The sequence below is a fragment of the Ochotona curzoniae genome, unplaced genomic scaffold (assembly GCF_017591425.1).
Source record: "Ochotona curzoniae isolate NIBS_2020 unplaced genomic scaffold, NIBS_Ocur_1.0 contig_2210, whole genome shotgun sequence".
NCBI classification, from domain to species: Eukaryota; Metazoa; Chordata; class Mammalia; order Lagomorpha; family Ochotonidae; genus Ochotona; species Ochotona curzoniae.
In genome coordinates, this window is record NW_024465369.1 from 46,305,379 (window position 1) to 46,377,467 (window position 72,089).

Here is a 72,089-nt window from a genome sequence, read left to right on the forward strand (position 1 = left end):
ATGTTTTGTTGTGTGAACACAGGCATATTACAATTGATGAAAACCACAAGATGGAAACAAAACAAAAGGGACAGAATTCAACATGGTCCACCATGGTTACATAAACTTAGTGAAGGTTGACATGACGGAGATGACTGTGATGGAGATCTGTTTGATGATTTCTAGGCAATAAATAAAATCCTCATTACATTATGAAAATCTGGGATGTTTTACTTATTTAGTTATCATATACATAACTAATAAATCATATGCACTGTGTGTGAAATATGCATATCAGAGAAGTTGAATTCTGTTCTAGCAAGTGTTTAACCTCCTGGATACTGATCCTGGTTTCACACAGGTGTGCGCGTGGCCATCTAGGGGGCACATATTCCACAAACGTATTTAAATATTGGGCCTGACGGTTACAGCCACACTGTGCTCCTTTTGCTTCAAGTGAATGAATGCCCAGGATGATCAGCTGACCTGCTCACTCTTGTTACCCCAATCTTTTCTCATGACAAGCTAACATTGTGTGATCTTGGAAATCACTGTTCAAGCAGTCTCTTAGAATCGTTTAAAATTGATCTTCCAGAAATAACCTTGTGAATTTTCAGATTGGGAATTGAGTAGGAATTCTACATCAATGTTTACAAAGGCTCTGTGATTCTTTGTGGATATCTCATCTCTTACTCAGCTTTCCAAGCCTCAGGCACTAATGTGATTTTAGTTCAAGCCACAAAGGTCTCTCCCCACTTGGGCTTCCTTGCTTTCACTTGTGGTTTATAAGTTACAAAGATTTTCTGCGGCATGGGAATCCATGAAGCTCTGATTCCTAAGTTGTATTTTGAAATTAATATTTTATGTTGATATGGACAAATAACATGAAGTGCTGAGAATACTAAGCATTGAAAGTAACGTAAGCAGCCAGGGTTTAGGGATGATATTTAATTAAAATGTTGAAGTGTAAAATTACTGTTAGAAGATTTAGCAGGTTTGCTTATTCTGAGCCTCGACTGTTTATCCATGATAAGCAAAAAGCAAGCAAACATTAAAAAATTTTGTTAATAAGGTTTAAAACTGCAAAAAAATGTAGGGAATTAAATTCAAATGCTTGGATTCAGGCATATTTCATCAACTGTTGAGAATACCTTGTGTGAATATTTTTAAAAATTGATACAGAACAGGATCGTTAACATAATTTAGACCTAATCTTTGGAGCTGGCACCTCTTACTGATAGTCTGGGCCATGATCTTGATTTCTTGACATTAAGAGTATTTTTGCAGGGCAAGTGATTTGCAAAAACATTAGGATTATCTGGATGATAAATTAGTGTAGTATAGCATTAATAATAGGTTCTATGTATTTCAAATTGCTAATTAATAAATTTTATGTGACTATAAATTAATGTGCTAATTCATACTAAATTTTTAATATTTATTTTAATATACAACATAAATAATTTTTACTCATGGAGTTGTGGCAGCCATATAGATATAATTACTCTTTAAGATGATTTTTCTACTCTAAAACTAAAAATTAATCTTTTCTTTTGCTAACATTAGATGTCATGAGATTTTTATTTCTTTGGCTTGTTTTTAAAGGTTTGATTTATTTTACTTTGAAAGGCAGAGTTAGAGACAGACAAAGAGACAGAGACAGCAATTTTGCATGTACTCGCTCACTCCCAAATGGCCACAACGGCTGGAGTTGGGCTAGCCTGGAGTTGGGCTAGCCTGGAGCCAGGAACTTAGGGATTATTCCAGGTCTCCTATAAGGGTACAGGAGCACAAGGACTTTGATCATCTTCTGCTGCCTTTCTAGGCACATTGGCAGGGAACTGCATTGGAAATGGAACAGCTGGGACTCAGAACCCCACTCATATGGTATTGCAGTATCTCAGAGGCTTCACATACTACCCCATGCCACACTCCCTGCATCTTTGCGTTTAGTATTCGATGTAGTTTCTTGGCTGCAATCTCACTTATATTGAACATACGTTCACAGCCATGAACAAATTACTTTGCCTTTGTTTTTGGTTCCGATTTGTTTACTTTCTTCACTTGAGAAACTACAGCAATGGTTTTAAGATTGATGGAGTATGCCTCCAATCTCAGTTCTGTTTAAAAATAAACTGGAGAATTTTTGTGTAGTTGTGAATTAGAAACAAGTTTTTAGTATATTCCACTATTCACTTGAATAAAAGTCCACTATAGTTCTTGATGTGTTTTACAAATATAAAGTCAGTAGGTTCATTTGCAACACAATATTTTGAAGACCATTTGATGAGCTCAACAGCAAACAACTGTAAAAGGGAAACTTTTGCTTCTAAGGCTTTATTTACATGGAAACTCTTAGAGTAGGGAGCACAACATTTCAAAGGACTGGAGACTCTCCAAGGTGTCTGAAAACGTTCCAATTCCACGTACCTATGGCTCACACTTGCAACAGAATCACAGGGAAAAAAAATTAAGGCTCAGTAAAAACCACATGAAGAGTAAAGCTAGCCTAACATGCAGAACCAGGAGGAAAATGGGCCACAGATTTATTCTTCATACTGAAGCAACCAGTAAAAGAAGAGAGATTCAAGAAATGCCTATTTCTTACCAATCTTAAATGTCCTAAGATTTCCAATCATGTTGGTTGGAGCCTCATTAGCACTTTTGAAGTTGCTATAATTGTTGGTTTTTGTCACAGAAGAAAGATGATGACTGATTATTGGTGGTTGCAGAATGCTGTTTTTTTCAAAACGAATACAAGATTCTCCAAAAAATTTCTGAAAGAAAATGGAGTTAAAATATATTTTGAAGCCTGTTTGTATATAAATCAATCTTTATTTCCAATCATTTTTGAGCAAAAGAAATATAACTTATAAAAAATTGATTTATTTTTATTGGAAATGCAGATTTGTTTAAAGATTTGTTTGTTTTTTTAATTGTAAAGTCAGATATACAGAGAGGAGGAGAGACAGAAAGGAAAGATCTTCTGTCCAATGATTCACTCCCCAAGTGACAGCAATGGCCGGTGCTGTGCCGATCTGAAACCAGGAGCCAGGAACTTCCTCCAGGTCTCCCACACTGGTGCAGGGTCCCAAGGCTTTGGGCCATCCTCGACTGCCTTCCCATGCCACTAGCAGGGAACTGGATGGGAAGTGGAGCTGCTGGAATTAGAACTGGCTCCCATATGGAATTCTGGGCGTGCAAGGCAAGGGCTTTAATCACTACGCTATCACACCAGGCCCAGAAAGGCAGATTTTATAGAGAAGTCTTCCACCTGCTGCTTGACTCCCCAAATGACCATAACTATCAGAGTTGAGCTAATCCGATTCTGGGAGACGAAATAATTTGCAGGTCTCCTGTGTGGGCACAGAGGCTCAAAGCTTTGGGCCACCCTCTGCTGCCTCCCCGGGCCATAAGGAGGGAGCTAGATTAGAAAGAAACTGGGCATAAACTGGAACCTTTACGGGATGCCAGCACCAGATTTAGCCTATTGTACAATTGTGCTAGCCCCAGAAATGTCCATTTTTATTAGGGCAGATGGCATGATTCTTCTGGTTTCAGATGTGTTCCTTTAGTATTGTCTCCACATGTAGTGTCAATTAATATTGTTATTAATATTAATCCAGCTTGGTATAAGTTTTACCATCCTAAATCAAAGAAATCTGTTCAATGTCAAGATAATAACAACCAATATAAATTGTATGTCAGTTTTTGCTACATAGGAAATAATTCCAAAACACAGCTTGAATCAGCTTCTACTTAGCTCTTGAGTCCATATGCCACCAGTTTTAGCTGAAACAGCCTTTGCCAATCTTGGCTAACGTTTCTCATGTTTGAGATCCGTTTTTGGGAAAATTGGGAGCTGGATGGTAAAAATGTTAAGAAACTACAGTGTCTTGGGAGGGCAAAAATTTGTAGCAATTTTTGCATACCAACCATAAAAATATTTTTAAGTAATAAATTTAACCAAAGCTTTCTTATAATCACCAGCCTGTTGCAGGAATGGTAATACTGGCTGACAATTATGTGTATAGCTCAGTCCTAGCCCACCACCTGCTCATCAGGTTTTGTTGAACACAAACACATTTGCAAGTTCCTCATTGTCTCTTCCTGCTTTCTCAATATAATAGCAGAGTTGAATTTTTTTTTTTATAGAAAACTGGCTTTTCAGAAAGACTATGCATTTACTATCTCTCCATTATTCTGCTTGATTTCTCACTTGCATAATAATAGCTATTGGCATATGTTTTGAAGCTAGTGTTATTTCAGTATTATAAACAATAAGAATAATAGAGTAACTTCTTTGTACTAAGTGGGGCTCTAAGTTTATTTATCCCAACTTATTTAATCTTCATGAAAGCATTATGATGTAAAACTGTTGTCATCATTTTTTATAAATGAAGAAACTGGAGCATAGGAAAGTTCAGCTTTTATCTCCCTGAAATTTAATTAGCTGCATTCTTCGTCTTCTAAGTTACTGTTTGTTTTATGTGATATCAATAATTTTTAACGGTTTATTTGTTTAGTTGACAGACAGAATTATACAGAGAGAAGGGTCTTGGAATAAAGAGAGAGAGAGAGCAGGAGACACCTGTTGCTCCACTCCAGTCTTTCAGGTAGGTGACAGGGATGCAAGCAGCTGGGTCATTTCTGCTGCTTTCTCAGGCGAATTAGAAGGGAGCTGGATCAGAAGTGGAGCAGCTGGTGTATAAACTTGTCCCATGGGAAATGCTCCTCTTGCAAAGCTTAACTTTCAGTGACACAGAACCTGCAAACGACGTTCATAGTGACAACTAGGCAACCTTTTAGTGTCTCAAATAATATGCTTTTCCTTTATGATCTTTTACATATGGAATTTGTGTTATTCAAAGTGTTATAAATGATTTCTCATTATTAACATTGCAGATATATACAATCTTACCAAATAACTCATCCAAAGAATCATCTTTTTCTCATCTTACTATCCCTCCTCATAACATACCACTTTCCATAAAACACTTACCAAATGAGATTTTACATTTATTTTTTAAACAAATGCGTATCAACTGTGTCTTTCAATAACCCCATGAAAACAGAAATAATGCCTATCTTACCAACCACTTCTTTCAAAATGGCCGGCACGCGGTAAGTGCCCGATCAATGACATTCAGTAATGAAGAAAAATTTAAAGATGAAATTTAAAATTAACATTGATACATGGTACATGCTTGCAATGAGGGACTCATGACTGGATTTAACTGGACTACTGCAACAATGTGGAGGAATTCAACATGGGGGGAGGGCATGGGAGGGGTTGGGGGAATCCTAGAGCCCATGCAACTGTGTCATAAAACAAAATTAAATTAAAAAACCTTAAAAAATATATTGATAAATAAATAGTATTGCAGAACTTAAGCTATATTAACATGATTTAAATTTATCAAATTACCTTAAGCATTTATATGAATGTTTAATTTTTATACTATTTGTATTCATTTGTGAACATGATGTTTTTGCCCTTTTACCAACTATCCAACCATGCAAATTCACCTATTAGATCTTTTTAAAAAATCTATTATTTTATTTTGATAATCTTTGCATAGTTGATTAGTCTACAAGAGTGTGGGTAAGACCATTGTTCCCACATTTTTTTTTTCTGTATCTGGGGTAAAGGGAGAATAAAGGGAGAAGCCCTACCCAGCCTCCCACCCATCCCAGGTCCCCGATGTGGGGCATGCTCTGAGGGTCCTGCTCAAGTGGTTTTGACAGTCCAACAGTTCTGAATTGCTGCCAATCTTGCCATTCCAAGCACGATGAAATCGCTTAAGAATCCACTGGCTGACACAGTCTATCTTAGAATCTCCATTAGCCCAGATTTTCACTGCCAACACATGGCTGGAGTAGATACCAATTTGTTCTGTCCTCCATCCTCTGTTATGGTACCCAGTGTCCTCTGCAGATTCCAATAGATTGCCATATCCTCCATGTGCACTTGGATCTGCTGTGCACTGTTCTATCTTAGCCTTTATAGAGGCTCTGCTTCGATACCTGCACTCCATGGTCAGACCATGGAACCTGCACTTCTGTCCATGTTTGGGGTTCTGAGATCAGCAGTTCAGTAGGAGGGATCTCCAAAGAAACTATTTCTGAGGTGATCCAAGACCTAATTCCCATGTGTGCATGCCAGTACAAGGTCTGGCAGAATCTGTTCCCCCAATCAGCTTATACATATGCTGGTGGTTGCAATTGCTGGGAAAGTTCTGTTCCAGCCCTATCTTCCACACGAACCAATGGGTGTTGCAATCCAGGCTGATTCTGCCCACCACACACTTGGCCCTCACACAAACCAGTGGGAGCTGCAGCCTAGTCAGGCCGATAACCCCCACCATGCCTGCCCCCTGCCCTGGTTCCCATGCCTGCCAGTAGGTACAACAGACTGCTCCAGCCTGTCCCAAATCCCATTGAGCTCTCCTACATGTCACTGGGCATTGAAGCCTAGTTCAAACCAACCAGCCCCACTATCCAGCCGACACATATGCTGCTGGGTGCTGTTCTGTCCAGCTAGGTCTGCCCCAGTCCTGACCTTCATGCTATCCTGTGGGAGTGGTAAGTCAAGAGGGAGATGCCCACTATTTCCCTCTTTGGCCCATGCCTGCATCATGTACTTTCCAGGTGGTTCTGCAGTTTAGCTTGACAGAATTAGCCCTCAGTGCCAGCATCTGCCAGCTGATGCTGTGGTAAATTCCAATCAACTCACACCCACTTTGACTTATGCATGCACCAATAGGAGCCATCAACCCAGCTTGACTTTTCCCTGATCTAGCTCACATGAGGCCCACAGGTGTTATAGCCCTGCCCAGTCTGGTTTACCCCCATCTCAACTCACGCTTTCCAGTGGGAGTGGTGTTTCAGTAGGGGAGCCCTCCACATTTCCCCTACCAGCTTTCCCTCTTCACCTCTGGGTCTTGTGTGTGCTGGTTGGGCACTGTGGCCCAGTTGAAATGGCATTCCTCACCTCAGCTTTTGCCAGTGGGCCAGTGGCCTGACCCGGTCCCCCACCCCTCCAATTCCAGCTAAGATTGGTAGGGGTTAAAGCCTAGCCCATCCCAGTCGGCACTCAGTCTAAGCCATAATGTGTAATGGTGTGTGTTACAACCGGACCTGGCCCAACCCACTCCATTCTGGTGTTCAGATTCGCCAGCGGATGATGTGAACTGGCCCTGCCAGGTTGGCCCCTGACCTGTGCCAAATGTACACCGCTGGGTACCACTCCCTGGCCTGGTCTGGGCTGCTCTCTATCGTGGTTCTTAGACTCACTCACTGGCGTGTGCTGGAATCTGGGCCTGCTCTGTCTGTTCCTCTTCCAGTCTCATGCAATCTAGCATATGTGACAGCCTAGCTGAACTTGATCTGTGCTCCAGCTTGGTTTCTGCCCTTACCGGTGAGGTAAGGTTGGCTCAGCCCTGCCCGGTTGTCCCCCTCCAAAGCCAATACACACATTGGCCAACACTTTAGCTGTGTAATTGTCCAATTATTTTCTGATTTCAAATCTGATTATTATCATTCTTCAAAATACATATTTTACTTTAAAAATTTAGAATGTTTTAATGTTTTCTTTTTGCATTCAAAATAAAGTCCAAACTCTTTAGTGTGTCAATTTCAATTGTTAGCAGCCTCATGACTTATGCATTATTGAAAATAATGCCTTTAAAGAATATTGAATTACTTAGCATGACTTCCATTGTTTAACCTAATCTTATTATTAATATGAATGTAGTTATACTTTGTCACAAAGCTCTGTTGTAAACAGTGTTATCCATACATATAACCTTGATTCTTTTGTTAATAGATGTTGCTGTCAAACTTACTGCTAAAATGCTAACTATATGTATAATTAGTTTTGTAAGGTAAATTTACCTTAATATACTGTAACATTTTTTTTCAAATAGAAAGGATGAATATGAGTTCAAAAATGGTGGATTGTTTCAAGTTAGTTCTATGTGTTTTCATTTCTAAGATCAGTTTAGAAATAAATGGAAAACAAGGGTAAATATTATTCTAGAAAAAAATGTCTGTGGAGCATTTCAAGTATTTGACTTGTTTAGTGTCTTAGTACTGGCAATGCCTTTTTTGGAATAAGTGGGTGAAAATCTTGGAGGAATTCCAATGAGTACCACACCATTGCTCCGCATTCTTTGCATGTCATAAATCCAAAGGAATAACAAGATCTCTTGTGACTATTTTAAAACTTGAACATGTATGGTTAATTCTTGAGAGGTACAAATTAAAATCTGAAAGTAAAAGCAAAACTTCCTCAGGAAAAATCAGAATCACAGTCCTGATAACATGGAAGTACATGCTTTTGCATACAAAGCTTTGGGTAACCAGGAACACAGCATGCATGAGGAATCTAGGACTTAGTCTGTGTTGTGTCCCATAAACACAACATAAACACAAGAAATTTTGAAAGCACAGTTGGATCAGGAACACTATTTCATTTCTAGTGGGATGTGCTCTAATATTCCGGAACAGTTAAAAGCCAGATATGAAGTAGTCATTATATTATAGTCAAACAGGCCTCTTAAAATTATATTTATTATTTACCACAATATAGGTTTGTAGGTATAAGGTTTCTTCCCCCCCCACCCTTCTTACTAGTAGGGTCCCTTAGTAACAGTTACAGGTTAACTTTGCAAAATGGTGTAATTAGTAATAACCTGATGACAGATTATACTTTCTACCTATCATTAGTAATGGCCTGTATGGTAAACATGATCTCAAGAATAGAGATTAGAGAGGGAGAAAATGAAAGGAAGAAGGAAAGAAAGAGGGAGAAGAAGAGGAGGGAGAGGGAGAGAGAGGGAGAGAGAGAGAGGAAACTCTTATTAAACCTTCCAAAAGTGTGGGTTCAGGCAGAAGGGAGGAGTCAGAAATGCAATCTAGATCCTCCAGGTGGTGTCAGGAGCTCAATTTCTTTAGTCATCGCTTCTGTCTCCCAGGGTTTGCATTAGAAATGTACTACATATGTGGCCATGCAGCATGAGCACAACCTGAGTACTCTGACATGGACTACAGGCATCTTAGCTGATGTCCAACCACCACGTACAAGGCTAAAGGCCTCCCCCATATTTTAAAAATAAGTACTGTGCTGAATGCTTCTGAGGTACTGTGAATGCATTGAAAACCATGATTTTCATGTGCTCTTTGGTAAGAATTCTCACTTTAGTTGCGTAGAATCAGAAGTCTCCTTGAAGGATTCTTTTCAGTGAAGAGCACAAATACCTGGAATGCAGCGATTTCCATTTTAAAATTAGCAAATGCAATTTAATACATTATCTGTTCACAAAAGAATTCAATGAATATTTGAGCAATTGGTAAATAAGTAATTGAGCAGTTACAATAAATAGTAAGATTATAACATTTGGGAAAACAAAGGAAGTTGAAAATTGGACACAATTATAATTGTAGGTCAGTAAGTATAAACTAAGGCTTTATTTATTTTATACTTCTGCAAAAATAGCAAAATAAATGACTACTTTTGTAACATATTTCTAATCTATCAGTTTAAATATGCAATCTCATGTTTAGGAAAAAAGATGGATGCTACTAAATTTTGAGCTTTGAAATTTCTAGGCCACTTTCTAGTGAAGTTTCCTGGAGGAACAATGATATAAAGTCTCTTCCAGAAAATATATATGTAGTGCTTTGTACTTCAGCTATTGTAAGAAATGGCAACAATGTGCCTTTTCTGGACAGAAGGAAAAAGAATGCATTAGTTTCATTTTATATGTAGCTTGAGTTATCAATCTGTTTAGATCAGTGTAAAAATGGTATAAATTAGGCCCAGCCCAGAAGCCTAGTAGCTAAAATCCTTGTCTTGGGCACCAATTCATATCCTGGCTTCTCCACTTCACTTCCACGTCTTTGCTTGTGGCTTGGGAAGGCAGTGGAGCAAATATGGAAATTGAAGAAATAGCAGAAACTTCCAGAAAAAAATAGCTCCAGCACTGAGTTCTATCAAACAACGAATTATTAACAAAGTTCCTAATTAGTTTAATTATTTGAACCTTGTTGTGACATTCTTTGATATAATGTTAGTAAACTGAATCAAAAAGGATTCAACATCAGGATCAAGTGGGATTCATCTCTGGAATACAAGGCTCAGATAATCATATTTACAAATCATTATAATTAGAAATCATAGCTAACATTTATAAATCATACATTCTGTATATATGCATAGGGATGCATATGAATGGGTTAAAAGTTTTGTCCTCCAAAATACAATTTTTATTTAGCTTTTCTATAGTTTTTTTTTTTTTTTACATTCCTGTATATCACACACAGGTGCACACACCCATATGCATCTTAGCAGGTACATAATTTTTGGAACTTTAATTTAATATCCAAACCTGGACATTTTTCCTCACATCAATTTGTTTAAAAATTTTTAATTACAATATTATAATTCTCTCTCTCTCTCTCTCTCCCTTTCTCCCTTTCTTCCTTCCTTCCTTTCTGATCTGGTCTTTATTATGTCTTTCTTTCTGCCAATTTAGATTCGATTTGGCCTTGTTTTTCTAGAAATGTATTATTATGCTATATATTTCTTTCTTTACACCTATTTGATGTAATAACTTACACTACAAATTTTTATTTTAAGTTTTGGCATGTTTTGTTTCCGTTTCACAGTTTCAGGTAAGTTTAAATTTTTCACCTTAATTTCTTCAGTGACCCATTGATCATTCAGAAGCATGATTTTCAGTCCCCATGTGTTTGTATAATTTTCACAATTTTTGTCTATGATATTTAGTTTGATTTTACTGTGATCAGAAAAAAAATCAATGTGATTTAGATTTTTGAAAAAAAATAGAAGGACTTGTTTTGTCACTCAATAGATAGTTTACTGTAAAGAATGTTGCCAGGGTAGATGAAACCAATGTGTATCCTGCAGCTATGGATGAAATGATCTATGAATATCTGGTAGGTTTATGTGATCTATTGTTAGTTAATCCTGATTTTTTTGTTGATTCTTTGGTGATCTGTCCATTAATAAAAATTATGTTGATATATATTTTATTGTATGGAACTTATCTCTCCCTTTAAATCTAATAATGTTTGCTTTATGAAATTTGGGCTATTTGCATTCAATGCATATATGTTTATAATTGCCATATCTATATGTCAAATTGACCCCTTGGTCATTTGATGGAAACTTTTTTGTTTACTTTTGCTTTTGTGTTAAGATTTTGTTTAGTCTGATGTAACTGTAGTATCTTCTGCTCACTTTTGGCTCTTGTTTAGAGGAAATATCTTCTTTTGTCTTTCCATTTTTGGTTTTGCGTGTGTCGTCACTGGTGAAACACGTTTGTTCTTGGCAGCTTAATGTTTTTTAACCAATAGTAAATATATAGCTTTAACTAGGGAACTTAGTGCATTTAAACTCAAGATGAAGCAGTGACTGGTAAGTAATGTTTTAATTCTGTTAGCATAGAAAATTTCCTCTGTTTGCTTTGAATATCCTTTGTCCTTTCTATAGTGGTTTTTATTTCTTTTATTTACATACTCTTGCAATGATTTTTGTAGCATTCTTTTTCTTGTTTGTAGGACTACCTGTAGGACTCCCTTAAGCATCCCTTTTAAAAGCTGACTGGGCAGTGATAAATTCCTTAAGCTTTCACTTTTCATGGAAAAACTTATTTCTCCATCATTTATGAAAGAAAACCTTACTGAGTATTCTTGTTTGAAACAATATTTTCTCTTAAGGCTTTGAATATGTTATTTCAATACCTACTAGCCTGTAACTTCTCTTTTTAAAAAAATCTCTTAAATGTGATTTAGACATCTTTAATTGACAAGTTTTAGAATTCTCTAGCCTTGTAATTTTGAAGAGTCTGACAATAATAGGTGGCACTCAGGATCTTTTCTGTTCATATCTATATGAGTACACATTTACTCAGGTCAATTTTTCAAAATCTATTTACTTGATTTGTGGGATGACAAATCTCTCTTCTCAGGATTCCCTCTCTAAAAGCCTAAATCACTGCAGTTGGACCAGGTCAAATCCAGGAGCTCAAACTCAGCCCAGGCCCCCACCAAGGTTGGCAGGGACATGTCTATGTAACACATTATCTCCGATACCAAAGAATTTACAGTTGCGGGAACTTAGAAGAGAAGAACAACTGAGATATCAATCAAACGTTTCAGGTGAAACATCGTTGTCCCATGTAATACCTTAACCACTGTGGTCAAATGCATATCTTCTTATTTCTTTTGAAATGTTTGTTCTTTCTTGATTCCTTGTTTTGTTGTTTTCTTTTGTCTTTTTTTTTTTTTTCTACAAATGTGTCTTCAACTTCAGGATTTTTTTTCTGCTTTGAAGCTTTCAACTGTAATTTTTTTTTTAACTTACTGGCTTATTTAGAAATTTCTGGTTCTACTATGAGGATTTCTATCTTTGTGCTGAATTTAACATATAATCATTATTTTACTTATTTTGTTCAATGGCCTGTGTGTATATCTGTGTATCCTTGTGACCATCCCTTTGAATACTTCATCAGGCAGTGCATTAACCTTATTTCCTCTGGAGTGTGTTACTGAAGTCATGTCAAGTTCACAGAGGGGGCCTAGTATTGCTTTGTTTTTTTTTTTTTCATATTTCTTTTGCCTCCACTTTGATATTTATATATCATGTGAGTTGATTGTCTCTGTCATTTGTTTAGGCTTTCATAGTACATGATTTCCCTTGAGGTATCTGTTTCATTGGCTATTTTGGATTTGTTTCCAGTTGGATGACATAGTATAGCCTTTCTATATCTTCTTCAGCAACAATTATTCATGGAGCATAGGAATATGAGGTACTCCTTTCAGGCCCAACACGAAAGTATAGTTCTCAGTAACAGCTTGAGGGCCAATGCCCAAGGTCATGAAGACACTGGATCTCCGTTCACTGTGGCAGGAGTTGTAGCAGCAGCCCAGAGATCTGAACAGGTCAATCACGTTTTTGTATTGGTGAGAACATGATCAAGGCCACAGTAGCACCAACTGAAAATTTGGCAGCAGTACACACTTTGCCATTATTGTGCTTGTCCCAAGATTCCAAGTAGTGTCTCAACATTCCACAACCTTTTCTCCAACAAAAAGACAATTGTTTTTGCGTCACACACACTGGGATTGAGGAAGGAATGGAGAGCTCCATCCATTGACCACTTGTATGTCAATGCTAGATCACACTCAGAGCCTGCCAAAAGTAGTGCAGCAGAAGATAAGTACAAAATTCACTTTGTGATATTGTCTTTTTCAGCTGAAGCAGATTTACAAACTGAGGCTGCTTCAGTCAAGCAAAGGTAATGCTGAGCGGGATAAATGTCACATTGATTGGACCACAGATCCATACCTGGGACACTAGCTTTGGTATGGGGGCCATTAGTGTTGATCTAGTAATGTCCTTACCAAGTTCATATTGTAGTCAGGAGCTTGCTTGGATGCTCTCCTCCTCAGTGACTGCAATCTTTCTCCTTGCTATCTGCTCATTGTTAAGAATGGTAATCTTGATTTCTTGTTGGGGAAAGCTGACCTCAGACTCTCAAGTGGAAGGTGTTTCTCTGCATGATGTACTAACTAGAAATGAGGTGGGAGGAGGTGATGTAACATCTCTTTCTTTACAGTCCCTCTGCACTGGTAAGAGTGTCTCACACAGTCATCACAGTGCCTGGCCTCAAGATTCTTGACTTTTTTTCTTGCAGTCTAACCAATTCACTCCTGAGTTTATCTCTGTCTCATGTGAATGTATTAAATGCAGCTCACAGCACCACAGCACCACAGCAGGTAGCTAATAGCTTCTGTGTGGGCCAAAGGCACATGGTTAATGAAGACAAATTTGCTTCTAAAATTATAGTAGCTAGTGTTTCAAGAAAGTTTTCAGCTGCATTTCATCAATGTTCTCACTTGTAGTGGCTTTTTTTCCTTGATGTCTACTATGTGGCTGCCAGGTTATCACCACGTGCCTAGGGCTGCTGATAGATATCATCCGACTTGCGTGTCAGTCAAAAACGCAACATTATACTGTGGGAATAGAAATTTCACCGAATCCTTCAAAACACAATGGTGTAAACATGTTTATTTTCTCAGATGATTTTTTATCATCTGAGGAAGGATAGGTGCAACAAGGATGATGAACAGTTTGTGACTACATTCTAGAATGTTATGCAGCAGCAAAAGACTCTGTGACAGAGCCATACCCATTGGCTATTCACGTGAAGAGTTAGAATTTTAAAAAGAAGTGCAACATTATCCTGGCTGTAGCATGCCTCTTGGCAAAGAATAAAAGAAAGTAATTGCAAAAACATGGAAGCAACCGAAATGCCCATCAGCAGAAGATTGGATAAGAAAGCTTTGGTTCATCTACTCCATGGAATACTACTCAGCTATTAAAAAAAGCAAAATGCAGTTCTTTGTGGCTAAATGGGCCCAACTGGAAACTATAATGCTAAGGGAAATGAGCGAATCCCAAAAGATTAGATACCACATGTTTGCCTTGATTTAACTTGTAATTTTTGTTTGGTTGTTGGTTATTTTTTGAACCTGTCATTGATACTGTCTCAACCCAGATGTTTCGAAGAATGGAACTTGCATTATTTTTAACATATTGTTTACCCAATACTATGTCAATTAATTCCATAATGTTGTATATTGATACTGAGGTTTTGTTGGGGCTTTTAACTGACCAGAACTTTACTCTGTTAGCTCTACCTTCAGACCAGAGAAGGTCTCCCCAAGAGGCCACTGAACTTATCTGGACAATAAGACGCTGGACTTTATGCTAGATATGTATTTGCAAGGAACGAATCTCAACTGAACTTGAACTGTGGTTATGCATCAAGGTGGAGGAATCCACCATGGGGGGAGGGGTATGGGAGGGGTGGGGGGAATCCCCAGTGCCTATAAAACTGTATCACATAATACAATGTAAACAACAATAAAAAAAAAAGAATAAAATAAAAGTAAAAATGAAGTTTGCTAAAAAAATGTACATTACTTTTACAACCAGTTTATTAGTGAAAGATAATCACCTGAAATTCCTGTTTTTAAGTAAGTAGAATTGATCATTTTCATCAGTGTAAAAAAGAATTAATTACAAAGATAATAGCACCAATCTATTATCCCCTTGATTTTTGCCTTTCTCCTTTATTCTTTGTACAGATGTTTTTTTTTTAAAAAAGATTTATTTCTTTTTATTGGAAAGGCAAATATACAGAAAGGAGGAGAGACAAAGAAGAAAGATCTTCCATGCAATGACTCAATCCCTAAGTGGCCACAGAGGCTGGAGCTGAGCCAATCCAAAGCCAGGATCCAGGAACCTCCTCCAGGTCTCCCACACGCGGGTGCAGGGTCCCAATGCTTAGGGCCGTCCTAGACTGCTTTTCCAGGCCACAAGCAGGGAGCTGGATGGGAAGCGGAGCTGCCGGGATTAGAACCGGCATCCATATGGGATCTCGGTGCATTCAAGGCGAGGACTTTAATCACTATGTTATCACACCAGGACCCCTTTATACAGATTTTCAAAAACATTTTTGATTGTTGTTTCTTTGATTGCTCTAAGATATTGCTTTGAATGTATCTTCCATGTGCTTTACTCTTCAACACTGTTTATGATATTATCTTATTTGAACAGTTTAAACCTTATATTTGGTAACAAAATGATTGATTCTTGCTCTCTGGCCTCTCTCTGCATAAAATATCTGTTGAATTTGAAGGTAACTAAACTAATACACACTGGGGGACAAGATTCAACATAACCGTAGGATGAACTATGCAGACCAGTATTTCTTAATTTTTATAATAAAGGAAAATTTACTTGCTGGGAACCACTTTCATGTACTTTTTTTCTGCCTGGTATTTTAGTATTATACATTTTCTAAATTTTTGTGGATTACTCCAAGCACTAATTAGCAAAAGCACAGAGAAAAAGAACTCTTAAAGAAGCAATAAGTAAGAGGCACTCTCTGTTTTAGCTTGGAAGACCCAACCCAACAATATTTAGATGAGATTATTAAAACTCCTTGGCCCCTTTACTTATACCATGCAATTAAATGACTAAACAAAGACCCTTAGTCATTCTCCCAGAGCAACATGCTAATTTATGGGACCCGATGAAAAATTTGAGTCACTCTCTCATTGTTGGGAGAGATGATAATACAGAGCTTGAGCCCAGTAATTTAGATGTGTTGTGGTAAATAAATGATGGCTTCTTAAATTTTGTTGACGAACAATCATTTTGTAATTTATCTTTCTGCTTGATGTTTAACTATCATGTTACTGTATTTACATAAACGGACTTATGAGTAAACAGCGATGAGGATTGTTTGAAAGGGTGGAAATGGAAGTAAAAATGTAGAGGATGCAATTTCTTATAGTAACCAGGGTAGTGAAATGTGCAGACATATGAAAATATCTTTTGATGTGTGATCGTGGTCTTACATGGGTTACTGGTGCAGCTCTGACTCAGACTCATATGACTCCCCAAATCGCTTTTCAAAGGAGATTATTCAATGTTTCTATATTCTATGCCAGGTTACTTCCTCACCAATATGGTCTGTTCCAGCATCCATTCGCCCACTGTCTGGGAGGTTGTGTTTCTGTGTTTACTGAACTCATTCTACTTTTCCACCATGTTATGTTCCTGTGTATGTTCATATAATTCCAAATGCTATGATGTGTTGTCATTTTCTCTCAGCACTGTCCATCATATGCTTGGATCACAGTGAGCAGCAAATGAATTTCATTGAGTGAACTAATCAAACAGCAAGTCGCACATCTGATGGTAAGTGTTCCCCTAAATAGTTCTTGTTCAGGAGAGTTGGATCATATTAATTATGAGCCACTTTAGCACTAGTGCCTAAACATTTCGGTGGTGAAGTCATTTTGTCATGACACTTTATTTATAATGATTTGGGAAAAAAAAAGTTTTGTAGAGTTTTAATGTCAATATTTCAGCAGATTCATATATGGTTCATATCCTGGGAGTTGAATTTCACATTTCTGGGGGCTAATCATCTGCCTTCAGGGCTGGCATCCCATGTGGGCACTGGTTAGTGTCCCACTGCTTCACTTCCAATCCAGCTCCCTGTCGACATCCTGGGAAAGCAGTGGAGGATGGCCCAAGTCTTGGGTCCCTATATCCATGTGGAAAACCTGGAAGAAGTTTCTGGTGTCCAGTTTCCTAACAGCCCAGCCCTAGCCACTGTAACCATTTGAGGAGTAAAGTACAAATGGCAGATCCTCTGCCTATCTTTCCAACTCCCCTCTGGAATTCTGACTTTCCAAGTAAACAAATCTTAAAAAAATTAATAACAACAGAAATTCACCTTTCTGGAAATAATCTTTAACTAGAAATTTAGGCTGTATTTGCCAAATTTATATTTGAGATATTTGTTTCTGTTGTTTGTAAACATAAAGCAAGGAATTATTTTTTAAAAGTCTTATTTATTTTTATTGGAAAGTCAGGTATACAGAGAGGAGGAGACAGAGAGCAAGTTCTTCCATCCTCTGATTCACTCCCCAAGTGGCCGCAATGGTCAGAGGTGAGCTGATCCTAAGCCAGGAGCCCTGAACTTCTGATCTCCATTACAGTTGTAGGGTCCCAAGGCTTTTGGGTTATCCTTGACTGTGTTCCCAAGCTACAAGCAGGGAGCTGGATGAGAAGTGGGGCTACTAGGATTAGAACCAGCACTCCTATGGGATTTTGACTCATGCAAGGCAAGGACTTTAGCTGCTAGGCTACGGCACTGGGTCCAGGAATTCTTATATAGCATTTGAATTATATTATAACTAGTGACTTGCCAAGATATTAAATAAACAGTTTTTCATTATGGAAATTGTGATTTGCAGGGGATTTGACAATTGTTCAAATTAATCTTACCCTCTTCTATTTTATTTGCAGGAATTGCATTTCCTTATAGACAATAGAGTTAGAAATTTTAAGCCAAAGGCATATTTATTTGAACTCCTATTTTAATGATCCATAACTCTCTTGATCATAAAAAAAAAAATCCAAAATCCCCTGTAGTTTTGCTTTGTTGGTTCACCAAGGAAAGGAAAAGCCTGCAACCAGGCATTAGACACAAGTGTATGCTGCCAACTCTAATAATATGCTATTACTTTCCGCCATGGAAATTCAAACACAGTACTCTACTTAGGCAGCAAAATCCATTGCAACTCAAAATACAATTTAATATTTATGATATTCACCTTCTTCATCCATTCAAATGCCCAATGGATACAAACAAATTCATCAGGCAGGTATCGGGTTAGAGTCACAAGGTTTAATGGGCAGGTCCAGAATTAAAATGAGCATAGAGTACATGAACTGGGTTAGGGGGCCAGGCTGGGCTAACTGACTGTATCCATTGGTGCATGCATAAGCCAGACTAAGTGTAGGCTGGTTGGACTTTGCCACAGCATCAGCTTGCAAGTGCTAGGAATAGGAGCACATTCTGGCATGATAGACTGCAGAACCACCTGGACAATCAAGATGCATGAATGGGAATAGGCCCAGTTAGGAAAATGTGGGCACCCCTCTGATAGTCTGCAACTCCCACTGGTAAACATGAGAACCAAGGCTGGGGAGGGTCTGGTTAGACAGGTGGTGGCACCCACCTGCATGAGTATAGGCTGAATGGTGGAGTCAGTTGGGTTGAACTAGGCTTCAATGTTCATTGATATGTACAGGAGCTGAATGGGATATGGGACAGGCCGGACCAGTCTGCTGCACATATTGGTAAGTATAGGAACCAGGGCTGGGGCAGGCCTAGTGCGTGCTAGTGGGAGGTCACTCTGACTAGGCTGCAATTCCTGATGATGTACTTGAGGGTCAAGTGTGTACTGGGCTGAGTTGGGCTGGGCCACAGCATCCATTATTTGTGTAAGAGTTGGGGCTGGAGAAAGAACTAACCCAGCAATTGCAATTACCAGTGTGTGCATAGGCTAATGTGAGAGATGAATTGAGCCAGACCCCATACTGGCAAGCTCATGTAAGAGTCAGGTCTGGGATCACTTAAGAGGAGGTTTCTTTGGGGATCCCCCTAAATGAACTACTGGACTCAGAACTCCAACCTTGGGGGCTGACCATAGAGTGCATTTTTCAGAACTGGACCTCCTCAATGGAAAAGACAGAGCAGTTAAAGGCAAACCCAGATGTACATAGAGGATATGGTAGTTCATTTGGGCCTGCAGAGGACATCTAGCAACATACCAAAAGAAAGAGGGCAGGACAAATTGCACAACTACCCCAGCCAAGTGTTGACAGCAAGTATCTGGGAGATTAGCGACTCTAGGGTGGATTATGTCAATCGATGGACCTTGAAAGGAATTCTTCATCCTTGGAATGGGGAGATCGATAGAATTTCAGAACTCTTGAAACTATTGAAACTCCATGAGCAGAACCCTCAGTGCATGGAGGACCCTGGGATGACATTGGGTGGTTGTTCCCTATCCTTGGGTACTGAGGAGGTTGGGAGGCCAAGTGTGGCTTCCCCGCTGATCTCCTCGCCTCCCATATGTACAGGAGGAAGAAAAAAAAAGTTGGAATCAATGGTCTCACCCACTTTTTCCTGGTCCTTGACACTTCCCACCCTGCTCAATTATGTAAAGATCATCAAAAATGAAAGAAGAAAGAAAAAAGAATAAAAGGGGGGGGGAGAAACCCATTCCAAACACCTGTATTGAATTTTATGAACTAGCAACCTGAAGAGTCAGAATATACAATGACAGTGTGCATTCCAACTCTGCCAAACCTCTTAGTAAGCGTGTTGTTGAATCAGTTACCCATTTTTTGTGTGTCTTGGTAACCCCCAAATGAAATGAAGATATTGATATTCTAAAATACAAAAGCATATAAAACTACATAATGACCACTTGATGTCACTAACAAATACGAGAGAACTTCTTCATATGATTTTTAATTAAGCCTTCTAAATATATAATAAAAACACAAGACAAGACAAGAGAATACTGAAAATATAACCATGTTGCTAACAAAAAGCAAAGTCAAAATTGTGCAAAATCCTTACACAAACAACCATACAACAAATATACTCTTGTATGGAGCCAGACTGTCAGAACTTGATAGAAGAACAGTACAATTTTTTGCCTGATTTTTTTCCTTTTAGAACCATAGTTGGCTCTCTCAGAGTGGCACTGTAGTCTGAATCCCTTCCTTCCTACTTCTCCTTTCTTACCCTCTCCGTTCACAGATTTCAAATCATATATCACAACCTTTAGTTTTTCCCTGACTACTCTTCATCCTTGCTCTTTTAACTTTCACAGTTATACTTCCAAGTAAGTATTTGCATTTAAAAGTTTATCTTGAAGTTTTTATTCCACACAATTTCGTTACTATAACACATAGCTTGGATGCACATCTTAAGGAAGGAAGACATTTTATTGTAGCTTACATTCTTGGTGATTAATGGTCCAATAGTGAGTATCACTGTTGATCTTGTGTCTTCACAGGGTACTGCATGGGGGAATAGGTGCAGAAAGTCCAAGGAGTAAAGATATTTGATTCATTTTCAAACTAATATGTTTAACTATGAGTAGAAAATTATTAATAAATACCTACCATAACAACTGGCAAATGTGTGGAAGTGACAAGTAGCTAGCTTGTATAACAACTGTGTTACACTGCAATGTATATGCACCTAAGAAGTCTTGAAGCAAATATGGTGGTGAGAAAATAAAATGTTAGGGGAGGTTACGTTAGCAAAACTGAAACAGATGGAGATAATAGGTGATTCCTGGAAAGACTGCAGCCCTTAGAACTCAGCCAGTGTAAAACTGGAGGAAAGACCTGCATTCTAGGGATTCCAGCCCTTGCTGTGAGTTTCCCAGGGGAGCTTTCCTATCAGGTAACCGATCTTGCAAGCCCATTAATAAACATTGTTGTACTTCGACAGCATGAGTCCTTTGAGTGGATAGGTGAGGATATTCATCACAGAGGACAAATCATATTGATGAGAAATGTAGTAGTCACAGGACTGCCGAGATGAATTCAGATCATTCATCCAACCATCTATTAGAACCATCTTCTGGGCCCAGCACAGTAGCCTATGGCTAAAGTCTTCACCTTGTATGTACTGGGATCCCATTGGCACACCCGGTTCGCATCCCAGCTGCTCCACTTCCCATCCAGCTCCCTATTTGTGGCCTGGGAAAGCAGTCAAGGATGACCCAAAGTTTTGGAACCCTACACCTGCATGAGAGACCCAGAAGAAGCTCCTGGCTCCTAGCTTCACATTGGCTCAGCTCTGGCTACTGCAGCCACTTGGGGAGTGAACCAGTGGGTGATAGATTTCCTGTTTCTATCTCCTCCTCTCTGTATATCTGACTTTCCAATAAAAATAAATAAATCTTTCAAAAATAAAAAAAAGAAAAGAAGAGGAACCATCTTCTGAGAACTGTAGGATGATGACTGGGAAACCTCCCAGTAGGCCTAACTCCCAGACACATAACTGTATCAAGCCTAGCCCCTTAATCCATCAATTATTAACATTAATCCATTGGCTACTAACATAAGCCCTTGATGAGCATGATCTAAATGTACAAGTAGTTGGGAGATGTCCATGGTATTATGCAAACCATACAGTATCTGAGTCCTAAAGATTCTGACACGATTTCAAATTTTCACCTCATTTTCTTTCTTCTTGTGAGGGTGTTTTCAAAAGTATCCAGGAGGTTAGGGGTCAATGACTAGATTGATTAGCAAAACACAATTATTGGGCCTGGTGCGACAGCATAGTGGTTGAAGTCCTCATCTTGAACACGCCCAGGATCCCATATGGGCGCCAGTTCTAATCCCGGCAGCCCTACTTCCCATCCAGCTTCCTGCTTGTGGCTTGGGAAAGCAGTTGAGGATGGCCCAAAGCATTGGGACCCTGCACCTGCATGGGAGACCTGGAGGAGGTTCCTGGATCCTGGCTTCGGATTGGCACAGCACCGGTTGTTGTGGCCACTTGGGGAGTGAATCATTGGACGGAAGAGCTTTCCTCTCTGTCTCTCCTCCTCTCTGTATATCTGACTTTTCAATAAAAAATAAATAAATCTTTTAAAAAACATAATTATTTTCTTAAGTGAAGTTATTACTACTAGATGATGAATATGAGAGTTTACAATGCTGCAGATGGTTGGAGACATTTGGGATATATCAGTAAATATAACTGATGCAATTAACCACAAACTAATGGAGGGGAGATACATTGTTTTAAGTGTCAAATTTTGGCTGTTTTCAATAAAGCACATTTAGATCATCAGCTCACACTGCATTCCAAAGAAAGTGGCCAATTCCTTCAAAATTAATTGTAAAACAAAAAATAAATCAAAAACATTTTAAAAACCCTCTAGAAGTGCTGGAAGAAAGCACTTCGAAGCCCATCCAGGCTTTGCGTGGGAAATGCGTCTTTCTAGATACAAACACTTGCGTTTATTCTTAAATGCACCATTTTTAAGCTAGAAAATCTCCAACTGTGAAAAACATGATCATGATTTTTTTTAAGCTCAAATGATGCATGTCATAATAATTTCTTGTGCTACGGAGCCAAAGCGACTTTCTTCTTTTCATGGGAGATATTACAAGGTTGTAGTTCACACGAACAAAGAATTTAGCAAACAAACAAATGCCTAATTCCGTAATGAGTAACAAAAGTATTCATAATCTACCCAATTTCACATGTGATTGCAGATATCAACTGAATCAAAGTATGAGACTGGGTTGACTCCCAGCGTCGTGGAGACCATGCATTTTTCTAATCTGTATGAAAAACATTCAGAATCCCTCCTACTGTTCTTCCCATCCATCTTTGGCTCGTTCCTTCCACTTTTATCATATACAGAATTCTTACCCGTGCTGATGTCTTTAGCCACCTGAATAAGCCAGTATACTATATCTCAAAATAACAAATTTAAACTCATAAAATAAAATCTAATAATGGAAACATTAAAATAATTACATTTAAATATACTTAAGTGAAATATAACCAAGGGGCCAATGTCATGGAGCAACAGGCTAATTTCTTGCTTGCACCACTGGCATCCCATGTAGGGGATGTCCCGGATAGCCCATTTTAACTCAGCTTCCTACTAACGTGCCTCAAAAGCCATGGAATATCATGAACATACTTACCTCCCTGTTGTCAAGAGGAGAGAACTTGTTGGATTTCCTGACTCCCAGCTTTCATCAGCCCAGTCTTTGCTGTTGCAGCTATTTGGGAAGTAAAATTAGTAGATGGAATCTGTCTCTTTTCTCTCTCTCTGTTGCTCTCACTTCTTTCTCATACCTTATTCTCTGTCTTTCCTGTTGTATCACTCTGAATCTTAAGTAAGTTAATAGAGATATTAACTAAGAAGTTGTATACAATACTGCAATACCACTTCTAATCCAGTTTGAAGCTAGTGTGTTTGAGAATTCACTGAAAAGTGTTCCCAGTGTGTGGGCCCCTGATACCACAAGGGAGACCCAGATGAAGCTCTTGGCTCCTGGCTTCAGCCTGTTGTAGCCCTGTCCATTGCAGTCATATGGGAGAACTAGGGAATAGAAGATCTCAATAAGTGTGTGTGTGTGCATGTGCTTGTCTTCATCGTTCTTAACTCTTTCAAATGGAGATTTGTTTTTTAAGTGCAAAGTTAGGAAAGCCTTTATTTTCCTTAAGAACTGGAAAACAAAGTAAGGGAATGCCTGCTCAATTCCCCACTTGGAAGAAAAACACAAAACATAACTGGATAGAAATAAGAGATTTATCACTCCCCAGAATGTGAAACAGGGCATTTTAAGAAGACGAATGCCTTGTAGACAGGATTTCGAATATTACTATGTCACCAGAGAAGCAAAAGCAAAGCTAATTCATTAAGACATCACTAACAAAATATTACTAATGCTTCATCTGTGATGAAGAAATAATCGCTTATTTGCATATTACATTTGACAAAGCAAAATTACAGAACAAAACGCGCTAATAATATGAAGAGAGAGAAACCATAGTTTTTACTCTTCTTTAAAATTTGGTGGAAATAACATAAAGGGTTATGAAGTGGGGGAAAATACCTCATCGGTAATATGGAAAGACAGTCATCAGCTCAAACCACAAACTGTTGAGTGTCCTTCCCAAAGCAAAAAGCCTGGGTTCCAATGAGGAAAGGGCTGAGAGGGAACCTTGGTTGCCTTTCAATTACTCCAAAAAGAAATACCACGTTAATGAGAGGTAACACAGTTACAACTTGATTAGAGGGATTAAACCTTGCTTGGTATTTGCAGAGTTTCTCTGTGGAATACTCCAAAAGAAATCCAGTTAAAAATGACTAGGTAGAGAAGCTAAGAGAACAGTCAAGTTGATAGTAATTTCCTTTAGTTAGGATGTGGTTTCCAAGCTCAAAGAAACTGTAGAGGGAAAGGTAGAGTGAACAAAAATGAGAGAAGCCAGACCACAAATAGAGGGCCTACAAGGAACCCAGAATAACCCGGAACTCCAGGAATCTTTTAAGGAGTAAAATCAGCATCGTGTTGTTCCTCAGAAAAGATTGTGACAGGAATAAGAAGAATACAGACGTATGTGTGTCCTTAAAAGCAAACCCACATTTTCTAACTGCCTCAGATTTATTTTACTGGAAATGAGTTCTTATCCAAAGGTGAATTTAAATCAGAAATAAACGAATAATATTCATGTACATTAAATCTGTTAATGAAATAAGATAAATAAACAAAAAAACTGCCACTCAAGAGTAATTCTCCATCAGAATATTACAACATATTAGAAAATTTGCTTCCGTATCTGAAAATCATGAAAGAACACCTCAATTTTTTCTTAATAAGTAAAGAAATGGAGCAAATCTTTGGCATATGATTTCCCCTGCAGCCCGTATCAGGGTGACTGCTCTGGACCCAAGTTTCTTGCTAAGAGAATTCTGAAAAGCAGTAGCACATCAATCCCTCCCACCCTGGGATTGAGAGATCCGGAGTTGAGGGCTAGTCCCGATTTTGATCTGGCCCAGCCCCAGACCTTTGTCAAGTGAAATGAGAGATCTTATCTCTCTCTGCTTCTTCCTCTTTCTCTTTCTCTTTTAAATTGATATAACAGATAAATTCTTTTACAAAAGAATTTTTATAACAAGACGAACTTGATGGTATCAGTCACAGATGAGTGCGGATGCGAAGCTTCAGAACCCCAGGGAAGAAGCCACAGTGAACTGAAAATACTAAAGGAACCACAGAAATAGAAAAAAATAAAATAATGACAATGTTAGGGGTGTGTGCATGAGTGTAAGCCAAAACATTTAACAAAGGAAAATACCAGCTAATGAAAATACAACAAAAAATGTAAATATGCTAATAATGAAAGACACCTGGGCCACACCTGATCAGTGGTTTAGACAAGAACATACCTAAAAAATCTATTCAAATGTACAATAAAAAAAACCCCAACTGAAACAGATTGACCTGTAGATACATGACATATAGTATTTATTAGAGGAAATTGATCGAACACCATAAGCACAACACGTCTGGGGAGCTTAATGTCTCTTATAATTAACTTCTACAGAGACAGGAGCAGACAGGTAGTAGAGCATTCTAGCCAGCAAACAAATACACACTGAACTTTAAAGAACGGCACTATGATCCTACATTTTTTGTTTAGGTAAATTTCCCTCATGTTTATCTGCAGTAGACGACCATCGGTGTTGAAGAACTCAGAAAACCCTGCACGAGAAACAAAGCCTAACAAACAAAATCGTTTCATGACACCTAGTCTAGTGATGAATCAGTGTGAAAATTCAGCACTGTAGAAACCACTCGGAGTTCCAGGAAAAATGATTGTATGGGAGGATGCAGGAACCTTTTAAATACACAATTGAAACAACCTGCAGCAATTATTGACTAGAATGGAAGGATAAGCACCAAGCAAGGGAGTCAAAAATAAGACACATATACACATCTATTAAATTATATTTAGGAATGGGGGTATATAAAAACTCCATTCAATCAAAATAGTTTTGAAATCCCTGAAATATTAGTGATTCTAACAAACCATCTCGAAAGTATGTAAGATTATTTATTTTATCATTTTGGAATGTTATCTGTTTTAAAAATCTGAAAATAGCACGTGAGAAATAAAATATCTTTAAAGTTTAAATAAAACTGCAAAGACTTTGAATGTTCACAATCACTTTTTAATTTTAGAATAATATTTTTAGACACCTCAGGTAGACAGTAAGACATGATATTCCACATCAGAGAGCCTGCATGTGTCTGAGTGCCAGCTCTGCTGCCTCGTCCCAGCTCCTCTAAGGCGGGATAGGAGATATAGCAGTGATCATCCAAACGCCTGAAATATGACCACACACATGAGCCACAGAGATCGTGTCTTTGCTCCCAGCTTTGTCCCCAATGCAAACATAGGATTGTGGGCACTGGGGAGTAAACCAGCAGTTGGTCCCTTTCTCTCTCACTCTCTTATGAAGATACCATAAGATTAAAAAAAAAAAAAAAAGTGAGTAACTGTGCCCAGCAGGATAGCCTAGAGGTTAAATCCTCACCTTCCATGCACTGGGATCCCAGGGATCCCATATGGGCACAGGTTCACATTGTGGCTGTTCCACTTCAAATCTAACTCCCTGCTTGTTGCCTAGGAAAGTAGCAGAGGATGGCCTAAAGCCTTGGGACTCTGCAACCACACGGGATAACCAGAATCAGCTCGTGCCTTCTGGCTCCGGTTCAGCTCTGCTCTGGCTGTTGCAGCCACCTAGGGAGCGAACAAGTGGGTGGATGATCTTTCTCTTTGTAGGCCCTTCCATCTATATATATTTGCTTTCCAATAAAAAATAAATAAAGCTTAAAAAGATAAGAAATACTTTATTTTTGTTCTTCTGGATAGCTTTGGCTATTCATGATCGCTTGTGCTTAGAGATGAACTTTCGTATCATCTTTCTATTTTTGAGAAGAATGTTGTTGGGGTTTTGATTGGGATCACATTGAATCTATAAATTACTTTCAGTAGTAGGGACATTTTGATGATGTTGATCAAGATAACCAGGAACGTGGCAAATTTCTCCATCTTTTAATATCTTACATTTCCTTTTTAAATGTTTTGTAATTTTTATCGTCTATGCTTAAGTTTATTCCAAGATACTTAAGATTCTTCTCCACTACTCTAAAGGGAATATACTTACATGTCCTTTCTCAGCCTTGGAGTTATTTGTGTGTACTAGGGCCATCAATGTAAGTTCAGTAGTTTCATATCCTGCTACCTTGCCAAAATCTTATGAGTTCCAATAACCTCTTGATTGAGTCTGTTAGTTCTCTTATGTAGAGAATCATGTCATCTACAAACAGGGATAATTTAAATTCCTCATTTCTGATTTAATTTGCTCTAGCAAGGACTTCCAAAAACTAAATAGAATAGCAGTGATGAAAGTGGGCATCTGTGTCTAGTTCCAGAGTTTAGTGGGAAGCTTCCAGTCTTTCCCCATTTAGTGTGATGCTGGGGTGCAGTTTCTCATAAATTGGTTTGATTGTATCGTAGAATGTTTCTTCTATGCCTATCTTATTAGGGCTTTTAGCATGAAGTGGTTTTGGATTTGTCAATGACCTTCTGTGTATCTAATGAGATGATCAAGCTGGATAAATCACTGTTGCAGACCTCAAACATACTTAACCAAGACAGTCTTGCTGATACAGAAATAAAGAAGAAAATCAATGGAACAAAATGGAAACCCCAGAAATGAGCTTACACATGTACAGCCAACTAATCTTCAACAAGAGAAGTGAAAATAATCCAGGCCTTTTCCTTGCATTATTTTCACTTTTCAAGAAATGTTTTGGGACAATTGGATAGCCGCCTACAGACATAAGAAGCAAGACCTCCACCTCTCACCATTAACAAAATCAGCTCTAAATGGATCAAGGACCTACATCTGCACTGAGTAGCCATCAGGCTGTGAGAGGAAAACATATGAAGCACTCTGCAAGACATAAACATTGGGAAAGACTTCTTAGAAAAGTCACCAAAAGCACAGGCAGCCAAAGCCAAAAGAAACAAATGGGACTACATCAAACTAAGAAGCTTCTGTACAGCAAAGAAAATGATCTGTGAAGAAGTAACCAATAGAATTGGAGAAAATCTTTGCAAACTTCACAACCAATAAGGGATTAATATCCCGGATTTACAAAGAGCTTCAGAAAGGCAACAACAGCCAAACAGACATTCCCAAATGTTTTCTCACAAAATTCTGAACATTTTGTAAAATGGTGAGATAAGAATGAATTCCACAAAATGTAGGCATAACAACCAAAAATTGGCTTACATTCATTTTTCTCAGTGATCTCCACTGCCAGCCTGCATGTCACCTTCTCCTCGCCCTGAAACGGTAACAGTCTTTACTGAAGACTTTCTTTGTTACGTGTCATAATAACAAAAATAGAGCAAAAGTGGAACACAATTACTTTGAGATTTAGCTCTTGTCTGTACTCTTGAAGAACAGTATTTTTCTACTTTTCATTTATTCAATTATTTGTTAAATAGAGGATTAAGTGTATGATTATTAAGAAAACCCAAAATATGTCATTGAAAGAAGTAAAATAATAACAAAAGTAGAAGAGCAAGATAGGCAGTGATTGTGTGTGTGTTGGGGTACTGTTAAAACTGGATACATGGAATACATGACATTTGTTTCCTTTATATAAAAAATAATAATAAATCATGTTAGTTAATAGATGAAAGTGATGTTTACACATAACAAATAAAGGAGGATAGGAAGGGATGTTATGAATAACATCTTTGAAGACAAATCCCTCTGATTCTCCTCAAATGCTACAAAAATGTTTTTACTCTGGTTTTTAACACTGTGATTGAACTGCATTTATTTGACCACTGAATCATCTAGACACAACAGATGCAAGTAACTTTACTAATCCTGTTTAACATAGAAACATAATCATTCATATAAAATATGGAATCATTAAGTGAGGAATAGCTATAAATTGTTGCTTTAGGATTTGATTAGCTCATTGACAATATTGTGTTGTTGTTTTTGTATTTGTTTCTTTATGTAACCTCCCCATTTCCCACTGTTGCCTCCCATATTATTACAACTGTATAGTCCTTCAGTAACGTCACAAGTCCATCATTCTGCTGTTTAAATGTATCATCCCATTGTGGGTATAGACAATTGAAGAGAGCCCAGCATCCTATCAATTTCTACCCAAGAATAATCATTTTAGTAATGACACACCTATTTTTTTTTGAAAAGGCAGATTTATAGAAAGAAGTAGAGACAGAAAGATCTTCTGTCCTCTGGCTCACTGCCCAGATGACTGCAATGGCTGGAATTGAGCCAATCCAAAGCCTGAAGCAGAAGCTTTTTCCAGGTCTCCCACACGGGTGCGGGGTCTAAAGGGTTTGAGCCATCCTTTACTGCTTTCCCTGGCCACAAGCAGGAAGCTGGATTTGAAGTGGAGCAGCTGGGACATGAAACTGCACCCATATGGGATCCCAGTAGTTGCAAGATGAGAATTTAGCCACCAGGCTGATGTGCTGGGCCAGACACACTTATTTTTAAAATCACAAGTGAGAAATTGCTTCTTTCATAGAACATTTAAATTTTCTTCCTGAAATAGACAGGAAATGAACCTTAGTTACCACATTTTTATTTTAATATTTTCTTTAGGTTAGTTAATATAAACATACAATCCAAATTCTATAAAATATCTACAGTAGGTTGCAGTCCTTTTTTAAAAAAAAAATTTATAATCCATAGCATATCTACCTTTCAAATGGAAAATTCAGTAACATAATAAATACAGATATTACCTTGTTCTTCTAATTGTTCTATTGCTATTTTATTTGTTTTAGAAAAATTATTTTCACTAATCAGCAATTATTGATTTATTTGATACTCAACTGTATAAATCAACCAGTCTATCTTGGGTAGATATTGTTGGAACAGTATGTAATAATTTTTATATTTTTCAGTTCTCTTGTTGTTGAAATTGGAATTCATTTCCAGAATTCTATCCAGTTTTGAAAAGAAAAATTTCTAAGCCTGCTTGCACATTCTCCAAACCTCCAAAACACTAATGAAAGTTTCTCATTTATGAAATCTTGAGACCAGCTGTTTTCCATTTTCATGTTTCGTGTACAAACTTGCTTACAAGGCACTAAAATAGAATTAGGTGACTCATAAGGAAATATTTTCTCATATTGTGCCGATTGTTTGAAAATAATCATGTAACAGAGCCAACTTAGTTTCTGGGAGAAAGAAGACACAGCCATAATGTGATGTGATCCATGTGGACTTTTGGTGAAATAGGATTTTCTGGGACAAGAGACTTTAAAATGTATGTAACATTAATACCTGTCAGAACCAACTTAGAAAGCCAACAATGTTCCTAAGAGAATCCGTGTGTGTGTGTGTGGGGGGGGATTTGTTTGTCAATTCTTTATTCCACCATTTCTAAGAACATTTGAACTCTTGTTAAGCTGTTTCACTTATGTATAAATAAAAGTGTCTGCTGCAGAACCTTCATGCAAGCTAGCTGACAGCCACGCAGTTCCAAGTTAGCTGACAGCCTCTTACTGTGCGTACTTTTTGAGGCACACTCCAGGACAGCCTGAGCAGTCCAGGCAAACAGGCAAAGTGTAAGGGTCGTGGGGTCTGGCCATTTCTGTGCTGTGAGAGAGCTGCATTCCTAACGAACCATGCTGCAGACATTTCCTCTGGGTTGACAAACATGGTTTTAGACTCTTCCTAACTGAGGTTGCTTCCTTTGATCAACACAGTGTCAGAGCCTGTTTCATAAACTTCATGGACATAACAGGTAACTTTATTTGGCTGCAAATAACTTTGAATTTCATGCAAATTTTTTTTTATGATGCACATTCCCCAAGGGCTTTTTCGTGATGTCTTGTTATTAGCATGCCATCATTTGTGTAAAAATATTCAAACAAGTTTAAGTGCTGAGAAATCAACTGTGAACAACGTGGGATGCCCGCATTTACATTTCTCAAAACTCTCAAGAAATAGTAAATAATCATAACATAAATTCCAGAAAGGAATGCACAGAAACAATCTTGGTAACATAGAGATAAATAAATAACTCCTGCTGGGATCACAGGCTAGGCCGTATTTTAATGTGATATGTTTAATAGGCTTACTCCAATTCCACCCTCCTGCCCTCCATGCCCCCACACCCTTAAAGAAACACCAGAACAAAACAACAACAACAAAAAAACTATGAGGAATATCAACTCTAGGTCCATCTGTAAAGGCCTGGGAGTAGAAAAGAATGTTGTTCTTTTGGCGATTTAAATTGTTATACGCCATGATCTATAGAATATATGATGCTGTTTGCCACAAATGAATATGAGAATGCAGGTGAGGAATCTGGACTCAGAGTCTTGTATAGTTAATACAGTTTTGTAGCTGGTTTAATGAAGAGTAGAGGACCACGTTTTCAGAAAGGAGAGACAACAATGACTACACTTCAATGAAGAAATTTTACTCTGAAAGTGGAAGATTAACAAATGGAGACTGTAATAATTGTTGATGTTTGGAATAAAATTTTGATAACTGCAAAAAATACCAGTGTGGTGACCATAATTTTGTGTGTTAGCTACTAATTGGGTATAGAATACAGATTCCTATAGTTCAGAGACAAACAAGAATCCTGAATGGGAATTTTTCATTTTTTAATGAGGTCATTATGAAAACACAGAAGAGTGGAGATAAATTTTCCTCATGCCTTTATTTCCTTTTCAGAAGAATAGAAAAACTATATGGATTAGAGGATAATTCTGGATGTAATGAGCTTCAGTTGCTCTGAGATATTCTGAGATGTATAGTAGGATCTTTTTCTAGAATACTTAGGAATTTTCATGAGTGTCAGTCTTGACAAAAACAAACAAACAAACAAACAAAAAGCAAACCTTAAGAGACTTGGAAATTGACAATATGGAAATTCTAATGAAAAGCATTTGAATCGTCCTGTTTGCCTAAGAGTATATGGTGAGGCTAAAGCAGCAGCAGCAACAACAAAAACTGAACGCCATTATAAAAGGGAGACCAAAGGAAAAAGATTTGCAAAAGTAAGTTTCATTATTATTTTCTACACAGAAAGATTAATTCAAAAGTTTACATGTGCCCATTTGCTTATTGTGAAAACTCATTCTTTTCAGAATAGATCCTTATTCCATATTACATCTTATTGAACTCATTTTTGTCATACTGAATTTTGAAATGAGTGAAGTTGCAAAAATACCATTTTACCCAGTTTAATTTAAAGCAAAGTCGATGACAGCCTCTAGCAGAAGCTGTGGGGTAAACTTTTGACTCATAGCAATAGTGAACTTCAATCTTTGGGATTGAAGCCATGGCTGACTCCAGTTTCACCATTAACACTTGCTTTTGTGAAACCAACCTGGCAGCCATGGGAAGCAGAATTGCCTGTGTCACCAGCCCTAACAGACATTCATCCTCTTCTTTCTCTTTCGAGAGTGAACATACAGGCACATGAGTTTACTATATAAAATCCTATTTTCACCCTGTATAGTAAGGGGCAAAGGTGAGCACAAAAAGACATATCATATTTTCTCTATCATGTGTAGGACTTGAAAACAGTCAACCTTAATACAATAGCAATTATTAGAGCTAGGCAAAAGGGCAGGAGGAGGGAATAAGAAATTTTTGAATCAGAGGTACCAAAACAGAAAGTAGTAAGTGCTAATATTCCATAGAACAGTGAGGCAACAGCACTCCACAACAATGCATTTCATACTGAATCAAGAAGTGGAATGCAGGAGTTCATGAGAAACCAAAGGAGTATGAGAGAGAAAGAGGGAGAGAGAGAGAGGGAGAGAGACTCCCTACCACAAACAATTGGGCTGGATGGGCCAGGAAAAGCTAGGAGCCTAGAGCATAGTCCAGTTCAGAGCAGTTGAATCCAGTTTTCTGCGTCCCAGGGTGTGCATTATCTGGAAGCTTGCTCAGACTCACAGCCAAGTCTCAAATTGAGGCAATATGGAATATTGGCATCCCAAAGGACATTTTCATGGCTGCACCAAATGTTGGCTCTGATAAAATTATTTTGATCCAAAAAGTGTAACCCATGTATAGGGAGGACTTCAGAATTCAGAGAAAATGATTGTTTTGAGAAAACTGATGTATTTTTTGGTTATGATTGGTAGGATACATACACAAAGCAGTGCATTTAACAGCTTTCACTACCTTTTAATTTTAAATGTAAACTACTCATTTTAATGTAAAATACTCATCAATATCTTAGCTTACTGGAAAAGCAGCAGTAAATTAATAATATATGGATTTGTGTACTTGTCTCAATTTAATACTGTTACAGTTGATAACCATGTTTTATGAATTTGTTTTATGTTCTATGGATAAGAATCCTCAGAAAAGTTATTCTTCTCACAAAGGATTTAATAAAAATTCCAGCAATCAAATATTCCTGTATGAATTTGGAATGTGTTTTATCTGAAATATTTTAGGTCCCATAATTCATATAAAACAAAACTTGAGATGCTGTCTTACGCTACAATTTCCAGATAACACTTAAGTTCCAATTTTATGGCATGTGCCTGAAAGTGTCAATTTTTCCAAGAAATGTTTTCACTTAGTATTTTGGAATTAATATATCTGTTTATGGCATCTACGTTAAAATGTCAAGAAAATGCAAAAATCTTAACTAAATTTTTTTAAAGATTTATTTATTTGACAGGGGGTGGGCGTGGAGAGAGAGGGATGGGAGTGGAGAGAGAGAGAGAGAAGAAGGACAGAGTGCTCTTCCATTACTGGTTACTCCTCAACTGCCTGCAACAGCCAGGACTGGCCTAGAGTGAAGTCAGGAGCAAGGAGCCAGGAGCTTCCTCTGGGTCTCACATACAGGAGTGGCGGAAGCCCAAGGATTTGGACCATCTTTCACTGCTTTCCCATGTGTATTAGCAGGGAGCTGAATTGGAAGTGGAACAGCTAAGAGATGAACCAGCACACACGTGCATTGTCAGTGTTGCAGGAAGTAGCTTAATTCATTAAGCCACCATGTCAGTTCCAACTAAAAACCGAGCTAAACATTTTCAACCACCATAAAAATTGTACATGTGTATGCAATATTCTGATAGATGTACACATTGTATGATATTCAATCAGGGGAAAATGTATTTATTGCTTTAAATTATTTAATATTTCTTTATAGTAAAATTTTCAAAATTCTTTCTTCAAGTTTTTCCTAATGTAGATAAATATATAGAAACATTAAAATGATGCATGTATGATACTCCGCTATCCAATACCTCCTGTCTACCACTTGTTACATTTTGGTTAACATTTCTTTATCCCACATTTTCTTCTAAACCCTTTCCAGGCTATGGTAATCACCAGAATACTTTAAATTTCTATTAAATTACCTTTTCTTGTATTCTCCATGTGAGTGAGATCATGTAATACTTGAATTCCCGTGGTTCACTTAATCCAGCTACTCCACTACCGGTTATATATCCTGGAAAATAAAATCCCTCTGTCAAAAGACATCTGCATCCCCAGGCTTATTGCAACACTATTCACAATAGCCAAGAAACAGAAAGAAACTGAATGTCCTCCCATTGATGAATGGATAAGAAAACTTGACACATATGCACAATGAAATGCTACTCAGACACAAAACGTTGAAGTCCTGTCACGTGCAGATGTAAATGACAGATGTAATTGCAAGTTATTATCATAAGTTAAACAATGTATTACTACTTTAATCTTTTATAGAGTTGACAACTTTATCTGTTGTATGCATGATGTTTTCCTATTGTTTTTTTGAGGGTTAAGCCATGTTGTATGTATTTATTTTTGATTCCCTATGATCCATAGGTAATACATGAAAAATGGTAAGTATATAATGAATGCTAAGTAACTACATACATGTTTGGATTCATACTTGAAAGTGACAACCATTTTGAGTAGAAGAGATTACAAAGCGAGAATACTGTGAGCAGTAGCAGGTGGTGCTGGGGCAAGGCTGTTTATTTACTCTTATTTTCCACCTAAATGAGTTGGAGTACTTTAGTTTCACCATTTTAGTTAACATCCAGAAGGAACATGAGCCCTTTTTTTTTTGATTTATTTATTTATTGGATAGGCATATTTACAGAGAGAAGAGACAAAGATCTTCCACCAACTGTTCACTCCCCAAATGTCTGCAAAACTGGAGCTGAGATCATTTGAAATCAGGAGTCTCTACCGGGTCCTCCACCTGGGTAAAAAGTCTCAAGGCTTTGGACCATGCTCCACTGCTTTCCTAGGCCACACCCAGGGAGCTGGATGGGAAGTGGAGCAGCAAGCCAGGGCATAAACCAGGGCCCATATAGGATGTTGGTGTTTGCAGATGAAGGATTAGTTAGTTGAGCCAATGCACAGGACCCAAATGTGAGCCATTATTTTTGGTTTTTAAAGTGCATGTCTGGTATAAGTTTTGTAGCAGCAGCAGAACAATCCTGAGCATGCTGGATTGATGTGCAAATAGCCTGGGCATTCCTGGGTAACAAGTAACAAGAAACAGGCTTCCTGCTCTTGTGGTCTGCGGTGGGCAGTGATATTTGCAGGCTGCATGTGGTCCTCAGGCATTTGTCTGGGTGGGTGGTCAGGCTGCTTCTCTGCGTGAATCCAAGGAAACAGGCTCAGTTGAATATATTACATAAATTTATTCCATTTGACCCCTTTGTTGCAAATAAAAAAATATTGCCACAATTAGCCAATGTTAAAATTGATATATGGTAGGGATAAGGTCAAATTTTCTGAATACATATTTTTCTAAGATCTCTGAAAGAGGAATATAAAGATTAGGATCAGTGAAAAATCAAAATCAAGCTTTTTTTTTTTTAATATTGTTTACATAGTTGAGCAATGGGAATGCACAGCCATGTGGGCCTCAGACTAGGGAGTGGAGAGTTAAAATGAGAAGGAAAGTGCATGGGACAAATGCTTCAGTTCTTTTCTTTTTACTTTACTGGTCTCCTTAGGGGTGGTGGGAGGAAGAAAGTCGGATTGATTATTGCTACTAAACTAAATCAGCACCCAGGGATCGGGGACAGTCATTCCACGGTGCCTAAAAGAACCTGATGTAACGAATGTTCCAAGGGTGTTACTAGGGTTATTGTGACAGTTTTGACACATTGTCGGCTTTGTTGCACCATAGCTGAGAAAATCTTTCCAAGGTATGTTAACTGACCAAGTCTACTTCAGTGTGTATCAACAGACCTAGACCCTTGCTACAAAACTTGGACGGGGGAGTTGTCTAACCTATTCTGCCTTCTGTCCTCTGATGAGGCAGACCCATCCATGTGGAAAGGGAAACAGCTGATAAAATATCAGTCTCTCTGCCTCTGATTCTCTCTGTAACATCTGCCTTTCCAGTAAAAATTTTAAAATAAAAATTAAAAACTCTGTGGGGGTTCAAAGAAGATAACCTCTCCAAGGGATTGATAGAGTAGACATTGACTATTATTTTCGTGGCAGTCTGAAATTCATTATGACTTTGCTGCTCACCAATTTGCCCTAAATTTATTTATCTATTGTTTCTTCTTTCTTTCATTTACCTACTCTCATGTTAGAAAGTTGGAAAAACTGAGAAATAAAAAGGCAGAGATAAGGAGTAGTCTTCCATTCCTAGTTCACTCCCAAGATGTCTATAAGAGCATGGGCATTGCCAAGATCCATCTAGGTGAGCCAGCATCTGATGATGCCTTAGCAGGAAGCTGGTGTCTCAGTCACAGCTAAGATCCACACAAACACTATGGTAAAGTATGTGCATGACTCGTGCAATGCCAGTCACTATGCCAAATGTCCATTCACTTCATTGTTTTCTTATTTCAACTACTTCCATGAATATAATGCTCACAGATGGATAATTTGATCCAGTCAGATGTATTCTTTTTACTTAAGTCTACAAGAAGCTTCAAATGTCATATTTTGAAAACCACATTATGAATGCTAAGAAATATGTTCAGCTTACTTTTGACAATCAATAAGTATGTACTGACTTTCTTGTCAATAAAGGAGAATCATCGTGCTATGTGAGGAGCTTCAATAGAAAGTTCATGGTCACATGTAATTTAAGGGTGAGCTTATATAGTATATTTTTAAAAATATGTATGAACAAGGAAAGTCTTCAAGAACTTTGCGGAAATACACTGAATTTCAATATTTTTTGCACCAAAGCAAATTTATCTCTTAGCGCCAATGTGTTTAAACTTACTGGAGCACCCTCTCATTTAGATGCCAAATTCCTGGGTATATGAACATCACCAGCAGATTCTGAAATGGATGTAAATAAGCATGAAAATTTGTACATCATTGGAATTTTCTGAATTTTCATGAGTGTATAATTCATATGATACTGAATTTTGTTTTTGTAAACTTCTTTACTTTTTATTCGAAAGAGAGAGAATGAGAGAGGAAAAGAGCAAGAGACTCATTAATTCACTCCAAATATTGGCAGGAGCTGGTGCTGGGTCAACCCAAAGTGGGAAAACCATCTGTGTATCCCTTATTCATGTCAGGGCATCAAGTCCTTGGGTCAACAATGCACAGTGTGCCTGATCAGGAAGCTGGGCTGGAAAAACAAGTGGGACTCTGACCCAGGCATTCCAACAGGACACATGGACATCTCTGTCATTTACACAACGCTCACGCCACAGGACCTTTCTTTAGTTTTGTAACCTTAGCATCTTTTTTTAATTTTAAAAGGTTGTGATCTTATAAGTCATGCTAATTCCACAACTATGAGGACATCTTTTTGTGTTTCTGAAATTTACAGTTTATTAAAAAGCAAACAAAAATAACAACAAAAAAATAAGCTGGTTTTGCCAGGTTCAATGGTAGATGGGAGATACACAAATATGAGGCAAATTATTCTTTAAAATGTTTACAGTCTTCATAGCATACTGTGTGTGTCTGTCAGAGACAAAGAAAGAGAGAGCAGAATATTGGATAAAATTCAAGGAGATTACTAAAACTAATAATCTGAAAGTTCAATTGACTTCCCTGCAGATTCTTGCTTTCCCATAAACAGAGCTCATGACATGTGAAATGGCTCACATTCTGGTTTTGCAGTTAGACATATGTGGATGCAATGAATCCAACCTAATTACTTATTTGAGCAAATTGCCTAATTTCTTGCTTGTAGGAGTATATGACAGATTGCTACCTAGATTATGTCAAAAATGATAATGCTTTCACAGAAGGTAGACACTCCATAAACCTTAATTAATAATTTATATTATGAGTTGTTGATGTGGATGCTTATCACTAACGATTGGACAGTGTTCAAATCAACAGAAATCAGGCTTTTGTTCTTTGTGTTCATCTCCCAATTCTATTTTAAAAGGGTAGGCAGTCACAAAGAAATGTGGATCAACATTCTGAAAAAAAAATACTTCATTTTTGAGATGACATGAATTAATGGAATTCAGTGTAAGCACACAGCATAAAAGAATGACGACCTTTTGAATTTGAATTTAATACTCCTAATTACAAAGTAATTTCTTGCTTCTAAGAATACAGACACTGCAGTTATTGTTTTTTGAATATGGTCATTAATTTTATAAAATACTTTCCAAAATCTCTTACAGTAAATAGTAAAAAGGAGCTCTGTCTATCTTTGTAAATTTGAACTCTGATAGGGATTTTTGCCAATGACACAAAATAGAATGCCATTTTGTTTCATAGCATGCATCTCTTTATTAGAGGGGGAATATAAATGGATCAAAATGCTAAATATTTCATATGAGGACTGCTCAATATTTGACTTAAAGCTTACATAATCTGTGCTTGACAATGGTGAAACAACTTAAATACTGATGATTTTAAAATCTGAAACAAGTAACTGACTTTATACATCCATTTTTCTGCAGTTTAAACAAAATGACACAAATTGGACAAATTTGTAAATACTCTCGATTATTATTTTTAAAAATTATTTAACACTTTTCAAACTGAAATGAGTTGAATTATAAGTGTTAGGCAAAGACAAAAAACTCACTTTCACCCTTGCCCTTTGAAATATATAAGGACTTGGGCCCAGAACAACATTGTAATGGTTAAGGTCCTCACCTTGAACATACTAGGATCCCATATGAGTGTCAGTTCTAATCCTGGCAGCTCTACTTCCCATCCAGCTCCCTGCTTGTAGCCTTGGAATGCAGTTGAGGATGGTGTGGGAGACCCAGACAGAGGTTCTTGGCTTCTGGCTTCGGATCAGCACAGCACCAGCCATTGTGGCCACTTGGGGAGTGAATCATTGGATGGAAGATCTTCCTTTCTGTCTCTCTTCCTCTTTGTACATCTGCCTCTCCAATAAAATAAACAAATATTTTTTTAAAAAGAGAAACATAAACAGGCTTCTAGAAGCACCTACTCTTATAACATGCATTATGAGAAAATCTTTTTCTTCTAGGCAGCAGTATGTTCCTTGCTTAGTGATGCAATCTTAGGGCTGGAATAAGTGAGAAAGATAAAATCAAGTAGGAGAATGGAAAGGAAACACCAGTTGAAGAACAAAAGATTGAAGTATGTCACTTTAAAATTATTTTTAAACATTCATTGTTTAAAGGTTCATATGAAAGACAACATTATAAAGAGAAGAGTTACAGCAAGAGTCTCTCTCTCTGCATCTCTCTCTCCCTCACTCTCTCTCTATCCCTCTCTCTATCTCTGTCTCACTCACTCACACACACACACATACACAATGAGTTTTCCATTATGTTGGTCATTCCCCAAATAGATGCAATGATCAAGGCTTGATGAGACTGAAAGCAGGAAACAAGAGCTTCATGTGGTGCTGCCTGCATATTAGTCTGGCAGGTACAGACATCTAATTCATTTATTGTTCACAGACATAAAATAAAAACCTTCAGATTTGTATAAGGAGCTTTGTGACTCAAAAATTATACTATAAAAACCTTTGCAGGAATTGCTTTATAACAAAAACATTTGCTTTTTTATGATTTATAAACAATTTAATATTTTCTATTTTATTTAAGTCCTCAGTAGTCAGAACTGACATCATTCATGTATTCATCAAAATAATGTAATTGAAGTTGCCTGAAACTTATACTGTCAGAGGGAACTCAGTAACATTTTCCTGGTACTTCCCTCTAGAAAACACTTCTGGAATATCCAAGTATCCTGAGGATTATTTTCTGTTATCTTGGTATGTATGCATGTCAGTGTGTGCGTGTGCGCGCATGTACCTATTGTTAGTGTATTACTTATTGCCATGTATGTTGTTTACTCTTCTGGATATTTTGTCAGTAAAACCACTACATGAATCATTGATCAATCTCTTCTTTGCTTAACTAGTATAGCAGAGGCATCATTCAACTCTCATTCAACTGATGATGACAAAGAATTTACATATCATTTAAAACTAATACAATCAGGAACCAGACAGTTTCTTAGGACTTCAGTATTGTGGATCTCTGAGTTGTTTATGAAGATGAAATGGAGATTAGTCTCAATTCTACATAATCTCTCATTACATTTTTCTTTTAGGTATTTATTGCTGGGTAATGGAAAAACTCAAAAAATGTGACTTACTGTTTTGAAGTAATTATTCTGACCTCACACTACGTATATGGGATGTGGTTAGTTCATGTCAATCATGGTTATTATAAAATATCTTAAGCCCATTCTCTCAAAGCACAAAAGAATTAATCACTGCCATTTTTGGGTGTGGTGTGAACTGCTCAATAATATTTTTGGCTTTGATTACTCTTCTGAGAGAAGTTATAAAGAATTGAAACTGTTGGCATGGCTAGTACATGTTACTCAGAGTACATGTAGTAACAGAAAAAATGCATCATCTTTAGGAATAAAGCTAATTATTTCCACTGCCATCACTCAAAATCAAGTGTGTGCGAAAATATACTTGCAGGGTTTTAACACAGCTGCTGCTTACAAATTTCTCTGTTGTGGTGTGATCATGTCTATAAAAGAATATAAAATTTATTGAGTCAGTAAAGTTACTAACCTGCAAATTGAAAGGGATGTGATTAAATGATCTCACACACACACACACACATTTGAAAGGCAGTTTCTAATAGAAGGGAATGAAATCTGTGAATTCCTACCTTCAGTTTACATTTGAGGAACAGGCTAAATGCCAAAGATATCTTTCCAGTATAGTCTGTTACATATCCTGTAGAACAGGACTGTGGAAGCAACTATGCATGGAGGCAGAGAATAACGATAGACTCCAGGAATGAGCGTAGGGTTAGAGCTAGAGAACACAACTGAATTTCTAGTTAGTGCTTAAGGAATAAGATGGCTAGAGAGATGGCAAGAAGGACAACAAACTAACAGAAGAATTCTGAAATTGACCCGGGATCATACTACACAAAGCAGTGCTGGTCATGGAAGTGTTCTTGAACTTTTAATATGGTATTATTTGTAGACTAGTCTGAACATGAAGTAATTAAACCATAAAAGTAATAGCTACCAGCTAGTGGCTTTTGCTGTGTACTGGGCAAAAACCTCATTTATTCTTCTGACTTGATTTCTAGGCAGCTATTTTTAGCCCTTTCTTGTGCACATGCCCTTGGCACCTGATCATACATTGCATGCCCTTCCGAGTCTGGCCTATTCTCCCACTGTGGGTCCATTCTTCTCTACTTCTCCAAATACTGGTGACCTTACACTTTATGATTTGTTATCTCACTGTCCATCACTACAATGTGAAACACACCTTTCTTTGTTGTATCAAATACACTTTCTTTTAAGTTCTAACAAAAAGCGTCACCCATTCACTATACCTGCTCTTGAGCAGTTTGATACTAGGGTTGCTGATTTACTCTGTGTCAACAAAAGCCTTAACTTCCAGGGCCTTTTATTTAAAATAATATTCTTAGCACCTTTACAGTGGCCTAGCAAGCTGTCCTTTACTTGCAGTGTTCGCCTCCAAGCATCTGTCGGTTAGTGCCACAGCTCCAGCTGCTCCATTTCCCATCCAGCTCCCCGCTTGTGGCCTGAGAAAGCAGTGGAAGATGGCTTAAAGCCTTGGAATTCCACATCCACATGGAAGATCCAGAGGAGGCTTGTGGCTTCTGGCACTGTATTAGCTCAGTTCCACCACTGCGGCCATTTGGAGAATGAACCAAACAGATGGAAAATCTTTCTGTCTCCCCTCTCTAAATGTGCCTTTGAAATAAATTATATAATCCTTTTAAAAAAGAGATCCTTCTTTAAAATACTAATAATGTTCTCTCCATTTTACTTGCTGTATCACCTGTCATTAATGGAACACACACTTGGTGCTTTGCTGAGTTTAACACTTATCCTTCATTAATCTTGTTGCTACTGACATTATGATGATTTCCCCATTTTAAAGTCGAAACATTTTTGGAAAGATGCATATCATCCTTTTATGACATGTCTTGAAAATGTCTCCATAAATTCATCTCTCTGTCATACTTGTTTAAATTCCACATCATGCCACACAGCTTCTCAGTAACAACTGGATATTTCATGACACAAAGCGTTAGCTCATGTGACCAGGTTCTTCACCTTACTAGTGGTTTGTTCTTTCAGACACTCTCTGAGGCTATAAACACTTGAACCAGAGCATCGGTGCATGTACGGGGACACATTCAGTGTTAGGGAATCACCTATTTATGTGCACCACTTCCTCTTTAGTCACTCTACCTCTCTGAAGTGAGAGCCTGTATTTTGTAAATGATCCTTTATTTTCAGAGCATATTCAACACCTCCAACACTAGACCTATTAATTACATTAGATCTCATGCCTCCTATTTCTGCTCATCTCACTCTTATTATGTGATTTAAAATATTTTTAAAGTAAAATATATGTAAATGTAGTACAGTAATGGTTTGAGTATCATCTCATTTAAAATTCTGTACTGAAAGGATATGTGAAAATAATTGATAAAATTAGGCATAATGGGACTGACGTTGTGGCACAGCATTTTAAACTGCTGATGGTAACACTGCCGTTCCATATGACCGCTGGCTATATTTCAGCTTTTCTACTTTCCTTCCAGCTCCTTGTCAATATGTCTGCAAAAAGCACAGAGGATGGCCCAAGTGTTTGGGCCCCACCGTCTACATGGGAGACCTGGACAGAGTTGCTGGCTGCTGTCTTCCACCTGGCTCAGTCCAGGCCTCTGTAGCTCTGTGAGGACTGATCCAGCAGATGTAGGATGTCTTGTGTCTCTTCCTGTCTCTATAACTCAGATTATCAACTAAATAAATCAATCTTTTTAAAACATCACTTCTAGTATTACAGGAAAAAGACTAAGCATTATCATAGTAACAAGAATAAATGCTAAAAACATAAAACCATAAAACATATAAGCCCAATTCATTAAAGGAATAATTTTGCATAATATTTTGCTTGCTGTAATTTTTGTATTACAAAGTTTCGTTTGCAAATATGCCTTTCTTCTTAAAAGAGATTAAAAGCTTATTTTATATCAACCCTATCTTCATATTGGCTGTGTACTATAACATTAAATCTTGTGGAGGTGAAGTAATTGCAATCTTTGGCCAAGAAGATGCCAGAATTATTTGAACTTTAATGCATGGGGGTTCTTTTGCAGTACTCTAATATTGCATGTTCTCTACTACTTATTGCTTTATTTGCAATGTGATGTGCAATTTATACAACGCTCATGGTCTTTAATTTTTAACTCTTCTTACATCGTCTCTCTGCCTCACATCATCTAGGGGTAAGGTCTACAGTACCTAGCATCTACATCTGCTTCAACAGCTGCGTCTCATTTCCTGCCACCCCTGCTTGTTATTCATAGACTTGTCGATTACCTCCTGCAACACTATGTTTATAAAATCCCTATGGATGTTTATAACTGTTTCCCCTTCTCTCTTCAGAACAGATTATTTGTTTCTTTTGGAATCATTCAAAATATAATCTTGTGTGTGAAATATAGCAACTCCTATTGTGTAAATTATAGTTTCTTCTTTGGTATCAAAGTGGGAGGGTGTTATATTCCTGGACATTCAAGAGGGCACGCACAATAGAATGTGTTTTAAAAAATGCTGAATTAACAAATCCATTAAGGTTATGAATCTATAAAGAAAATTGCATCAAAGCAATTAAATGCCAGCTTTGCCTCCCTTTGTTATTTTGCTGTTTTAAAAAGCTCTCTGTTGGAGTTTGGTGTAGTGGTTGATGATTCTTGTGATAGCATCCTGTATCAGAGTGCCTAGCTTCCACTGTCAAACCAGAGTTGGATTCCAGATTCCTGTTGCTACGCACCCTGGCGGGGAGCAGGTGGTGGCTCATTTAACTGGGTTCCCGATAATCACATGGGAGACCCAAACTTAGTTCTGGATTCCTGGTTTTAGCTTGGGCTAGCCTTGCAGGCTATTTGAAATGTGCAAATTGCCAATGAGATTTCTGGTTTTCTGTCACAAATAAATCAGCAAAAGCATTCTTAAAAATAGCTCTGAAAAAGTAAATCAGTGGAATAACACTTATGATTAGTAAGGATATGGTCATTTCTTATTCCTCCAATGCTTTAGAAAGTATCTTTCATAAGTTTTAGTTCTATGATCATAACACTAATTTTAAAAATCCCTGTAAAAAGTGAAATGAATAGGTATTTGTGACATCTCTATAAATGCTCTACATTATAGTCTGAGTATTTTCCTAAAACATTCATGTTGAATTTAAAAATTTAGAAAGAAAAAGTTAACCATCATAAATCACAACTCCAATTTATACATCTATAGTTTTCCTTCGAAAGCAAACCTTTCTATATACAACCTTTACAAAAATGGTGATTAAAAGAAACTTAGTTTTTAAAATTGAAATGTCACTATGCTAGTAACTTGAGAGATTGAAAAGCAGATAATGAGAAATAAGAAAATGAAGCACAGTTGTCTGTGAGTTTTCTTTGACCGATAGAATTACCTTTGGCTTAAATCCACTAGAGGGACTGTTTTGCAAATGTACTTTCTGTCTGAAATTTTATGGCTTCTCCTTAAGTTATAGAATATGTTCCATGTTACTAATTATTATAGTGTGCCAAGCTAATGAATCAAAAACCAGTTAATGTTGAAACTAAGAAAAAAACATCTTAGCCAAGTTGGAAGAAAGAAATGGATTCAAGCATGTCTCAGATATAAAGAACAACAACCAAAAAAGCATTTATCATATGCTTCTGTCACTTTGCGTGTGGGACTCACGGCAGGACGGATGTAGACTATAATTTACAACAGATGTTAAAGTAGAAATGTACGTTGCTCCTCTTGAAAATCTCATGAAATAACATTTTCAATGCAATTTAAATGTGTTTTAAAATATTTCACAAGTCAGAAAATCTTAAAAACAAGTAAGTTCATTAACAAACTAAATGTTCAGCAGTCAGTTTGGGGAGGTTTTGCTCTCACTCAAACCCCAGATTTACATTTATGAGCCATATAAACAGATATAGTCAAGTGTACATTCATAATCACACAATTTTTGATACTTGGAAAATAAAATAAATTCCTGGAAGTATATTTGCTCTGTTATATTCTCAAAATGATCTTAGAGAATGTGTCAAATACCACAAAGAAGAGATATGGCATGCTTTTCTTCCTCTCTTATTAAAATAACATGGAGCATAATTTTAAGACTTTACCAATACAGTTAGTGAAAAATAATTTGGATGTAAGTTTTACACTTCTTTCATTGAAAATAAGGCTATATAGAGTTTTTTTTTTTACAAATACATTTAGTACATTCCATCCATGTCATTTTTCCCATTTTTCATTGTACTGATGGGCTGTTATTGATTTTTAGAAGCTGTGAATAGGAGGAGTAAATTGTATCCTTCATCATAAAAAGTGTTTGGCCTTATCTTTCAGGATTTTTCCTAAACTTTGATATTTCTTATGAAGATGTCAAGAAGCTGATGAAGCACCTGCATCCGATAAGGGAATGGCAGGGTACAGTGCCTGATTCTCATTCCCAATTGCATTTTCTTGTTAGTACAAAACTAGTCTTCCTCCTCTTTGCAAAGGAGACTTGAATTCAATTCCCACTCCTGGCTGTGGCCCATCTGATGTCAGCTGTGATGGGCATTTGGACAATGAACTTACGAATACAAGTTCTTTTTCTATTTTTCCCTCTATCTCTACCAGACGAATGATATTATTTATGAAAAAAAACCTCCTCACATTTTAATAGAACAACTATCAAGCAAACAGTTATGTAATGTGTTTTATGGTTAAGCATAATGTTGGGTATAAGTAGAGTGAAACAAGAAGAATGGCATTGTCTGAAAAAATCAAAATGCAAATATATGACTTTGTTATAGTCTGTCTTAATTAAACTCATCTCAAATCAGAAGGGTAGTGATTCAGCGTAACAGATTGCTATCCAAAGATAAATGTTAAAAGGCAAATATGACTTGCCTAAGTTTAGAAGGTTATCTGAAAAAAATTTAAAGTAAATTATCTGAAATTATTATCTGAAAAATTAAGTAAATATAATAAGAATTCTCTGTCATTAATGACAATTTCCTGTCATTAAGATTATTTCAATTATTAAAATAAAATTGGCACGCTTTTCCTATTTATGAGAATAATTGCAGGAAAGATGGTGAGAAGGAAGGAATAATGGTATTAGGAATTAGCAACTACCTCTTTGCACTAAATTCAGACACAGATAGCCATTGAATTACAGCAATAAAAATGCTTAAATTCGTATGAAGTGTGATAGCCCTTGTTAACACATGGGCCAGAAAGAAATGAGCCATGAAAAACCTTTAAATACTATTCAGAATACAAAATCAAATTTTTTTTTTTAACCTAGAGCATTTGTAAATGAAATTCAGGTACTGATTTCTTACGTAAGAAAACTAAGAGATGAAAGTTTCTATTCAGTTTTCTTCCAAGTATTTTTCTAATACAGAAGTTTGATGCTTAAAATATTCATGTCGGGCCCGGCGGCGTGGCGCAAGTGGTTAAAGGTCCTCGCCTTGCACGCCCGGGATCCCATATGGGCGCCGGTTCTAATCCCGGCAGCCCCGCTTCCTTTCCAGCTCCCTGCCTGTGGCCTGGGAAAGCAGTCGAGGATGGCCCAAAGCTTTGGGAATCTGCACCCGCGTGGGAGGCCCGGAAGAGGCTCCTGGCTTCGGATTGGCATAGTATCGACCCGTTGCGCTCACTTGGGGAGTGAATCATTGGACGGAAGATCTTCCTCTCTGTCTCTCCTCTCTGTATATCCGCCTTTCCAATGAAAAAATAATAAAAATAAATCTTTAAAATATTCATGTCAGTAAAATTTTCATGGTGATTTAATGACAAATAGAATTCTTATCTGCAGTTTTCTAAAGAACTCTAAAATTATGCATTACATAAGGCCAGTGCACAGTCCCAACACCCAAGGTCATTGTAACTTACCCAAAATTATGCTCATTAATGAATTCTTCTAACTACCTACTTACTTGTTTCAATGCATGGGTGAGTTACACTGGCAAGGACATCTGTATGAGGCAATGTTTATAAATGCTTGACCAGTTTGGAGACAGAGTTTTGGACTTAGAAATAAACTACAAAACATATCACAATGTAGTATACTCATACCAGCCAAAGACATGAGCTTTTCTTTCACAATCTATTCACATGAGCGTGCAAAATCTCTGTGGGTGAATACAATTTCTGAAATGCTGTGACAAAATTTAATACCATATGGTATAGAATGTTCTGGTCTACCAAGTAATGGCTCGGGCTTCTTAAGAAAAATGATTCATGTTTATATTAAAATTGACAGGAATGATTGCCTGGTCTCATAACTCTATCAAATAAAAATGTTCCTCTACTGAGTGATTGGATTTGCTTCACTGAATTTAATTATATAGTCAAATCTTGCGTACTGTTAAAATTCTGATGTAAAAAGAAATACCTGTACTGGATCTTAAAACATAGTGAATTTTGTTACACAAAATTGACCAGAAACACAAAATGAAATATAGGAATCTGGCAACAACTTTTTTTTTTTTTTTTTTTTTGCTCTCTAAACATTGTCATATGTATCATTGAACTCAGTGAGTTTAAAATTCCTAAATTCCATTTTAATAGTTATAACATCAATCTGTGAAACTTTGGAGGTGCTAAATTACTTAATCAAATATAAATAGAATTTTAATATATGCCTGAATGGGCCTGAGAACTCCAAGGAAAGAACACAGAATTAAAGAGAAGGAATTTGAAAATTGAGTATATGGTACTTAGCAGAAATTATAGAGGGTAATTAATACTTAAGTTCCATTCATAAAAGAAGCTTCATCATTGAAAAAAAAGCAGATATAGATGCATTATAGGAAAATTAACACTGAAAATAAAATAGCCAATTAACCCTGAATAGAAAAAGTTAGCCAATCATATGTTTTTGTCTTTTCTTGATAAAGAAGACTTATTTCAAACAAATGGAAAACTTTGGTGAATGCCTAAGGAATTGTCTGTCCTATGTACTATGACTTTTTGATGTAGAACCTATATGTATCTTTTTAAAAAGATTTATTCATTTATTATTATTGCAAAGTCAGATACATATACAGAGAGGAGGAGAGACAGAGAGAAATATCCTCCATCTGATGATTCACTCCCCAAGCGACCACAACAGCTGATGCTGCACCGATCTTAATCCAGGAGCCAGGAACCTCCTCCAGGTCTCTCACGCAGGTGCAGGGTCCCAAGGCTTTGAGCCATCCTCAACTGCTTTCCCAGGCCACAAGCAGGGAGCTGGATGGGAAGTGTGGCTGCTGGGATTACACTCGGCCATACTGTCTGAATCTGTGTTAACATAGTTATGCTTTTCTTGTCCCATGAAGGGTATTATCATGAATGGTGCCTCAGATCTAAGCTGACACTGCTTTATGACCTACTGTCCCATATTGGCTATGCTAAGACAATCATTTTTATTGAATTTCAAGACAGTACCCCATAAGCTTTGTGATTTCCAAAGACCTTTAATTTGATTAGTTATTTAGTCTGCCTAAGTACAATGAGTGTATAAAAAAATATTTGAAAAGGCTGAAAAGGTTGGTGGATACAGCGTTCATGCAAATTCTTGTAGACTATATTGAGTTTACATTTTATTCAAGTACAATGATAAATGCATGAAAAGATAACTATGGTTTATGGGGAAAGGAGAGGAAGAAGAAGTAACATTAAACACATCCAATATTGAAAATATTTGATTTCTATATTTATATTAAAAACTAAAATTGAGTTTTGCTATGTCCCAATATTCCAAATCAATTAGATATTTCATGAGTCTAACACAATGGCTCACTGGCTAAATCCTCACATTGCAAACACTGGCATCCTATATGGGCATTGGTTTGTGCCCCTGCTGCTCTACTCTCCATCCAGCTCCTTGTTTGTGGTCTGGGAAAGCAGTCAAGAATGGCCCAAGAGCTCTGGAACCTTGTACTTGGGAGAAGTCCCTGGCTCCTGGCTTTGGATCAGCTCAGCTTCTGCCATTGTGGCCATCTGGGGAGTGAACCAGTAAATGGAAGAACTCTCTGCACCACCTTCTCTCTATAAATCCACCTTTCCAATAAAAATAAATAAATCTTAAAATAAGTATTCCTTGTTTTCACAGATAAGAGAAAAACCTCAGAAAACAGACTTTCACCAAAGAGAATAGATTGTTAAATAATTTAGCTTCTACAGTCTGTTGATCTTTTAATGCAGTTTTGCTTAATAAATAGTAGCCTTAGGAGGCATAATTAAAATTTATTGCTTAGGATTTACTGAAAACTCAGTGAAGAACATGAAACACATGTTCTTCCATCTACAAAAAAAGAAGCTCAGCTGATCTTTATATTTCCCAAAAACCTTTTCTTCTAATTTCTTTGGTAACTCCCAGTGGAACCCATAGTCAATTTCCTCACTTTACATAATAAAGTTCCTAAGTTTAATCACAGAAAATACACCAATAAGAAAATTTCTAGTGCTGAATGAAGTAAATCCCTGGTATTCAAAAATAATGAACACTAACGTAGTATTTCGTGTGAAAGGGGGATTCCATTTTGTTATAATTTTGCATGATGATAACTCAGGCAAACAAACAGCCAGATATGTGAAAGACCAAAATGAAAGATAAAAGATTATGGAATCGGGCAGAAACAGTCATGCAACAGAACCTCAACAATCTTCAAATATACACAACTGAGTCCCAAGATTTATATGTGAAACAGAGCAAAAATAATTTAAGGAAACAATAAAACGTTTGTGTGTGTGTGTGTGGGGGGAATATCTCTACCACGAAAGGTTTATATGAAATAAATGGTGGAAGACCTAAAGTTAAAAAGAACATTAATTTGCCAGAATCATTATTTTTCAGGGTTTGGATGATAAAAGCTTAATTTCCCCCTTTCAAAGTCATAACATTGATTGTTGCATATATTATTGAATTTTCACTCAGTTATGTAAATTTTTGATTTATCATAATTTTTAAAGCTGGGTCATTTCTTTGCATACATATATATTGTAAATCACATAAAGATTGCATATAGCTTATAATTTATAAGTCTCCAAGAATTCTGTTTCTTTTACCAATTTTTACATATTGATGAAATTTTATTTACTTCTACTTAATTAAATTTTAACTTATTCATTGATTTTCTAACCAAATTAATGGCTTAAATGTTAAGTATGGATCTAGCACAAGAAATATATTACAAAGCATAAAGCACAAAGCTAACATCTACTGACTTTAAAAATCAACACAGGTATGTTAATATTGACTTATGCATTAATTTACTTAAATTTTATACATAAATATGCTCAATAGGCTAATTAAACTTACTAATATATTTTTGACTTAACTAAATTAACTTCAAAATGCAATATTAGAGTAGTGGGTACTTTAGTGCGCCAATGTAAACTGCTGTTTTCTGGATCCCATATTCAGAGTGCTTGGTTTGAGACCTGGCTATTACCAATTCTAGATTCTTATTAACACATACTCTGCAAGGTAGCAGAGTTCATGAACTGGGGTCTCTGGCTTCCACATGGAGTACTCAAATTGAATTCTCAGCTCCCAACTTCAATCTGACCCAGCTTCAACTATTGCAGCCATTGGAAATTCTTTCCCTCCACCGTTCTCTTTTCCATAGGCCTTACGTTTCAAACAATTAAAAAATTAATCAATACATCTTGCAAAAGTGTATTAAATTTAAAATGTATTAAATTTTATGATTATATTTTAATTTCATTTGCGAAAATTTTTTTCTTTTCTTCATCGCTTTTCAATCATGATGCCAGCCCTATATTTCATTCTCTTCTTACTTTCATTTTAAAACTATTAAGTACCTCAAAATTAAGAAGTGATTTTCCTGTTTGCATCTTCCACTCACTAATGCATTTCTTGTAAAACTCTGAACTACTCAACGCCCAGGTCAGGGCCAGGTGTGGTCAGGATTCAGGAACTCCATCCAGGTCCCCACATGGGTAACAGGAACCAAGTACTCATTCCACCATCCTCTGCCTACTCAGGCATTGTAGCAGGAAGTTACATCAGATCTGGAGCAGCCAGGATTTGAACTTGCACACCAAAATGATGCCAGAGTTAATAGTACAGCTTAACCATGGTACCACAATGTGGCCAGTAACACTTTTCTTTTTAATAGGCAAAAGCGATTACATTTATTTCTTCTTCCTGTTATAACAAAACATCACAAAATTGGTAACTTCAGCTTATATCTTACAATTCTGGAGATAAGAAATTCCTGGGCTGAAAACAAGACATCTAGAGGACCACATTCATTCAGAATTCATTTCATTTTCAACTTTCTTAGTTTTAAAAAACTACTTTGATTTATATGTTTATGGTTCCTTCTCCTAAATTCATGGTGTTTAGTATACCTAAATAGACTGCCTCTCTGCTGTTGGTCATGGCGGAGTCAAACAAATTAACCTAATCCAGGCCTTAGGATCCTAGCTGTATAGCAGAAAGGCAGAATAAAGTTGACCTTCTAAAGTAGGAGTTATGAAGAAAGATTAGCCAGAATTAGACTTCGACTTTTACTGTAAGGAGGAGCCAAAAACTCAACATGTAACAACATGGAGAACAAAGTTCCATTTCCGTTTGCTCATTCAGGACATCTTTGAGGGATTTGATAATATTCTACACACCTTCAAGGAAAAAAACTCTCCATAAATTAGGCAAGATATGTATATCTTGAAGTGATAATCAATTGAAGGCATTTCCCCTCAGATGTCAAAGAAGAGAAAGATATCCATTTTCACCTGTTATACAATTTAGTACTGGAAGTTAGGGAGGAACAAAGAAATAAAGGATATTAAAACTAGAAAAAAGGAAATCCAAATGTCCATGCTTGCAAATGACATGATGTTATCCTGGGAAGACCTAAACACTTCTCTAAAAAGTTTTTAGAACTGATAAATCAAGTCAGGGAAATTGCAGATTGAAAAATAAACATGCAAAACTTACCCTTTTTAAACTACAATGATGAAATCAGTGAAAGAAATACCATTCACTGTAACAACAAAAAAACCAAAAATTCAGGAATAAATTTAACAAAAGAAGGGGAACACTTCTGTAATGGAAATATCAAACATTTGTGAAAAACATCAGCAAGAATACACAAGAAAATGGAAAGATATTCCTTGATAAGTATTGGAAGAATCAGTATAATTAAAGTGAATGTACTGCCTAGAACAATCTTCACAGTCAGTGAAATCCGTCCAATACTGATGATACTCTCACAGAATTAGAGAAAGAAATTTGAAAACTCATGCGGAGTCACAAAGGTGCCACAATAGCTAAAGAAATCCTGTGCAACAAAAATCACGCTGAAGCATCATGATACCCAATTTCAAAGCATACTACAGAACTGGAGCTTTTAAAACAGCATGATACTAACAAGAGCAACGACAAAAACCTGACACAAAGATAAACGCAAGAGAACAGAGACCAAAAGTTAGTCTATGTAGATACAAGTAATTAATTTTTGAAAAAGAATATTGAAATCACTCACTGGAGTAAGAATCATCTCTTCAATAAGTGGTGTTGAAAAAAACTAGATTTGTTTATGTAGAAGAATGAAATTAAATCTGTACCTCTTGCTGTATGTAAAAAAATCAATTCAAGGTGAGTCATAGGCCTAAATGTAAGAACTAAGACAATGGAGTTGCTAGAAGAAAACACCATGGAAAAATGGTAACTCATCGGTATAGTGGTGATTTCCTGGTCAAGACCTCGGAAGCACACAAAACAAAAGCTTAGCTGAGCAAATGGATGTTTATCAAACATGGAAACTTCTTCACAGAAATTATGAATGTGGTGAAGAAACATCCAGCAGAATGGCAAAATATAAGTGTGAGCTAACTATCCAGCAAAGAATTAGTAGCTAGTATATATGGTCACCATCAAAAAAAATTGAGCAACACAGATAATTCAGGTAAAAAATGGGCAAGGGACTTTCGCAGATAGGTCTCAAAAGAAGAAATACAAATGGCAAACAGATGCAAGAGAAAACCACTCAGCATCAAAGTCAATGTTACTAACATAAAATAAAAATGATCCTATTTTGCATTTGCTCCCATTGTGCTGTACGGGATTGTCAAATACCAAAATCTGGTTTCAATCAGAAGAGATAGATAAGACTAATAATGACTGCTTGGTGTACAAACAAAAGAAAACCACATTCTTACATTGTTAGCAATATGGAAATTTGCCCTCAAGAGTGATGGCTAACTATGAATCAAATCACCAGCAGAATTTTTACCAAGGAATAAAGCCTTTCAATATCTTCACCTACTGCTTGTAACAGCCATTCATAAAGTTTTTGGAGATTAGTTGTACTTCATATTACCCAGACAACCATAATGTGCTACTTTCTGGATCTTTGTTATTCAAAAATATATTAAGTGAATTAAAATCTACTTTGATGGGATTGAGATTTCCTTGGCACTCTTGGAAATAACTTTAATATCCTGCATCACTAGATAAGCTGATGGAGAAGCCCAGGCCTATCATTTCATGGTATTAGTTTACTAGCCGGAACACGCTTTGTAAATATCTTGACTAAAAAAAAAAATATTCAGACATGGACAAATGCTCAGCATTTGGAAACACTGTTTAATGGTATGTATAAAATAATGTCTGAGAAAACTTTCAGTTTAATTTGCATAACCCATCAAGTCTGCAAGTATGACCTTTTGGCATTTACTAACAGTTGCTAAAACACTGCATTTCTTATTTGCTAAGTTTAAATAAGGCAAGCAATAAATTTTCCAACCAATGACAATGTTTTTGTCTAAATATCATTTTATTAGAACCAGAATTCTTCCTGCATGTTGCTGGTTTACCCAGTGGACATTAGCATAATGCTAGACATTTGCTGTCTATGTTTTTTGTTCACACCCTCAAAATTCTTTCAGCCCTCTTCCTTCTTACTCATCAGTTGGCCTAGCTGAAAAGATTTAGTTCTTTTCATCTACTTGAATAAATAAATACCATACTTTAACAGAACATTTTTATTGCTCATGTATTTTTGTTTTCCCACCAACTTTGTAGCAGACCACCAGACACAATTGTTTCCTAAACTGTGCTTAATAGAGAAATATAAAAACAATAGTTATCCCTAAATTAAGATTGGTAGAAGAAAATTTGAACTATGAGCCGAAGAAGAGAGAAAGCAGTTCTGAGCAAAGTTTATTGGAGTTTCCTTGAGATTTTAGTTTTGTTGTGTGCATTAAAGTCTCCAGAAGATAACGCAGAACATGCTATTTTATGTCACCATGATAAACTTTCCTCTGGCACAATTAACTTTACATTAAAAGCCACTTTTCACTTTTGCAGAAATCTTTGTAAACAATTGAAAACATACACACTGTACATAGAGCTTAATGAATGTCTTGTATTACCGAAATAGTTTTCGTACGTAGGGTTTGGTTCAGTGTCCACCTCTCATTCTCTTTTTGTTTTTCTATATTTTGGTAAGAAAAACTAATGGATACAAAGGATATGATAGAAATTCCTCTACTATATTCATGAAATTAAAGATATAAAAGCAATTGTATAAAACATTTACCATACACGACATGAAAAGCATCTTTATTATAATCATGTTTAATGTTTTAAAATAGTTTCAAATGATGTAAAGAAAAACAGCAAAATGTAGGCTTTAGGATTGTAAGTGCTTTCTAGATTAGAAGGTCTCATTAGATGCAAACAGAGATGATACAACTGACTATGTAGTTAAATCTACCCAATGGAGCAACTATCCCCTCCCAGCTTTGCAAGACTGTTGACCTTGTATCCCATTGTCAAGAACATTTTATCATTAAAATCACTACTCTGAATTACATAACAAAGCCTTTTAAAAAAAATTTAAGACATTCCAGTTAAACATTAAACTTACTATTTTGGAGCAGATGTCAAAGAAAGGGATGGCTTATTCTTGCTAAGATACACGATATCAATGAACTAAGAGTTTTTCTTCTTTATAACCCAGAGAACATATGCTTTTAACAAGTGGATAATACAATGATCTATTGATTGCTTTAGTCAACAGTTTATTACAAGTCTTCTTTGACCATGACAATGAGTCAAGTTCTTGAGAAGGCAGAAGGCATAAACAGCAAGCACCAGAAACACACACACACACACACACACACACACACACACACACACACACACACACACAGGCTACTTCTTACTAAGGATTATCAAAACATAACATGAAAAGGTCAGATATGCCAACTGCCACTTAACTAAGCTGCTCCATTATCTCTGTTGAAATATAAAATAAGCAACAGATGTTCAGTGCATATGAAGACGTGTTTGGGATGCCCACATCCTATGTAGAAAGTCTAGGTTTAAGTTTCAAACGCTCTTTCCATTCCAGCTTCCTACTAATGCACATTTGGAGAGGCAGTGGGTAATGGCTCAGATAGTTAGGCTCCTGATATCCATGGGAGGCATTCCAACTGCAGTCTGAGTCCTGCCCACATCCTGGCCTAGCCCTGACCATGGCTGCCTTTTGTGGAATGAACAAACAGTTTCTGTATCTGCCTCTGCCTTTCCGATAAATAACAAGAATCAATAGATAAGCTATAAACTGCTATGGTTTCTCTCAAACACAACAATCTTTTTAATAAGTTGAAACTAAATAAAATCATCCCCATTGCATATTATTGGTCATATCTTTAAACACAATTTGTTCTGAGGGACTCCAAATTATTAGCTTGCTTATTTCACTGACTTGCTGATTTGGCTGGGAAATTCCTGTCTCTGAATCTCTGAATATACCTTCATATATTTTGTCTTTTAAAAAAATATATTTATTTTAATTGAAAGGCAGAGATACAGAAGAAAAGAAAAGGTGAAGCCGAGAGACTGATGAATCTTTTGGTTGTCAAAATATGCTTGACTTATTGTGAAGTTTAATATAAGTCATTGCTGTTTTTCTCTACTTACCATTAAAAAAGTGACCCATAACTTGGTAGGTTTTTGTGCACTTTGAAGACAGCATATGCTGCATTCAGGAACTCTTTTTGTTATTGTTGACACCTAATAATGTTACTTCAAATTATTTAGAGGGGCAGGATAACCTGCAGGAGATTAAGGATGCTGTGCATGGTTATGTCCATTAGTGTTGTGGACGTAACAGATCCAGTAATATTCTGTATGTCTGAATCAATTCTCTGTAAAGTTCACAGATAGTAATATTACAGCATGAACGCCTATGATTCAGGAGAAAAGAAACACGATTTCTCTCAAATGTTCTTGGACTACATAGGGTTATATGTATTTAAAACTACCATCTTCACTTAAGTTTTCTGAATGATGTTTGACGGTGGAAGCCACAATTATAGAATAGCTTGTGCAATTCTAAATGTTCAGAGGAAAAATTTAAGATATATTATAAATGGGTGAGGAAACAAATATTAAAGAATATGATTCTTACACTTGAACTATTAAAAGGACAACAGTAGTCATATCCATTTTATGTGTGTGTGTGTAGTAACAACCATAATGACCACACAAGAGCTGTAAAAATGGCACACTCCAAAATAAAATTAGTTAAACTGAATTTTTAAAAGCATACAAATAGAACATTAGAAGGGAAAAAACACAACAGAAAAATAAAAAGCAGAAAATAAAAGTGAAGAGGGAAATTCTTACATATCATTTGCTATATTAAATGTTCAAGAATTTTAATGAACCCAATTCAAATCAGGTCTACAAAGTGGGCTAAAATTTATAACCTAGAGCCCAGCATGATGGCTCAGCGACTACATCCTCACCTTGAAATGTTCCAGGATCCCAAACAGGTGCTGCTTCATGTCTCAGCTGCTCCCATCCAGCTTCCTGTCTGTGGGCTGGGAAAGCAGTCGAGGCTGGTGGAAAGCCTTAGAACCCTGCACCCATGTGGGAGACCCAGAGGAAGCTCTTGGCTTTGAGTTGACTCAGCTCTGGCAGAAATTGGGGAGGGATCTAATGGAAGACCTTTTTCTGTCTCTCCACTCATTGCAAAAGTAGATAAAGTGAGACTGAAGAAGAAGCCTGGACAAAGGAGCTTCATGCAAACATTATTCAAAAAGAAGTAAGAGAGACTATACCAATAGAAAAACAAAACAAAAAGACTGAAAGTAAAAAAAAAAAAAATTACCAGAGACAAAGGGGAATTGCAGAATGATAAAAATCTTTCATCTACCCGAAAGACATGGTGATTATCAATGTTTTTGTACAAAACATCAAGATCACAAAATATACAAAGCCAAATTTGGTACCACTGAAAGGAGAAATAGACAAACCCATAGTTACTCCAGCTGAAGACGTCATTATCCTTCTCTTAATACTTGATGAACCACTTAAAGTAGAGCATCAGAAAGGATATGATGAACTTTAGCAAAGGCACTTATGAGTAGAATCTAGTCTGAATCTATAGATTATATTGCTTAAAAGTAAGTGGTAACAGCACGCATCGTATCTTTCCAAGTAGTCCTTTTACAAATACAAAAATAGATTATATCCTGATGCCCAAAACAAACTTTAGAAAGTTTCTACATACTATGGGCAGTGCAGTGGCCTATCAGACTAAACCTCAGCCTGGGGTGTCAGCATCCCATAGGGGTGCAGGTTTGAGCCCCAGTTGCTTCACTTCTGATCCAGCTCTGATCCCATGGTCTGGGAAGGCAATGTGGGATGACTCAAGTATTTGTGACTCTGTGCCCACTGGGAGACCTGGAAGAAACTTCTAGCTCCCAGCTTCATAACAGCATACCTCTCTGTTGTGACCGTTTAGAGTGTGAGCCAGCAGATGGAAGATCTCTCCTTCTCTCTCTCTCTGTCTCTCCCTGTCTTTGCTGTAACTCTGACTTTTAAGTAAAATAAACAAATCTCTAAAAACTTTTGAATACTTAAATTGTATGGAGTTTGTTTCTAAAGATTACAGAATCAAGTAACAAAAAGGCTAATAGATAAAAGGGGCGACTTCTGATTTTCAGAAACTAAGTACTGCAATAAGAAATAATTAATTGCTCAAAGAGGAACTCTCAAGAGAAATAAGTACAATGAACTAGTAAAGCAGGTCAAAGATTTGGGGATTAAGCTGAAATTTTCAGGAGGAAAATATTTAATTCTAAGTAGAAAAAAAAGTTACTTTCTACTATCTAACTAAAACACCTAGAAAAAGTAGAGCAAAGCAAAACCAGAGCAAATAGATGGAAATAGATGGTTAGGATAAGATTTTTTTGTTGGAAAGTCAGAGATACAGAGAGATGGAGAGACAGAGAAAAAGATCTTCCATCCACTGATTCACTCCCGAAGTGGCCGCCAGAGCTGGAGTTGAGCCAATCCAAAGCCAGGAGCACGGCTTCTTCCAGATTTCCCACATGGGTGCAGGGTCCCAATGCCTTGAGCTGTCCTCAACTGCTTCCCTAAGCCACAGACAGGAAGCTGGATGGGAAGTAGGGTCACCGGGATTAGAACCGGTGCCCGTATGGAACTCCAGCATGTGCAAGGAAAGGACTTTAGCCACTAGGCTACTGCTCCACGCCCAATGATTAGAATAAGAGTAAGCATCATGAAACAGAAGGCAAAGAAAGCAAAATATTAACAAAAGTACATTTGTAAACATATTAATAAATTGACAAACTTAGCAAACGTGACAATGAAATAATTACTGCTAACATGAGGAATAAAGCAGGACATATCATTACAGATCAGATCTTATAAACACCAATAAGATTATGGTCATATGACAACACCAAGAACTACTCTTGACCATCTTCACTGTGTTTTCTTCAATGCCCTGGTCATGATCTGTCCTGTTGTGTTGCAGGATATTTCTGTTCCAGTGAACTAAGTACATGGAAATTATTCTGTTATTTTCATTGCATATAATTACACACAGAAGCAAAATTAACTTATCATTTCAAGCTTTTTTAAAAAAACAAGTAGGTACTGATGCTGTTGCATCTGAGTAAAAATTTTATATTCAATTCTTGGTTGTCAGGTGATGGTGGGACTATAGCTATTCATTCCATTAAACTTAGGAAGATAAAACAACTGTATATTAACTTTCATGTAATGTAATTGTATATTCTTCATAGATACATTATTTATACATATAGAGTATGATATGCAATAGAATGATTTTTTAGCATATATGGAGCAGCATAGCCATAACCACCATCAACTGTAAAAATTTGTAGAACTTTAAAAATAAACCCCTTGCTCATTATGCAGTCGTTTTTCACATTCCTTTTCTTCCCAGGCATCTTATAGTGTTGTAATTCTATAGTAAGGTTTATCCTGTATGTATCATAACCTTGGAAGAATGCTATCTAACTCTTTTTCAGTTAATCTTCTAAGATCATTTCTTGGGATATTATTATTATACCTTCAAAGATGCCCAGGCCCTAATCTCCTGGACCCTGGGGGACATGTTACCTTACAAGGTATTCTGCTTGTGGTAGGACTGGTGTAGCCAAGAGAAAAAAAAACTTCATAATCTTTCCTATATCCCTGCTAATAGAGTTTAAAAGGCACATCATTGGTTGTTACTTATCCAAATGAGAATTACTTAATGTATTATTCCTTTTTTTAAAGATTTGTATATATTTATTGAAAAATCAGATATACAGACAGGTGGAGAGAAAGAGAGGAAGATCTTTCACCCGATGATTCACTCCCCAAGCAGCCGCAACAGCTGGTGCTGAGCCAATCCGAAGTCAGGAGCCAGGAGTTTCCTCCAGGTCTCCCACGCGGGTGCAGGGTCCCAAGGCTTTGGGCCATCCTGCACTGCTTTCTCAGGCCACAAGCAGGGAGCTGGATGGGAAGCAAGGCTGCCGGGATTAGAACTGGTGCCATATGGGATCCCGGCACTTTCAAGGTGAGGATTTAACCACTACACTATCATGCTGGGCCTGTAATGTATTTTCTGTTACACATTATCTTGACACAACATCTCCTTGAACAGGTCTACCAGAGTTAAAAATCTGTAAAAGTTTGTCACTTATAATAATAAACATTTTTCAAACATGTTCCTGAATATGAATAATGTAATTTTAAAATCTTGGCCTTTGGATATCTGAATCCAAGTATCTGCCCTCCATACATGTATTATTTTGGGAAAATAATGTCATAATAAAGTATCATTTGGCTTAATTTGGGCAATAAGGCATTTCTAAGGCTCTTTCTTTAGCATGTTTTTGTCTTAAATTTCATTTCCTTTCATTTGTCACTATTCAAATTTTACCAAGAAACTAATGTTTGCCCATGAATTGAGAAAAGAAAATTAGATCATTCTGTTTGAGAATGAAACCAATTTTCCACAGATCTGAGATGTAAATTCCCTGTAGTCTACATGCATACATTTTGAAACTCATTTCTTTCAGCTGACAGTGTGAAAATTAGCTATTTTTGTTAAGTAATTTAACAACTGAGGAAGGAAAACTGGGGAAAAACTGCTAAATAGCTAAAGGCACATTGGGGTTAGATCAGAAGCCTCGGTACCAGTCTTTTTTTTTTTTTTTTTCCAAATTTAGTTGCACAAATTTTGGCAATAAAGGCATCCCTCATGTAGTTTCTTTTCTGTAAAAAGTTAGCGAAACAAGGGCCCCGCATGACAGACTTGTGGCTAATCCTTGTATTGCACACCTCAAATCCCATATGGGTGCCGGTTTGTCCATCCAGCTCCCTGCTTGTGTCCTGGGAAAGCAGTAGAGGATGGCCCAAACTCTTGGGATCTTGCATTATTGTGTGAGACCCAGAAAGAAGCTCCTGGAACCCTGCATTGAATCAGCTTAGCTCTGGCTGTTGCAACCACCTGGGGAGTGAACCCAGTGTATGGAAGGTATTTTTCTCTCTTTCCTTCTCTGTGTAAATCTGCTTTTCCGATAAAAAAAAATCTTAAAAAACATAAAGTTCACAAAACTAAACTAACAGTAAAGTTGCTTTGTGTTAAAGCAATGTTAAAATGAATTATCCTGAAAAACTTAACAACCTTAATTTTTTTTTTTGGCGGTGGAGACAATGAACTAAAATTACGAGAGAACATCATTGTGTACAAAGGTAGGGAGTTAGAGTGTTAAACACAACTGCATCCACACAGAATGGTGAGGTTTTCAATCCAATGACAAAGAATGAACATTTTGTTGTCCACTACTTTACTATCAATGGAGAGTATGATTGATTATCTTATAAAATCATGGAAGATCACGCTGCACTGCAGTGAGCAGCAGACACCATCACCCCAAGGACTGAAATGTCATAATCACTCCAGCCACTTTCTGAATAGTAAGTGGTTCTAAGCCTTCATGGGGACCCTCCCTCCATCCCTCCACATCATTTTACACAGCTCTCCATTCTTTCTGTTCCCGACACCAGGACACCAGTTAGAACAAATGGTTTTGTCACTCAAGTCTATCTGTATTCTTGAAACTTTTCCTCTCTGTCAGAATTTTCCCTTAGTGCTTGTCTCCAGTTTTCACATCTCACTGTCATACTTGAAGTAATCCACACTATTTTTCAAGAATCACTTTAATTAATATTCTGTGAAAAAATTGAGATAATTTTCCATTCCTATTTTTAAAGACTCTGCCCTGTTAACTATAATACTTACATATTTTTTCTGACTACTAAGTTATGATTCTGTTTAGTCATGTCTTTTACCTTTTTTGTAACCTTAGCTCCAAGCTCATATTCAAGCATAATCTTGGGGCTAAATCAGCAGTATGCACTGTTGCATCTTAAGACACATGAATGCTTAAGTCAACCAAATATGGCACAAGAGGGCCAAAGTAAACAGTGTGAGCTGGAAACAATAAGCAAAAATAAAATTTTAATATGAATTTTTGAAAGGATTGAATAGATGAATTCCATAATTATAGAAATAATAGCTTTATTGGATGAGAGAGTGGATCAAATGATGCCTAAATAATCAAAATACTATACCACTAGTAGTAATTTTATTGAAGCAATACCCATCACAATAACTTATGAGTTTTTATCATCTATGTATCCCATATATCAAAATAAGGTGAAAAGGACATATGTGTGCAAATTTATTTGACCTTAAAACATCACTATTGTATACAAAAAATAATTTGTTTCATGAAATTTTATCTTTCTAGTACTTTGCTGCATATGAGGGTATTTTAACATATTTGTGGACAATGGAATTAACTGTTACATTTATTATAGGTAAAATATTTTTAAATCCATGAGAATTTTTTTACATTACATATTTTCCATTAAGATTTTGAGGTCCTGTTTATGAACGGATTTCCAAAATTTTGCACCAAAATAAATTTCTCTTTTAATTAGATGTTTTTCTTTTCTTCTATTTTTAAATACAATACTGAAGGTTTTTTTCATTTTTATTCAAAAGCTAGATTTTATAGAGGAGAGATGAAGAAACAAAAAGAAGTCTTCCATCTGTTGATTCATTCCCCAAATAGCCATAACAGTTGGTGATGAGCTAGTTCAAACCTGAGGGCCAGAGATTCTTCCCAGATGCCTACAGTGTGCAGGAACCCAAGGACCTGGCCATTCTCCACTATTTTCCCAGAGCATTAAAAGGGAGCTGGATCAGAAGTGGAGCAGGCAGGACATGAACTGGCACCCAAATGGGAAGCTGGCATGAACAATGAGTTAGTCTGAAATGACACAATGGTAGCCCCCTTTAATTCGATATTCAGAAACTTTTAGATGTACATTCCTTGTTCCTGTCTCTTGTGCTCCTGTGGAAGCTGAGAGACAGAGTTCTGACAACACAGTGTCTCAACTGATGAATTCTTGTGAAGGGAAAGAGTAACCCGTGGCCAACACAGACCAAGGCCAAGGGATTAGGAAAACTGAGAAGGCACCGCCATGAAAATTAGGAACAATTTCCTGAAGCAGACTTGGGAAAGGGACAGGAACTGAGACATTTGGTATTGATTAATTTATGTTATTCAGAGCCCTAAAGGGTAACCTAAAGTCAGAATGCTTAAATAGCCTTCAACTTCCTAAAAATTACTAAACCAGTTTTGCTTATATATTTCACCAATACAGAGCTTTTATAGCTATTTTTTTAATCCTGCTGGCACTCTCCTAACTACATTCATTCTACCCACATCTTGTCTAAAAAATTTTTTTCCAGAAAGAAAACTTTTCACTGCATTATAAAACTGGGTAATTAAGCCTTAGTCAGGGCAACTGTAGTTTTATTACATTAATAGTATCAAATACTTTTGCCTAAAGTGAAATAAATATGACAGAATCACATTGTTTCTTGGACACATATGTAACACACTTGTTTTTCTAACTCTTATTTTAGCTTCAAACCTAAAGAAAAGGAATTTGAATTTGCAAAACTTAGAAGTAATAATAAAGGGGGACATTAAGTACCTTGCTTATAGAAATAATGAAAATGCATTTTACGGATGCTATTGTTACTATCCAATCGAGGCAAGGAATAATAGTCCTTAGGGACTGCAGAGAAAAGCTACAAGGCTTTGCCAGTCTCAGTTATAGTGCTGATCACACAACTACTCTAGGAATTCTGCTTTACCTCTCCATCATGGCATGTTTTGTTGCTCCCATCTATCCTCTAAATTAAACCATACTTAATTCTATAATAAGTCTTTTATGAGCACAGGATTATATTATAATTTTATGGTTAGTATGCCATGCACTACATTCTCTTAAAATGCTTATGGGCTCACTTATAAAATTCTGTTGTATTTTCCTTTATCATGATACATGGGTTTACAGAGCTCTATTTGAGCACCATTTCATAAGCCTGTGTTTTCAAAATGCACATTTTTAGCGATCCTGTCAATGAGAAGAAAAATGATGTGCACCTGATGTACATCTTTGGAAAAGATAGCATTTTTTGGAAGTTGTCTCCATCATTAGGTGTCTGAGAAAAGCTACCATTGGAGGAATGAAATTTATTTTGGCTCACAGCTTTTCAGGTTCACAGACTGAGATCTCTCTGGTGTCTGAGGAGGAGACATGCTGAAAACGATTGAGTGTGAGAGGAGAAGGAGCAGCTTCACAGTGGGCCTGAAGCAGAGGGGTCGGGAGTTCATTGGCCTCTTATTCCTAGATCTGTCTTCATGTGCAAAGACACCATGATCCCACTGCAAGTATTCTACTCTAACAACTTATGCCAACCTGATTACTTTCCAAGGTCTTACCTAGAGCTTTTATATATCACAATTTAATTAATTTCAATCCCTAATGCACTAACATAAAATTTAAAGGGTCAAATCATTAAAACTTGGTTCTTTGGGGGTGAATACCAAGCTACTATCAAAACCATAAATTTGAGGCAAAATTGATAGAGAAAATAACTTGCTATGTATGTCTGAATTATTGTCATGTTTTATTATGTTTGTGGGTAATTTTCAGCATCCAATAGAAAGGAATGCAATTTGGTCTGATATAGTGATCTTTATGTAACACAGCCAAGTTCTGAACTCAGTCCAAAAGGCAACATCTCCCAAGCTTATGATAGATTTAGTACCACACAGTTCTAAGATCATAAGAAGGCTTATCTGTGATTGCTAATATACTAAAATAGTGAAATTGACTAAAGAGAGAGACAGAATCTATACTTGAAAACAACAGGTAATATTTTTTGATAATATGCTTTCTGAAAAATATACAATGTTCTATTTTTTATCCTACCTCAGGTTTATTTGTACAATTCTCAGAAGAGAACCATTCCATGAATACAGTAGTCTCACATTTACGATTGGGGTCGTCAACTACAGAGCCTTCTTGAGGACCTGGGCTGAGCCTGTAATCTGGCTGAGTGTTGGTCCTCATTTGAGTCTTGGTCTTGGCCTTTGGCAAGCAGAGCCTGTGACTCTTGCCTGTGAGACAGGAGCATACTTTCTGAGCTTCAGGTAGGACATAGAGGGAAACCAAAGTTATGCCAGATTCCCTTTGGTTCTGGAGTACCTTTTTAGGCTTTGTAAGGGCCTTGAAACTAACAGTATGTACACTCATGACTTTAGCAGCTTTGCCATGCAGTTGCTTCAGGTTCTTCTTTTGATGCTTGGTATCAAGAATTCCATCCTGTAAAAGATTCATTTCTCTGTGATTCCATTCTTAGTACCATTCTTATAACTGTCAGGACTGGTTTTGTGTTACAGTATGGATACATGGCTATTAGAACTCTATAACTCATGACTCCCAAAGCACCTTAACTCAGAAGGGCAAGATTGTAATATTCTAAACAATTGCAATAAAGAAGTCAGGGCCTATATTGATTCACGAAGTGTCTCCTTATACAAACAGCCTTAATATGCATACCAGTTTATGTAAAATAAAATGCATATTTAACGTTTGGAAATGTGATGTGCTCTCACTTATGTTTTGACTAGAAAATGTTGACATGAAAATTGGGTCTTACAGTTTGAAATTATAATTCTGGATAGTTTCATAATAGCTAAAATGAAAATCATACAATAGTCAAGTAAAAATATTCTTTGCAATTCTTGCACAACCCCAGCATTGCATATGATTCACAAGACAACAGTATAAAAACACACCTAAGTTTTTATATTACTTACATTAGTTGATAAGAATATAATGATGCAAATGAACTTTCCTATGTATTTTGTAATATTTTAAAGTTTTGGAATAATTCCAACATAAATATTTCTTATTGAATTTTCTTATTTAATAAACTTATTCTATTGTCCTAAGTCATAGGTACTCTAAAGTGCCAAGAAAATAATAATAAACTTATTCTATTGTCTTAAATCATAGGTACTCTAAAGTGCCAAGAAAATAATTATAGGCTCTCAAAAAGAACTTATAATCTACTCAAATTAAATCCAAGCACTTATTCATATAACTTCTCAGTTTAAAAAAAAAATGCAGGAATAAGGGTAGTGTAACAGGCAGTCCTCTATTAACCAGTGCTGGCATACCATGGATGCTGGCTATTTTATTGGCTGCTCCACTTCCTCATCCAACTCCCTGCCAATGGAATGTGAAAACAGTGAAGGATAGTTCAAGTCTTTGGGACCCTGCACTGAAGTGGGAAATCTACAAGAAACTCCTGGTTTCCAGCTTCCTACTAGCCCAACTCTGACCATTGCAGCCATTCGGAGAGTAAACCAGAGATGCAAGATCTCTCTCCGCTGTCTCTCCTTCTTTCTCTGTAAAATCTGCATTTCAAATAAAAACAAATAAATATTTGTAAACTGTAGTGATAAACCATGATGACTGACTCTTATAATGAAGTCTTCAGAAAGATATGGTGTCGACTGTTACATTTCCTTAAATACCAAAGATTCATACTTGTTTTGCTTTTCCATTTTCCAAGTATATTCATCACAAATGGTTACATGGTATGGACATGAATTTTTAATATCTATAATCCTCTAATTAAGCTCTGAAGACATCACACAGCCATCATGCTGAGGTGACTGGTCCCATGACTAAATTTCAGATGATAACAATATCCACCCTTAATTCATTCTCCAGTAATTCAACCATCCACATCAGAGCCTATTTTATCACGTTGAAGAGCTTTTTTTTCTAATGATTCAGGTCCTCTCAGAATAAAATTAGTTGTTTTTTGAATTGCTGTAAATACACTACTCTGAAAACATAATTTCTAGATATTTAAAAGTTTGATTTTACTCTCAACATCTCAAGAACCTAGAAAAACAATAAACCAAATCCAAAATTGTAGGAGGAAAAGGAAGAATTAAGGTTAGAGGAGAAATAAATGAAATTAAAACCAAAAATAAACAAAAGATCATTGAAATGAAGAGCTTTAATTTTTTTTCTCTGCTATTTATTTGTTACAAGCACAATTGATACACCATTGGGCTAACTATCCAAAATCAAAGATGAAAACCAGATGTAACAGTGCACAACAAAGAAGTAGAAGAACCATCAAGAATTACTGCAAACAGCTCTACACCAAGAGTTATGAGGTCTAGAAGAAACGGACAAATTCTGCACACTTACAAAAGCCAAAATTCAGTCAAGAAGACATGGAAAACTAAATAGACAAATTATCAAGGCACAAATTGAGTCACTAACGAACACCTTCCAAAAAAGGAAAAGCCCAGGAACAGATGGTTTCACTGATAATTCTTACCTAACTTTTAAGAAAAAACTAATTTTGATTCCTTTTAAATTAGTTGGAAACTTCTGAAAGGGAGGTTATTCTCCCAAATTCCTTCTGTGAGACAGAAAAAACTATAGGCCAGTATCCTATATAAACATAAATGCCAAAAATCCTCAGTGTAATCCTAGCTAATTGTATCCAAAAACACATCAGAAAGAGCATTCATTTAGACTAAGGGAAATTTATTCCTGCTATTCCAGGTTGGTTCAATACACGTGAATCACTAAATATCATATTAATAAGTTGAAGAATAAAAACTGTGTATCTCAATAGAAGCAGAGATGTCATTTGATAAAATACAGCACTGCTTCATGATAAAAACTAAAGCAGAGAAGGAATATTTCTTTTAAAAATCAAGGTAATATATGACAAACCTACAGCCACCATCATATTGAATGGAGAAACATCTGAAATGTTACCTCTAGGATCTAAAACCAGACATGGTTTCCCACTTTCACCATTGCTGTTGAACACAGTTATGAAAGTTTTAGCCAAAGCAATTAAGCAAGAAAAATGATCAATATGATATAAATTTGAAAGAAGAAAGTAAAAATACACCTGCCTTCAGATGATAGGATCCTATTTATAAGGAAACTAAAACACTCCACTGATACTATTGTAATGCATGAGAAAGTTTGGTAAAGCTATAAGATAATAAATTGATACACAAAATTCAATAGCCTTAGTTTACTCAGACAAACCATGGCTCAGAAATAACTTCTAAATTTAATCCTGTTCACAATAGCTACAAAACTATTTAAATACTTAAGAATAAATTTAACTAAGGAAATTTAATAGCATTTCCAAGAAACGACAGTAATCATGGGGCCCAACACAATGGCCAAATGGCTTACCTTGTAAGCATCAAGATCCTGTGTGAATACTGGTTTGTACCAAAGCCGCTCAATTTTCTAGCTCAGTGCTTGTATCCTGGGAGGGCAGTAGATGGCCCAAAGCCTTGGGCCCCTGAGCCAAAAGAGACTTGGCTCCTGGCTTCAGATCAACTCAACTCCGGCTGTTGCAGCCATTTGGAGAGTGAACCAACAGTTGCAAGATCTTTCTTTCTCTGTCCTTCTCTTTCTAAAATCTGATCTGCCTTTCCAAGAAAACTAAATAAATCTTTAAGAAAAAGAAATGATAATCATGTTCTCTGAGAAAGGACATTACCAAGCACATGGTCTGAAATAAAATGACAAGTCCTGCCTAGGAGAATATAGCCAAATATGTCATAAGGCAAATTCATATTGAACCGAGATCCATGATCACTTGTGTCTGCACTATTTAGGCTAACAAATATGAAAGGCTTCAACAAATTTGTGAAAAATGTGCTGAGTGGATAATTTGAGACTTCTGTGAACTTTCTTAAGTGTGTCTGGATAGGAACATACCTACAGCTTCTCAGTCTGTGGGAATTGAGCCAAGATCTGAAAATACGTGCTTGGCATCAAGTCTGTGCCAGCCTCAGCATCTGGAGTTCCCAAGCCAAATTTCTCCCTTGATCCAAACGCAGTGTCTACCAACCCAGGCTAAAGAGCTACAATCAGAGCAGGTTACCCTAGACTCTTGCACTTTCTTTCCTTCCCCTGGCTTTCTCAAATCCTGGGGGCTTTCTTCCTTGTCTTTTTGAAGATTCCTAATGCAAGCTCTTAAATTGGAGTCAAGGAGGACAAAAAAACAAAGCTACTATGTCTACTCTGCTTTCTTCCCCTAAGCCAGACTTTACAATCACACTTCACATCATTTTCCCAGCTCCAGTGGGTCTGTCCTTTTGTGATGACTTTGTGGAACTGCATTCCTAAGGGAGTTCATCACTGTTTTCTTGAAACTTTCCAGAACTTTACCAGAGGAGCCTTCAGCAAATGCAGTTAGCACTTGAGCCCTACAAAGAGAGTCAAAAATAACAGCAACCACGTGGTCAACAATATTTATACAATCCTTAACTCTGAGTCCGCAAGATAAAGGACAGGCATTTTACTGTTCATAACATGGGCAAAAAAAAGCAGGATTGCACCAAACTTGGAGTCCCTGCCACTTAAACACTAGGTTCACAAAAATAACTCTATATTGACTTAAACTTAATGACGCACAAAGCCTGCATCAGATGTAAATATTTGTTTACATAACTATGTAGTCCTGATAATGGTCTCATAACCCCCTTCTTCACGAAACTGGTTTTAAATCTAGGCATTGTTGTCCCTATTGTAAAAAGCAGAACTCCATCTCTCTTTTTTTAAAGACAATAACGTATTTTCTTTTTCAAATGAGATGTTTTGGATATTGAAAGGAGAAGTCATTGAAAATTACATGGAACAAAATTCAGAGAGAAGTCAGTAATTAAATTGCCTGAGAATACTTTTAATGCGGAGAAAACTTAACACAACTAAATTGCCTATACTTGTTAACTTGTTGAATGCAGCGTTATGCCCTTATTGTTTTTCTGGAATATCTGAAATGAGTTTTTGTTTTTTTTTTCCCCGAGTAGCTACGTGGCACACTTCATCCTCAGATTCACATTTGCACTTGGACTTCTTCTCACGCTTTTCCTCCTTAGGGAAAGGGAGAAAAAGTATTGGTTCAGCCAACTGGCTTTGCTAAAGCTTTCTCATCCATGAGGCATGAGAATATGTTTGTGAATCTGCTTCTTTTCTGATTGGCAGTGAGAAACACAACTGTTCTTTAATTAGAACCTTCTGGATTCCATCAGTATTATTTAATCCATCTGCAACCAAAGGGCAAGTTGATGGCGTGGCACAAAATGATTCTTGCAGCTAATGATCAACAACATAGCATTACATAAACACTAGCCATCAATGCTATACTGAGGATTTTTTTATTTAAAATTTTATTATTATCAGAGCAAGAGAGGATGAAATAATGCAGGGAGTGTACTCAAAATCACATTAAAGAGGTCATGAGGCTGAAGGCCAGCTTGGATTCTGAGAAAATGTATTTCAATGTGGGTTCGTAAATCCCTTAAGATTGCTAGAACTTGACTATCTTATCTACAAAATTAGGAGTAGTATTGCAAAATCTTTCAAAGTATAATTTATAAGACTCCTACAGGGTTTCAGATCCTACATTTTTAATCAACTCTCAGAAAGAGATTAAAGACCAAGGCAAGAGATAAACTCCCTTGGTTTCAATTGTTTATAACTTCAAGATTTTATGGGTTTGAGGAATCCAAAATCAGTCTGCCTTTTATTATTGATGTTTTGCTTTTGTGACATTTGTGTAAAAACATTTGATGACAATGTCAAGGAATTTCCTAGCTAAAATACAATCGAGAGGTATCCCTGAGGACCATTTCTCTTCTTATCCCTGTTCCAATCCTCTGAGATCTTAGAACAAACAGAAGATATCAGTGTCACTCACAAATAGACACAGTCAGACTTCACTGAAAACCACGCAATTATTTCCCTTCCTTAATGTTCATCTGTAAGCAAAATCCAAGAGCAGGATTGTCTGTTTTCTTAGTGTCAGTTCCTGTTCGTGTGTGGAGACCATCAGGCAATGACTCACAGCCTTGACACTCAGCCAGCACAGCTGGGCAGGCACAGAATACATTTCATATGAAAAGGCATAAAAACAGAAAGATAGGGGAAATATTTGCATAGTTGTCAGTTTACATTCAAAATCTTTGCAGCTTACTACTACAAGATGATGTTTAAACTGCTCTAAGCAAACAGCTTCTATAATAGTGAACTTTGAGGGTAACTCAAAATAATTTTAATGAAATAATATGTAAAATATATCTTTGAGACTAGTGGTTCCTTTGGAAGCTTCTTCTCTCACACGAAGAAACCAAAACCTTTTATCACCAGAATGAAAGTGTAGCTGTACCAGCATCCACACAATAAAAATTACTCCACAATAATTTTACAGTTATTGAAAAATGAATAAGAATGAGATTATACAGATGCAAAACTAAAGAATGTTGTGCACCCTCATTAGAACTTGAATAAACAAATGAGCACAGAAATACTGATTTTGCAAAGGGCAAGTAACTGAATTAATGGCAGCAATATTACAGAAGGTACATTTTTACAGAAGAATCATCATTTCTTAGTGCATTGCATGTAAATGGCATCATCACTTATTATGTCTTTTGTCTACACTCTAAAAATGAATTAAATACTGGGATGAATAATTAAGTTAACATTTATAGAATATAAAATATATTATGGTATGCCTATTATTGCTAGTGAAAAAGAAAAATTTCATCAATATTAAAGTAAGACTACTCAGGATTTGGCTAATGTGAGTGAAGTAGGCTTTTGGGACTAATAATTTGTGATTGAGAAAGGAACAATGTGGGAAACCTGCTTGAGCTCAGATGAGTTTGACTTTGGTGAAGCAAACTCATGACAATGCTTCATTCAACCATCCTCATGCTCCTGATGAGAATTCATTGAAGATGGGATTTAAAGGGATGCATAG